Raw genomic sequence first — 72,089 nt, 5'->3', positions numbered from 1 at the left:
AAGCAAAAGATGTACACAGGAACACACACATTCATGTACAATGTGGAGGTGACAAGTTAACAGTAACAATGAAAGTACTTTTCAGCAGCAACTCATGTGACATAGACAGCAGTTTGCAAATCTTTCCATTGGTTATGTGATACATTTTTCCAAAAATTTTGTATTTCTCCTCCCCAAACAAATAAATCTATGATAATACTGGACCTGGTTAAATGCATCTGCCTTGACTCATTCAGCACCCCTTTGGGCTCGCCCCTCATACCTAAACTCCCCCAGTTGTTCTTCCTATCCTAGAATTCAGGGGCCAGACTTCAGACCACCCAGCACAATGGGAGCCACAGCAGAGCCCAGGTCCAGCCCAATGGCACTCTCAAAAGCCATGGCTTCCACAGTCTCTGCCTGCAACCAGGGAACGTAACCCAGAAGGCAGGAAAGATAAAATGGTTCATCTTCGTGGGATATTATAAAAATAATATCAAAATCATCAAAAAAGTAAGAAATTTGTTCAATTTATTACACTGTATTTTAATTACAATTGGGAGGAGAGGATGGTCTGCCAACTTATTTTCTGTGTATAGGACCTACACAGAAAATAATATCTCATTCTGTTAAATTTTCTGGTTTTGAGCAAATGTATATAATCTAATATACTAATTTGTAATAATACATGAGGAACACATGCTCAAAAGTTTTTTACTAATAGAGCTTCACATTCAGAAAACTTGGGAGTCGACTGCTTCAGACTCATGTGCCCTGAAGTACACACAGCCCTGGGTGGAGTCAGGATAAGGAGGTACAGCTGATGGGCTGAACACCTGTAGGCCAGAGAGCAGCTTCTTGGGGCCTGAAAGGTGTGGATGGGACAACCTGGCCTTGATGTCAAGTCTTTAGAGCATCCAACCCATAATATTAAATATTACCCAGAATGTCATCTGACGGGGATCCTTCCGTTAGATGCGATGCCATATTAGCATGTAGCATACTCAGGGCCTTGATAACTATCCTTTAGAGTCATAATAACCTCCCAAGTATTCACCAACACCTTAGCCTTCATTTGCTCTGCCATTCTGTTGATTCTGTGTTCTTTTCATTCTCTTTAGGGCCAGAAGAAGCCTCTAGGTCTCACACAGAAAATAAGTTGGGAAGGCTGGATGCGGTGGCTCATGCCTGTAATCCCAGTACTTTGGGAGGCTGAGGTGGGCAGATCACCTGAGGTCAGGAGATCAAGACCAGCCTGACCAACATGGTGAAACCCCGTCTCTACTAATAACACAAAAATTAACTGGGCGTGGTGGGTGCGCCTGTAATCCCAGCTACTCAGGGGGTGAGGCAGAAGAATCACTTGAACCCTGGAGGCAGAGGTTGCAGTGAGCTGAGATCACGCCACTGCACTCCAGTCTGGGCAACAGAGTGAGACTCTGTCTCAAAAAAAAAAAAGAAAGAAAGAAAAAAAAAAAGAAGTTGGCAGAACACCCTCTCCTCCCAATCATAATTAAAATATAGTGTAATAAATTGATCAAAATTCTGACTTTTTGATGACTTTAATTTTTTTTAATATCCTGCATCAAATTGTATCCTAAAAATATTGACTTGGTGGGTGTGTGTGTGTACATGCGCGTGTGTGTTTGCCCCTGATTTGCTGTAAACATTGCTGGATCTGCCTCTGGTTAAACTAGCACAGGTTCTCCTCACCATACTGTAGCTTTGGTTCAACAAAGATGATGGGGTGGGGAGCAGTCACGAGATCCCAGCATCACCGCTTCCGGCTTCTCCTCTTCTGCCTGCTCGTTTTACTAAACCTTTCCTGGTAATTCATTAGGTGATGCTGTCCTTATTGCTGCCAAGGTTTTTCTCACTCATGTATACTCTACTCTATTTATTGCCATGGATACTCATTTAGTGGGGTTCAGTGATGACAATGCCTTGACACTGGGAAGATTAATGACTCAATAATCGTCAAGACAAGAGAAATGTGAGGTTAGGTTGATTGTATGAATTGTTTCTTTGGAAGCTGGTGCAGTGTCTTGTTATGCTTCCCCCAGAACCTGAACCTTGGGTGACTGCATCGGGGTGGTCCAGTGTCCCACTATGTTTGCAGTCATTGGCACATTACCATGGTTTCTTCTTTCCCTCTCATATTTTCTCTAAGATGCAAACTAAAAAGTAATTCTTCCAGACTGCTGGAACCATTACTTAATGAATGAATGAATGAATGAATCAAAAGGAGTTACAAATGGATGTATATGCTCATCTAATGAGTAGACACTCCGCTTACACAGCCATTCAAAGATTTTAACCACATATTTTTCTGACTATGTGAACCAGATACATTTCTTCTCCACAGGGGGATGTACTGCATGATATTTTTTAACTGAGGGGAACTTAGGTAGAAAACACATTTCAATTTTGAATGCAAAAACATAAAATACAATAAGGAGAAGGTGATCCAAAGGAGAGGAATTGAAATGTGCATCTGTGGCTAAGTACTCTAGGGAGGTATTCAGAATTCTGAATACAAACTTCACTCTTGGGGGTACCGCTTAGGCAGAAGCTGGGAATGGTGGCGGGAGAGCACTGCATTTGGAGGGAGAAGACGCATCTCCTTGCTCTGATTTTACCCTTTGCTACTTTGATCAGTTCACTGAAGTGGTGATCCCCACTTCTCCAGCAGTGGTCATGGAAGGTCCTATTTACCATGTGCCGGGAACTGTCCTGCTAACCAGACAAGCAACCTGTCAAAGCATCTTGTTTTTACCAATGAATAAACAGGCACAGAGAAATTGAACAATGTGCCTCAAATCACACAGCTGACCATTGGAGGACGCAGGATTTTGAATCTAAGCGTTTGAGCCCCAGAATCTACTTGTAGTCAGTGTCCTATACATTTTTTTAAAGCAAGTGTTTTCAAATATTTTCTCCTCCTTTCATGTCTTCTCTATTTGAAAATGTCCCCACCTCCCTTCCAAATCTCTCCAATTGAAGAAGTAAAAGGAAGGGCTAAAGATCTTTTAGTGGCCAATGGGGCAACTGAGAATGAAGCAATAAAGTCAGGGAAATGAATAAAACTTATTCATATGAAGAATTCCCTCAAGACTCTATACCTCACCCTTGACCTCTCTACATGATCTTTTTTAGGTCATTTTGGAACATTTTGGTTGAGAACACAGCAGTTGAATGTTTTCAAGTAGGAGAAAACATTAAAACACCATGTACTTTTGAATAAACTTAAGGAAAGAGAGAAAGATGGAAAGAGAGAGAAGGAAGAAAAGAAGGGAAGATGGGAGAGAGGAAAGAAGGAAGGAAGGGAGGTAAGAAAGGAAGGAAGAAAGAAAGAAAAGAGGAAAGAAGGAAAAGAATGAAAGAAGGAAGAAAGGAAAGAAGGAGGAAGTGAAGGAAGAAGGGAAGAAAGGAAGGAGGGAAAGAAGGAAGAAAGAAAGGCCCTTTGACATTTGTTCGAGTTTAGGAAAGCTGATAAAGGGTAAATTGAAAGGGTTTGTCTAGTTTACATTTGTAGGCACTCAGTAATACTTGTCAAGCGAATGACTCCCTCAAAAAGCCAACTTTTGCACATTAGCTATAAAGTTTTGCAGTTTTGTCACACACCTATCCGCCCAACTTTGAATTTTCTTACAGAATCTCAAATTCAACATGAAAATGTTTCCGAATTTGGGATTGTATTCCCTCTCTTCCTCCTTGGCTAAAAGTGACTGCCTTCTTTTATGTAGGACCTTGCCACCCCTCTTTGCTTTCTTAGGAAGCTAAACTGTAAAGAAGAAAAACCTCACTCTTAAGGACAGTTGTTTTGACCCGGGGATTGAGGAGGAAAAGCCAAACTAAGAAAAGCTGAGGAGCTTTCCAATCTCTGTCTTGTCATGTGTCTCAGCAAATAAACACAAGGACATGCTCATGGGAAATTGATAATATTACACACGTTAAGTCCTGATAGGCGTGACGAAGTCATGGACATTTCAGTGAGTGGACAAAAGGCTATTCTCATTAAGAAGCCAAGTGAACAGCGAGCTTTGGTTGAACTCTCAGGGACAGGGAGCTCATTGAATTTCTGGTTAGAGTGACGGCTAACTCTGTCTAGGAACTCCCAGTTACCTTCTCCCTGTGGCCACTTCCTGCTGTCCCATGCTAGGCTCTGCTCTGGTCTCCTCTCCTCATTTGTCTTGAGTTCATCTCTCCATGGACCCTCAAGGATTTTAACCCAAATTTCTAAAGTTTCTCTAGTCTAGGTCAACTTCCTACATTCACTCTTGGCCACCTTCAGTTCATTTGCCATGCTGCCACTGGAGATCCTGCCAAAAGGTAATTTTGAACATGTTTCTCCCTTTATCAAAATCACTGTTAGGGTGGTAAAACAACTCTTTATGATACTACAATGACAGATATATGTCCTCTGTGTAGGATGTACAAAACCCATGGAACATACGACACCAAGAGTGAGCCCTAATGGAAACTATGGATGTTGGGTGACAATGCTGGTTTGTTGATTGCGTAACAAATGTTCCACTCTGGTGCAGGATGTCAATAGTTGAAAAGGCTACTGGTGGACATTAGGGGGTATATGGAAACTCCCGGTACTTTCTGCTGTCATTTGTTGTGAACCTAGAACTGCTTTAAGAAATCAAGGCTACTGAAAAGAAAACATAACACTCAATGACTTCCCATTGCATTGGAGATAAATGCATTAGCGTTGTTAGCACCACGGAGGGCAAGATACTGAGCCCCTAGACATGCTGCTTCCTTTGCCTGGAATGTTCTTTTCCCTCCTCCCACTACAATCTGTAATTCTTACTCAGTTCAGCATACACCAACACAAGAAAGCTTTCTCTGACTTCCCAGACTGAGCCAGGATAGGTCCCTTTGGTAAAGCTTCAGAATCAATTAAACTACACATTGTGTAATGCATTGTTGAACATCTGCCTTCCATCAGAAGAGACAGTCCATCACAGCAGGACAATAGCTGACCTATTTATGGCTATGTCCCCAGCATTTAATGCAGAGGCACTCAATACATATTTGAGGAATACCCGAATAAAGTAGTTTAATGTTTACAAAAAGTGGCCACATTCATTTTCTATTTAATCTGCTCGTATTTGGAAGATAGGCATATTTACTTCATTTTATAAATAAAAAACCCCTGAGACTCAGAAAAGTTAGATGACTCTGTAGCAAGTGGTCGAGCTAGGATTAGAATTTGTATATTTTAAATTTGAGTCGAACATTCCTTCCACTACCCTGGACAGTGCCAATCTCTAACATTTAAAATGTATCAGTCACTTAAATGTATTATGCACATTTGTTCTAACTGAAGCATTTGTGGGGGGTCAGAGATTTTACTACTTATATTATTAGCTAACACATCATGATTTTAGCAAGGTCTCCACTTCCTCCATGCAAGCTTAAACCGCTTCATTCTTAGCTATATGCCTAGAAACAAACAGAATTGCATGCAGAGTGTATATGTGCATGAGTGAATACACATGGTGTATTGGCTATATGGTTTATAATATACAAACATATTCTAAACATCCTGTGTATATCCTATAGATTAACATTTGCCCTGCAGACCTTGTTAAGTATACTCAGCATAGCAGAGGGCTTCTTTTTTATAAGATAGAAAATGATATTCTGAGTATGTTTAGACATACTGGAGAAGGAGGGAATGTCTGGAACCCTAGTCCCACCCACGAGGGTTCAAGAAGAGGCCAGAGCAGTAGGAGCTTTGCCATGGAGATTGCATGGAGCTTTATGGAGATTGCAGTAATGAAAGACTATTTAAAGTGACGATAATGAACTCTTAGATTTAGAAATAAGCTAGTATTGGAGATGAATTAGTTATTTCCTCCAAAGAGGACACAAACCAAAGAAGATATTCCTCCATGCCCTGCAAAAAAAGACCATGTGTAGGCAAATATTCTAAAACAAATACATTTTGAGGATAAACAAATATTAAATCATTTAAAAATCTGTTAGAAAACCTTTTATGAGTCAAGTTCTGTGCTCAATGTCATGAGTAAAGTATGAGTCATTAAAGTCATCTCCACGCAAGAATTTAGTGCAGATATTGCTGTTTCACTAATTTTGCATGTTATTACAAGTGCCTGAATTCAGAAAACATTTTCTCATGCTGAGAAAAGTGCTTATTGTTCATAATGTAAATTTAGCCAGTGCCTGAAATCCAAATATCCCTTAGTCCAGATATTACCGAGTAGTCAGACCATAGCATCCAAGTTGCAAAAAAGAAAAACAAACAACTGACAGCTCATCAAAATAACTGCATTAATTGTGCATTTCAATATAACTTTGAAATATATAATGTCGCAAGTGGTTTTTTTGGTAGCTGAAGATGGTAGCAAAAAATTTTTAGTATATAACTTTTAAATATATATTTTAAATTAAAAAGTACTCTGTTTTCTTTCTTTCTTTTTTTTTTTTTTTCAAGACAGAGTCTGTCTCTGTCACCCAGGCTGTAGTGCAATGGCACAATCTCAGCTCACTGCAGTCTCTGCCTCTCAGGTTCGAGCAATTCTCCTGCCTCAGCCTCCCAAATAGCTGTCTTATCATGGGATTACAGGAATCCACCACCACACCCGGCTAAGTTTTGTATTTTTAGTAGAGATGGGATTTCGCCATGTTGGCCAGGCTGGTCTCGACCTCCTGACCTCAGGTGATCCACCTGACTCGGCCTCCCAAAGTGCTAGGGTTACTGGCATGAGCCACCACTGCACCTGGCCAATAATTACTCCACTTTCTAATGTAATTATCCTTTAGGGTACACTTGGGATATATAAGAACCTTCCCCTATCTGGTCTTCTAGAAAGTCCAGCCTCCAGAGGCTGCTGTGGTCATTGCCCTTTTGCTGCTAATAAGCGTAGCCTTGGATGAGAGAAGGGTTAGTTATAACCGGCCTTAGTTCAGAAAGATCAGGCGCTCTCCTGGTCTTTCTGAGAGCAGCTACCTAACAGGCAGCCAGTAATATTTCATGGCTAGACATTTGGTTCTTTTTACATAACTGTTTCTGGGTATGCTTTTAGAAAATATTTCTAATATTTTACCTCTTCATCTAAAATGATTTTTGATTTACAAAATGGTTGTCAAAATACTAAATGAATTTTTGGTATAGCCTTCACCCAAGTTTCCCAAATGACAGGAAAACTCTCAAAAATCAGGAAGTTGAGACTGACTCTCAATCCTACTATGTAATCTGCAGACCTTCCTCAAATTCACCTATTGTCCTATGAAACCCTTTTCCTAATCTAGGATCTGATTCACAATCACATGTGGCATTTGGTTGTCATGTTTCCCTGGTTCCCATTAGTCTGGAATAGTCTCTCCGTCTTCTTTTGTCTGTCATGATCGTGACGTTTTTCAAGAATCCTGGCTAGTTCTTACGGATGCTATTTCTCAGTTTGGGTTTGCCTGATGCTTCCTTGTGATTAGATTCAGATGATGTATGAACTTCTGCCAGACACACCCCAGAGTCCTGCTGTGTACTTCTCAGTGCATCACACGAGGAGCACACAACCCGTTTGCCCATGCCATTCCTGGTGATGGTGACTTTGATCACTTGGTTACGTTGTGTGTCTGCCAGCTTCCTGCACTGTAAAGAGATTATTTTTCTCTTTGTAATTAATAAGTGTCTTGTGAGGAGATACATTGAGACTATGTGAATATTCTGTTTCTCATTGTGCTTAATACTTTTGCTCACTAATTTTAGACTCTACTGAGATAATGATCTCTATGGTGTTTGCCAAATGGTAATATTCTATTTCCATCATATCTTTTACATTTAGTAGTTAAAAATCTACCAAAGAGCTTTCTTTTTCCCCCAATTATTTCTTTATACAATTATATCTTTATATCTGTACAGAATCACAGATGTACTCCTAGTTTCATTGACTGAGAGGGCCTGGAAGCAATCACACCCCAATATCAATAAGCACATCTATTACCTAAAATTTCTTCACATGCTGATTCCAGGTCTGGGGCAAGGAAAGTACCAGATAAGCCTGAAACATTTTGAGGTGTCAGAAAGTAAGGAAGATCTCAGAAAAATGATGGGAACACATACGTAGACTCAATGTGAAAGGACTCCTCATGGCCAAATCTGTGAAAATTTGAGAAAAATAAACAATAATAATAAATTATTAATATAACCCACAATAATATGAGAATCCATGAGTCTAAACTGATATAGATAAATAATTGGATATGCTTTTAAATATCATATTTATTCATATTCTCAGGAGCCATGACATTTTAATAATAAAATATTTATATGCCAGGGAAGAATACCTTCTTGATGGCTGGGTATGATGTTTCTAATATAAGATGACAGCTGGAGCTCATCCACCTTCCCACCATCTTAAGGTTCACCTTAATAAATGATACAATGTTGGGTTTCAAAAGTGAAACATTCATAATGCTAGAATACATTTTAAAAATCCCAATTGTAGACCAAAAACTTTGAGGAATCATTGAATGTATTAGAACAGATGGGATATAGGCTTAAATGTGATACAAGGAGTTGAGACGGAAAATTATACTCCTCATCTTCTGAATTTTTGGTTGAAACAAACCTAACATTTACATATATATACTTACAGTGGTATGAGTCAATCCCTATATGTTAAGCGTAAGTACTGTAAATATTTAGACAAATCCTTATAATAGTCCCCATGGTATAACTTAATCTCATGTAATCCATATAAGAAACATGTCTAAATTTAATCGTATCTAATATTCCTAAATGTGGTTGAATCATACTTTCAATAAATTAATTGCAAGCGGGCACACATATGGAGAGTGAATATCTTCGATTCTCTGTTACTTAAACCATGTCTTGAACTAAGAATTTAAAACCTTGAGTTTGTCATTTTCATTCATTAAGCCTTCCAGCATAGTCAAAGGTAGCCAGTTCATCCCACAGTGCTAAAATTCCTCGTCTTCATAAGCTCTTAATTTCATATAAACACAGCTAATAGTTTACATATGGAGTAGTGAAAAGAATACAGAAATTGAATCCATAAATTTGTGTTTGAACCAAGTGTCTGTCACTTACAGTTTTGTCTACACAGATAAATTATTTAAAATTCTCTGAGGATCTTTTTTACCTGCTTCTACTCTTACTTTCCTTCCCCCTCATCCTCTACTCCTGGTCTGCTAGATCCTTGGATATTACATAGCACAGAAGATGATAATAGGACTTTGGGATTAAATAATCTAAATTTAAGTCCTGCCTTTCAGCTGACTAGCTTGGGGGCCTTGCACTATTCCGTGCCTCCATTTCTCCATCTGTAAAATGACAGCAATGACAACAGTAGAGCCTTCTTCATATGGTTACTTTGAGAGTCAGTCCAAATGGAATCAGGCTCTTAGTTGTAGAAAGATATCTATTCTAACTAGTTTTAGCAGAAAGCAATGTTTATTAAAAGATATCAGGTTTCCTATAGAATATCTCAGAACCAGAGAACCAGGCTTAGAAGCTATAGAGTGAATAGTCCCAACCATATCATACATGTAAACACCACTGCTGTAGTAACTATTGGAGATCCGAAACTTCATTGTAACTGCCCACATGCATGTCAGGTGATCCAACCCCTTCATGCAGGTCACCATCCCAGGTTGCTCCCTTTTACCCGCAAGACTTCTCAGAAAGTGCTGGTCACAGGTGAAATTTCAGCAGCAAGGGAGTGTAGAACATGCGCTTTATGAACTTTCCTGCATCTATATTATAGGTAGATAAAATAGAAGGGGGTCATAATAAGTACCCACTGAGCAATAGAGGCACAGTTTGTACTTTTGGGTTCTTACAATTCATATTCATACTCCTTCCCATACTTAAGGTTACAGACCAATATGCTCTTGCTTAACTATTGCTCATACGGATGAAAACTCTCCCAACCTTTCCCTCAAAACGGGGGTCCAATGCTTCATTGGTCCTTGCATTCATGTCTGGTGATGTTCACTTATCCTCTGATTTAGCCATGATCCTTACCTGATATCTTTTAACTATGAACAAAATTGATAACTGAACCACTACTAACATACCTCTATGAAATAGTTAGCGGAAAAGTGGGAGGGGGATGGAAGAAAATGTGGGTCTTTCTTTTTTGCAGTCCTCACTTCTGCAACTGGTCACAAGGCTTTATTTGGGATTTATAACTTCTGTCCTCTCCATTTCGTTCCATTTTTGCTTTGCCCTCAGCTATCACCTCAATTGGTTGAGATTTTTACCTAGTGACGAAAACTTGGATTCTTGAGTGATCCGGTTCCTTGGTTGTCTTCGTTGTGTAAGTTGCTGTAGTCATCTGATAAATTTTGCAAGTCAATATGGCACTACAGGGAGGCACCCCAAAGGGTACCCTGGTTCCAGGCATCCTGGTCCATGTCCTCAATGTACGGCAGCACCTCCAATTTCCCTTGATTGTGAGATTCACCAGCCTATCTGTTATTGCCTTTCATTCCATGGCAGGAGGGGGGTGAAAAGACTTGGTGGAAGTGTCCACTTCCAGATCAACTGAAAGTATACCATGGACCCCAGGGCATGAATTCCATCTTTTGACTCTAACTCAAGAGTGTCTAAAGTCATGGGAATAGGAAATGAACATTTTGCAAGTGTTTCATTAGTTGTAATAGTGCAAGAAGCCATTTCCACTTTCACCCCTTTGTTCCTGAACAATGTATAGTGGCTGTAAAAGAAACAGCAATAAAGAGCATACAGTACATCCTGGAGGACAGCACTCCACATTCACAAGGTGTTTCCTTGTGAAAGAAGTCTTACTGAGTCTTCGATACATTCATTTTACGTTTTCTCCGAGGCTTTCTGAGCAAAGGGATACATGCTGAGAGCAGAGAATCCCATCTGTATTAATCGTATCTTTTATCTTCTGTATTCTGATTTATTGGCATCTGAAGCCTTGCTGGCTGTGGAGGGACTGCCCCTCCCAGGATTAGCCGATTCCTAGATAGTCAAGGACCATCCTGACTAGCCCCGGAGATAAAGGGGAGCATGCCTTTCATGTGCAAATTAACCAGTCCAAAGTGTACACCCCCATGCCTCCTTTAGCTGACTCTCACACTCTGGTCTACTATGCACCTGCCCTAATCACCCCAAAGCTAAGTACCAGACAACTAAGGACAGCCCCTATGCCCTAGAGCCCACTGAAATTATTCACACTAGCCAAGCCTAAGCCTGCTTGCCCTGCCTTCGCTATCCCTCCGTGTAGAAATCAGGGCTCTTGCACATGTTTTTCTCTCTGCCTCCTGGCTGACCTTGGTGCTTCCTGGTGTGCCTCCCACCCCAATGCCATGGCATGGCTCCCATGCCTTAGGAATTGTAACAAGCTATGCTTTCAATGGCTAACATCGCCTGAGCTGCTGGCCTCACCATACCTGAATAATAATAAAACCTGTATTTTAAAACACCCTTCATATCAGCCCATTGCCTTAATTTGCTCACAGTAGAACCACATTCTTGAATAAAAGTAAAGTCGGCTAAAATGCTATCATGGTGAATAATAACTGCAGGGATTGCGTTCCTTGCAGAAGCATGGCAGAAAGGTAACACAAACTTAAGTCTAGAAAATGTGGCTTTTCCATGAAAAATAAAAATAACAACCTGCCCCAGGTTAGCTGATAGGCCTTATGTGCTATGGTGGTGTATTTGGGGCTGAATTTTATTTCTGCTGGGTAGTATCTAGAGAAGACTTGGAGAAGTTCAGTTCAGTATTAGAGCCCATGTATAACCTCTCTCTCTGCCTCTACAGCTGCTTTACTCATAAACCTACTGGGAAAGCACTAGAATGTCTGGGAAAAGAGACTCACTTACATTCATCTAGTCTACTGGATTATTGAGGGCTCCTTTGCAGGGGAAGAATTTTGTAGTTCATCACCCTGTAGAATCAGGTTCAGCAAGGCCTAGGACATTACTGTACATGACTATAGACTTCATAAACACTTAGGCTACAGTAAATCTATGAAAACAGTAAAGTAATTACACTATGAGATCACAAAAGTTACCATGCCACTAGGCGACAGGAACTTTTCAACTCCATTATAATCTTATCAGACTACCATCACATATGTGGTCGTTGTTGATTTAAAATGTGATTCTGTGTTGCATGACCATATTTGCAGCAGCATACACAGTATCTTGAATAGTGACTATCATGGTAGCAAGCTTTCAACAAGTTCTAAAATATTTTATGTACTATTTTTCCTAGTTGACTGACCTGACCTATTTTATTGCTATATACTTCCTGATACATTGAGGACCCTAAGACAAGGATTTTTTTTTTTTCCAAAAAAAACAAAATCTAATCTATCAAGTTTGTCAAAGATCAGCATGGGGAAAGGATTCCCTATTTAATAAATGGTGTTGGGAAAACTGGCTAGCCATAGGCAGAAAACTGAAATTGGACCCCTTCTTTACACCTTATACAAAATTAATTCAAGATGGATTAAAGACTTAAACCTAAGACCTAAAACCATAAAACCCTAGAAGAAAACCTAGGCAATACCATTCATGACATAGGCATGGGCAAAGACTTCATAACTAAAACACCACAAGCAATGGCAACAAAAGCCAGAATTGGCAAATGGGATCTAATTAAACTAAAGAGCTTCTGCACAGCAAAGGAAATGATCATCAGAGTGAACAGGCAACCTACAGAATGGGAGAAAATTTTTGCAATCTATCCATCTGACAAAGGGCTAATACCCAGAATCTATAAGGAACTTAAACGAATTTATAAGAAAAAAACAACCCATCAAAGAGTGGGTGAAGGACATGAACAAACACTTCCCAGAAGAAGACATCTATGTGGCCAAAAAACATATGAAAAAAAGCTCATCGTCACTGGTCATTAGAGAAACGCAAATCAAAACCACAATGAGATACCATCTCATGCCTGTTAGAATGGCAAGCATTAAAAAGTCAGGAAACAACAGGTGCTGGAGAGGATGTGGAGAAATAGGAATGTTTTTACACTGTTGGTGGGTGTGTAAATTAGTTCAACCATTGTGGAAGACAGTGTGGCGATTCCTCAAGGGTCTGGAACCAGAAATATCATTTGACCCAGCAATCCCATTACAGGGTATATATCCAAAGGATTATAAATCATTGTACTATAAAGACACATACACACATGTATTTATTGCAGCACTATTCACAATAGCGAAGACTTGGAATCAACCCAAATGCCCATCAATGATAGAGTGGATAGAGAAAATGTGGCACATATACACCCTGGAATACTATGCAGCCATAGAAAAGGATAAGCTCATGTCCTTTGCAGGGACATGGATGAAGCTGGAAACCATAATTCTCAGCAAACTAATACAGGAACAGAAAACCAAACACCACATGCTCTCACTCATAAGTGGAAGTTGAACAGTGAGAACACATGGACACAGGGAGGGGAACATCACACATTGGGGCCTGTCAGGGGATGGGGCAGGGGGGCTAGGGGAGGGATAGCATTAGGAGACATACCTAATGCAGATGATGGGTTGATGGGTGTGGCAAACCTTGGCACGTGTATACCTGTGTAACAAACTTGCACATTCTGCACATGTATCCCAGAACTGAAAGTATTAAAAAAAAAAAAAGTCTATATAAAGAGGCAGACAGAAAGAAAGGCAGGAAATTTGTATTTATAGAGTGCCTATGAGGAACCATGTGTCATGCTGGATATTTTCAATATTCTACCTCTTTTAGGATACGTCAAATGAAATCTGCAGTACCTTTGGTCTCTTTTGTCTAGACTCAACTGAGAGTGTTTAGAGATATAGCTGACCAAAGGAACCAAGAGGGGAATGAAATCAACCTTTTTTGGTGGCTGCTTGTCCAGTTTTTCTCCCACAGGGTTAATTTTTTGTGCCTTCACCTGGCTGTAATTCCTACATACCTGAGGTCACTATAAATAAAAAAATATTTAAATCTAGTCAGCCTCAGAATGGTGTTCTGGACACGACCTTGCATGAGTTTAATTGCTCAGCTCTGGTTAAGTAAAGATTACGCTTAAGCCTTAATTAAATTTCTGATAGCTAAATGTAGACAGACAGGAAACAGGAAATAAATTCATACCACACACGCCTCAGTGACTTTGTCTTGGGGTGATCCCTCAGACTGGGTCTCACTTGCTGGGGCTCCATCTGTTGGCTGTGTCTCCTGTAGACCCAAGCTATCCAAATGGTGTTTCAGGAACAGGTACAGATGTGCTGAGCTCTTGGGACTGCCAGGTGGGTCCTGGAGCAGCTGAAGTCCCACGATCAGCCACTCCCCGTCAGTAGCAGCCTTGTCAGCATACACTGGTGTGTTGCATAGAGCAGTCTATGCAGCATGAGATGTGAAGAAGTTGGAAAGCACGCTCCAGTTTCTTATCGCTGTTGATCTCCTTTCCCTGAGGAATACTTTCCATAAAGTCCTGGTACTTGACTAAGTCCCAGACTTAGTCCTTTATCTTTTTTGATAGGTGGATTGCAGTGGTGTGATCATAGCTTACTGCAGCCGCCAACTCCTGGGTTCAAGTAGTCCTCCTGCCTTGGCCTCCTCAAGCTCTGGGATTACAGGCGTAAACCACTGCACCCCGCCTTAGTCCTTGACTCTTTGAGGGCGTCAAAGAAAGATCCAATTTGGTAACTTTGTGTGAGGAAATTGGCCTGGGAAAGGCAAGTAAGAAATAAGTCCTGTGTGGTACCACATTAAAGATAACTTTTGGCTAAAGGTTGATTAAGCCAGAGAAAATATTTTCATTTCTTATTGCCAAAATTTTCTGTGACATATGCACCAGGAAAGAAAATCAATTCTCTAAACATTTTTCCCTAAATATATACAAATGTTTCTAGGAAAATTGTTAACTGCCTTGTCTTCTGTTTCCTCACCTGTGATAGCTATTGAACTATATGGCCATTCTGGTTATTTCTAATTCTAAAACTCCATGAATCCACATGAAAATGTAAAAATATTGTCTGTATACTAAAAATTTAGGTAGAAGAATCTTTTTTTTTGTTGGTGGTGGTGGTGTTGTTTTTTACTTAAAACTCTAAGAACCTTGGAAAATAACCTAGGAACTACCATTTGGAACATATGACCTGGCAAAGATTTCATGACAAAAGCAACTGCAACAAAAACAAAAATTGACAAATGGAACCTAATTGAATTAAAGAGCTTCTGCACAGCCATAGAAACTATCAACAGAGTAAATAGACAACCTACAGAATAGGAGAAAATATTCACAAACTATGCATCTGACAAAGGCCTAACATCCAGAATTTATAATGAATGTAAACAAATCAACAAGCAAAACAAAACCCAATTAAAAAGTGGGCAAAGGATACGAACACTTTTCAAAAGATGACATATACATGGCCAACAAGCATATAAAAATGTTCAACATCACTAATCATTAGAGAAATGCAAATCAAAACCACAGTGAGACGCCATCTCACACCAGTCAGAATGGCTATTATCAAAAACTCAAAAAAGAACAGATGTTGGTGAGGTTGCAGAGAAAAGAGAATGCTTATACACTGCTGGTGGGAATGTAAATGAGTTTAGCCATTGTGGAAAACAGTTTGACGATTTCTCAAAGAACTCAAAGCAGAATTACCATTGGAGTCAGTAATCTCATTATTGGGTATATACCTAAAGGAACATAAATTATTCTACCATAAAGACACATGCATGCATATGTTCATTGCAGCACTATTCATGATATCAAAGACATGGAATCAACCTAAATGCCCATCAATGATAGACTGGATAAAGAAAATGTGGTACATATACACTATGGAATACTATGCAGCCATCAAAAAGAATGAGCTTATGTTCTTTGCAGCATGGATGGAGCGAGAGGCCATTATCCTAAGTGAAGTAACTCAGGAACAGACAACCAAATAACACATGTTCTCACTTATCAGTGAGAGCTAGACATTGAGTACATATGAACACAAAGAAGGGAGCAACAGACACTGGGGCCTACTTGAGGGTAGAGTTGGGGAGGAGGATGAAGATCAAAAAACTACCTATCAGGTACTATGCTTATTAAGTGGTGGCAATATAATCTGTATACAAAGTCTCCATGACGTGCACTTTGCCTGTACAACAAACCTGCATGTGTACCCCTGAACCTAAAATGAAAGTTAAAGAAAGAATGGTTTTTTAAGTGACACTAGGGCTTTTAATTGAATTGATTGTATTGAATTGGGACCAATGATAACCTGGAAGGAAACAGTGGCTTTCTGCTTACCTCCAGTGAGGTGATCATTATGAAAAGCATTAATATTTTCCTGTAATTTCCTTCTTGAACAATTGTGAGAAATTAAGGGTTCATTTTAATCATTCAGCACCTTGTTTATCACATTATTCGTTTGTATTTAGCATCTAAATTAAATGCATGCATTATCACAGGTAAGTGCATTTGTTTTACATCTTGTATGATATACTGTGATATTAGCATTTATAAAACATAAGTAGTGATGACACACGTGTTCATTTCCTCCAGCTCAGAAAGGAGCTGGAGCAAATGAAATGGGATCTCACTGCACAGCCTCATCTGCTGCCTGCCTGCCTGCAGCAAGACCAACTGCAAAATTGGGAACCGTCATTACTGTAAAGCTTACGGCTGAGTTTAATAAGATTGGCAAGAGCTTATGAGCTTCTGGGAAGGAAACATCCACAGGCAAAAGCCAGACCCTCTCTTCTCACCAGCCGGCATGAAGGACCACAGGGCACTCCATTTAATACAACTGGAAAGGGAGTTCAAGCACTCTGATTTCTTAAGTCTCTGCTCACCATTGCAGGGACATCTCCTTCCAGGCCCTCTTTAGATTCACTAGGTACTAAATTTGAAATAATGGGCGCTTCATTTATTTTCCCAACAACCATTCATCCATTATGTGTTACGTGCTATGCGCACAGTGATGAGAAAGACAGGGCGCTCCATTGTAGAACCTATGGTCAAGTCAAATAGGAGAGGGGTGGGAATGCCAATTAAAGTAGTCTCTTGATATGGTTTGGCTCTGTGTCCCCAGCCAAATCTCATCTTAAATTGTACTCCTATAATTCCCACGTGTTGTGGGAGGGACCCAGCAGGAAAGAATTGAATCATGGGGGCGGTTCTCCATACGGTTCTCATGGTAGTGAATAAGTCTCATGAGATCTGACGGTTTGATAAGGGGAAACCCGTTTCACTTAGCTTTCATTCTCTCTCTTGCTGCTGCCATGCCACCTTCTCCCACGATTTTGAGGCCTCCCCAGACATGTGGAACCGTAAGTACAGTAAACCTCTTTCTTTTGTAACTTGCCCAGTCTCAGGTATGTCTTTACCAGCAAGGTGAAAACGGACTAATACGCCCCTCAAGTCCAGGTTCTGTCAGTAGGACATTGTCATCTATGAAAATGGAGAATCAGTGGAAATTGTCAGCACAGGAGTGATGTATTAAAAGCAGGTAACTAGGAATGACTGGTTTATATGGTGTTAGCTTCCATCTACCACAGTTTTTTCTCTTTCTCTGTGCCTGGAGTGCAAACAAGGCTGAATAGGGGGTGAGGGAAAAGGTGGGTGTGTAACTTATTGCAGAGGCATAAAATCATAACAATGGCATAAAAGGATGGAGGACAGAGGGCCGCTGCTACCGCCTGGTTTGCCTCCTTGTTAATGTAAATCTGAGGTGATGGATTAGGCAGGGTGTATCTGGTTTACATCGAGCTCTGAAAGTGTGCACGTTTCAGGCAGCTGCACATTCCAAAAACCAATCTCAGTAAATCGGTGAAATAAACATCTGTAAGAGAAATTACAAACCAAGTTATGCCCCTTCCGGGCCGGGGCTGGACAGTGTGTGGGAAATCTCCCAGGTTCATCTGTTGAGGTCATTGGGGTGCTCCTCCCCTAACGTCATTCAAACTCATCAGTCCCCTGCAGTGAAGAAAGGATGCCTGGCCTCTTGCGGGACTGGGATGGCGAGTCCCTGGGAGGCAGTGTAGCTTCATCTCTCAGGAGAAGTGAAGAAAGGCGAAGAGACACAGGGATCATACAAGAAACCTGCCTCCAATTAGCTAAAAAGGGGACAGAATTGTCCTTTAGGTTCCCAGTTCCATCGTTGTTGTTTTCTTTTCCTTTTTTCTTTTCTTTTTTTTTTTTTTTTTTTTTTGAGACAGAGTCTCTCTCTGTCACCCAGGTTGGAGTGCAGTGGCACGATCTTAGCTCATTGCAACCTCCGCCTCCCGGGTTCACACCGTTCTCCTGCCTCAGCTTCCCCAGTAGCTGGGACTACAGGCGACCGCCACCATGCCTGGCTAATTTTTTTGTATTTTTAGTAGAGACGAGGTTTCACCGTGTTAGCCAGGATGGTCTCAATCTCCTGACCTTGTGATCCACCCGCCTCAGCTTCCCAAAGTGCTGGGATTACAGGCGTGAGCCACCGTGCCTGACCCATCATTGCTGTTTTTCTAATTCAGCTGCTTTACATGGGTTTTCTCGGAAGTTTACTCTTTTAAGGCATCATCTGGTCATGTNTTTTGAGACAGAGTCTCTCTCTGTCACCCAGGTTGGAGTGCAGTGGCACGATCTTAGCTCATTGCAACCTCCGCCTCCCGGGTTCACACCGTTCTCCTGCCTCAGCTTCCCCAGTAGCTGGGACTACAGGCGACCGCCACCATGCCTGGCTAATTTTTTTGTATTTTAGTAGAGACGAGGTTTCACCGTGTTAGCCAGGATGGTCTCAATCTCCTGACCTGGTGATCCGCCCGCCTCAGCTTCCCAAAGTGCTGGGATTACAGGCGTGAGCCACCGTGCCTGACCCATCATTGCTGTTTTTCTAATTCAGCTGCTTTACATGGGTTTTCTCGGAAGTTTACTCTTTTAAGGCATCATCTGGTCATGTGCAGTGGAGAGCGGCAATCCTCCTACTAAAAGGAAAGAAAAACATTTGGAACACACTAGATTTCCTGTAGCCAGTGGACGTCAGATAAAAGGAGCCTTGGGTTTTGTCACTAGCCCAGTTGTCCCCTGATGGATAAAATCTGTGGTCAGGAATATTATCCCAACAGTGAGACAATATCGCTTGCTAAAAATAGTATTTCAACAAAATCAAAACACTTTTGCATAATGTTTTATTCTTATCTAAGCATGTGTGTGTCTAGAGTAATTAACTTACAGTTCTGAGAATCAGAAAAAAAAGTATTTTATAGAGAAGAAAATTGAAGTTGTGATTTTTCCCAGGAGAGGCTACATGGTTACATATGCATACATATTTAATTGTGGTAATATATATAACACAATCTACCATTTTAATCATTCTGAAGTGCATAGTTCAGTGGCATTAAGTACATTCACATTATTGTACAGCTGTGACCACTATCCATCTCCAGAACTTTTTCATCATCCCCGTCATTTGTTTTGCATTGCTATAAAGGAATACCAGAGGCTGGGTAATTTATAAAGAAAAGAAGTTCATTTTGGCCCACAATTCTTCAGACTGTACAAGCAAAGCACCAGCATCTGCTTCTGGTGAGGCCTCAGGAAGCTTTTACTCATGGCAGAAGGCAAAGAGCGAAAAGGTATGTCATGTGGCAAGCAAGGGAGACAGAGAGAGAGGGGGAAGGTGCCAGGCTCTTTTAACACCAGATCTTGCGTGAACTCATAACCACAGAGAGGGCACCACACTATTCATGAGGGATCCACCTCCATGACCCACACACTTCCCACCAGGCCCCACCTCTAACACTGTGGGTCACATTTCAACATGTGATTTGGAAGGGACAAATATCCCAACTGTATGAATCCCCAGCAATTGTTTCCATTGTTTCACAAATATGATCCACAAAAAAATATGAGATTCTAAAGTAGAATCTCAACCTGACCATCATTTTAAACAATTCAGGTTCCCAAAGATCTTGGCCCCTTTATGCAGGAGGAAAGTGATCGTGAAAATGTCTTACCTGAAATTTGGCATTGAGCTCCCACAACTGCTTCACACTGTGTCCTCCTCTCTCCTCTATGACCCTCTCCAAAGGTGATGGGAAGCAGTAGGGTGCTAAAGAGTTAAAACAAGGAGTGATGAGATAGGGAAGAAAGAGAAGTTTTAAGGAAAGTGACACCAGACTGGCTTCCTCTGAGTTCTGGGGCTTTGGCACAGCCACTGTGGAAAACAGTATGGCAGTTCCTCAAAAAGTTCAACAGCATTACTATATGATCCTGCAATTCAATTTCTGGGCATGTATTCAAAGGAATCAAAAGCAGGAACTTGAAGAGATATTTGTATACCCATGTTCACAACAGCATTATTGATAATAGCCAAAAGGTGGAAGCAGCCTGAGTATCCACTGACAGGTGAATGGATAAACCAAGTGTGGTCTATACATGCAAAGAAATATTATTCAGTGTATTTAGTCCATTCTCATGTTGCTAATAAAAATATATCCGAGACCAGGTAATTTATAAAGGAAAGAGGTTTAACTGACTCACAGTTAAGCACGGCTAGGGAGGCCTCAGGAAACTTACAGTCATGGCAGAAGGGGAAGCAAACATGTCCTTCTATACATGGCAGCAACAAGAAGTGCCAAGCAAAAGGGGGAAAAGCCACTTATAAAACCATCAGATATCTTGAGAACTCACTCACTATCATGAGAACAACAGCAGCATGAGATTCAATTACCTCCCACCGGGTCCCTCCCATGACACGTGGGGGTTATGGGAACTACAATTCAAGATGAGATTTGGGTGGGGACACAGCTAACCCATATCATTCAGCCTTAAAAAGGCGGGAAATTCTGACACGTGGATGAACCTGAAAGATGTGATGCTAAGTGAATAAGCCAGATGTAAAAGAACAAGTATTGTATGATCCCACTTATTGGAAGTACCAAGAATAGACAAATTCATAAAGATAGAAAGTAGAATAGTGGTTTCCAGGGGCTGTGTGGGGGCAGGAAGGTTAAGGGAATAGGGAGTTATTATTTAATGAGCATAGAGTTTTTGTTTGGAATGATATAAAAGTTTTGGAGATGGATGGCAGTGATGTTTGCCCCACAAAGTGAATGTACTTAATGCCAATGAACTATACTTAAAAATCATTGAAATGGTAGATTTTGTGTTATGTATATATCGCCACAATTTTTAAAAGTCAAAAAAGTTGTTGGACCATGAACTAAGATCAAATTGGCATAGTTCTGGGGAGAATAGGTTATCCCAGGAATAGGAATCCCAAGGGTGCGTGCTGTCAGGTTCCACTGTATATTAGTTGAACTACCATATAAGATTGTGGCAATGTAAATAATGTATGCAAAGCACTTAAAACAGTGGCTGGCACACCGTCAGCATCTGATAAATGTCACATTGGTATAATTCTGGGGTCTGTATTAATATTTTTACTTAGTGAACTAGATTTAATTCTTTATACATAAACTCCCACTTAAAATAAATTGCCCTTTTAATAAAATAAACATGGTTTTACATGCAATTTAGAAAATATAGGTAAGCAAAAAGGATAAAGTAGAAGTAATCCACAATCTTATCGACCAATCATAGTCATTATAATATTTTGGTATAAACTCTGAAGTCTCTCTTCTCTGTATGTATTTGGGAAATAGAATTATATAGTACATAATACTTTACAACTTATCTTTTTCAGTTATTTCATTCATTCAACAATTATTTATTGAGCAGTTACTATGTATCAGCTTTTCTAGGCAGAAAGAACAGCAAATAAATTGCCCTGAGGCAGACATTTATACTGAGACTATCTCTCCATGTAGTTACGCATTTAGAAGCTTTTTCTGTTTTACCCCTTCAGTGTCAACATTTTATTCTGCTCTATAGATATAGCATAATTTATTTAGCTAATCTCTTATTTGGGGACATCCAAATTGTTTCCAGTTTTTTCTTGTCTCAAACAATATGGCAATGAGATACTTATTTACAAACCTTTGGTCACATCACTCTTTCACTGCTATTTATTTAGTGATTAGCGGAATGTCTGTCAGAGCTCCCTCAATGTTTGTTGAGTAAGTAAATAACTCTATAATTATTACTTTAAAATAATACTAGAAGTGGAACTGCTAACTCAAATAAAAGGTAATGCTTAATAGAATACCTTGAAGTCTAGCCCTGTTCCAAAAGCTTTACAGATATTAATTCACTTAATCTTCAAGATAACTTTTTGAACTATGTGCTATTAGAATACCTATTGTATAAGTGAGGAAACAGGCTCAAAGTATATTGAGTAACTTGCTCAAGGTCACACAGCTAGCATGTGGCAGGATGAGCTTTGGAGCTTGTGTTCTCCACCACTGCTCAGTGAATCAAATAATGTATCAGTGGTAAGGCTTGTGGTGTCATGAACTGGATGTGTTTCTCCCAAATTCCTACCTTGAGGCCCTTTCTTGAATGTGACTGAATTTAGAGATAGGGCCTATGAGGAGGTGGTAAAGGTTAAGTGAGGTCAGAATGGTGAAGTCCTACTCCAATAGGGCTTGTGCCCTTATACGAACAGGAACAGACACCAGAGTTCTCTCTTCAACAAGTGAGGATGCAGGAAAAAGTTGCCATCTGCCAGCCAGGAAGGTGCCCTCACTAGAACCCAAGCAGCCTGGCGTTCTGATCTCAGATTTCCCAGCCTCCAGACTGTAAGAAAATAAATCTATATTGTTTAAGCCCCCTAGTCTGTGGTATTTTGTTATGGCAGCCTGAGTAGACTAATAAAACTAGTGTATTTCCAGATTATCCTCATCAGGAATGTTGTGTGTCACAACACTAATGGGAAACAATGTTTTCGCCTAAAAGTAGATCTACCATTCTATCTAGCAATCCCACTAGTGGGTATCTACCCTAAGGAAAAAAAAATTATTATATCAAACAGACACTTGCACCTGTGTGTTTATTGCAGCACAATTCATAATTGCAAAGATATGGGACCAACCTATGTGCCCATCAACTGATCAGTGGATAAAAAAAAATGTGTGTGTGTGTGTGTGTGTGTGTGTATATATACACACCATGAAATACTACTCAGCCATGAAAAAGAACAAAATAATGTCTTTTGCAGCAACTTGAATGGAACTGGAGGACATTATTCTAGGTAAAGTAACTCAGGAATGGAAAAGCAAATACCGCATGTTCTCACTTACAAGTAGGAGCTAAACTATGGGTATACAAAGGCAGACAGAGTGGTATAATGGACATTGGAGACTCAGAGTGGGGAGGGTGGGAGAGGAGAGAGACACGAAAAACTACCTGTTGGGGTACAATGTACACTACTTGGGTGACAGGTACACTAAAATCCCAAACTTTACAACTATATAATTCATCCATGTAACTAAAAAACACACGTATCCCTAAAGCTATTGAAATAAAAACATTTAAAAAATTAAAAAATGTATATACATTGAAAAAAAAAGAAATAATGTTTTCATTCACATAAGGTTTAATTGGCAGGAGAGGGAGCTCTGTTTCAGGTAGTCATTCAGGGACCCAGGCTTCTTTCACCCACACTTCTTTATCTCCAGGGCCCATCCAGAATCCTTCTTTGCATGTATTAATTCTTGCCACTTAGGAGGAAGAGAGTGAGGAGGCCAGGCTGGGGCTGAAAGTTGTATGCATCTTTTCAACCTCATCCCCCTGCCTGAACTCCAGCACGTGGTCATGCCTATTGCCAGTGGAGATTGGGACATACAGATGAGCTGTGAGCCCAGAAGATCTTGGAAAGAATTAGCAGCCTAGGCCATGGTTCACTCTTCTGATCACTGTTACTCACTTTCCTTTTCCACATGGAAAAAATTTAACCTCGCCATGGGCAACAACAAAAAGACCCCCATCCAATTAGCGAAGTTCAGGATCTCTGGATAATCGCCACTCCTGTCTATCAGGCCCCTACGCTGCTTCTCATGATCCAACAGCCTATGAATTTAAAACACAGGTTATCTGCCTCCACTCTTCCCAATATGCAACTGTGGGTCAGACATAAAATAACAATAACATTCCCATTAGAAGAGGGAAGAATGGGAAACCGAGCAACTACTTGTTCATAGTGATTTTGAAATTGTACCAGACAGTCTCCCTAACCTGGGAGCAAGAAAGGTTCCTTGATTAGAGCATATTCTGTTCAATGGAAGGAATTCCTGTGTCTATTTTTCTTTATGGCAACATCTGAAATAGGTAATGATGAGTTTGTGTTACCTGGAGTTGTTTTAAAATAGAGAGTATTTATGTTTTAAAAAATAATGTATAGTAAGGCCAACACAACACAAAATGGTTACCATTGAAAAAACAGTGTGTTACTCAGTTCCTGAGAGGCAGGGGGATACCATGCAGGGTGGGGGAATGGGGATATATGGAAACAACAGAGTCAGTCAGGAGACAGAGGGAGGTGGGGAACTGTGGGAAAGAGCTTTTATTTTGGCTTCTGCAGGAAGAAACTGGCAAGGTAAGGTAAGCAGGCTTAGGATTGGCTAGTTTGAATAATTTCAGTGGACTCTGGTGCATAAGAGCTGGCCTTACTTGTCTGGCACCTGGCCAGGGCACAAGGATAGTGGCCTAGAGTAGTGTAAGAACCCTGTAGAGGAAGTGGTTGGGAGTATGGGCTCTGGATTGTTTGCTTTGCATATGAAAGGTGTACTCAGTCTCTCTGTCTCTCGCTCTCTCTCTCTTTCTCTCTCTCTGTCTGAATTGGTTAACCTGGGAGGGGCAGTCCCTCCAGAGTCAGCAAAGCCCAAAGATGTTAAAGCATCAAAATACAGAAAATTTAAAAAACATTATTAAGACCAGGCGTAGTGGCTCATGCCTGTAATCCCAGCACTTTGGGAGGCCAAGGCAGGTGGATCACCTGAGGTCAGGAGTTTGAGACCATCCTGGCCAACATGGTGAAACCCTGTCTCTACTAAAAATACAAAAATTAGCCGGTAGTGGTAGTAGGTGCCTGTAATCCCAGCTACCCAGGAGGCTGAGACAGGAGAATCACTTGAACCTGGGAGGTGGAGCTTGCAGTGAGCTGAGATTGCACCATTGCATTGCAGCCTGGGGGACAAGAGTGAGGCTTCGTCTCAAAAAAACCTACAAAAACAAAAACAAACAAACAAAGTGATTAATACAGGGAACTCCCCAAACTTTTTTTTTTTTTTTTTTGTTCTTTTTTTTATTTTGAGATAAGTCTTGACTCTGTTAGCCTCCAGGCTGGAGTGCAGTGGTGAGATCTTGGCTCACGGAGCACCGTGTACAGCCTTCTTTTCGGGTGCTAAGTGACAAGTGATTCTCTTGCCTCAGCCTCCCAAGTATCTGGAACTATAGGTGCGCACCACCACGCCCAGCTAATTTTTGTATATTTTTAATAGAGATGGGATTTCACCATGTTGGCCAGGATGGTCTCTAACTCCTGACTTGTGATCTGCCCTCCTCAGCCTCCCAAAGTGCTGGGATTACAGGCGTAAGCCACTGCGCCCAGTTAGGAACTCTCCAACTCTTATAGTCTACTTGCTGCTCACACAAATTTGGAGACACAAGTGTTGTTTTAATCTCAACAAATGAAAGGCCTCTATAGTCTTCTTTTTTCCATGGCAGAATAGTTCCCTTAAATATTTAATAGCTTCTGATGTCTTCTTCCAGCCGGTCCCACATGCAGCAGCCTCACGGAGGGTCTGCCCGAGGCGGGACCCTCCTGCCTGTCTTTTCCCTGTGCCTCCTCACCACAGCTTCCCTCTTGCAAGTTGATGGTGACTGCCTATGTGCAATTTAAAAAGGAAAAACAAAGAGCCTTGGGTGATTGGTTCTTTGACACGAGACAAATCACTTTGTTTAACTGAGAAGGTTGACTAGACCTTTTCAGTCTTAGCAATTGTTAGTTGGGGTCCTGAAGTGCTCAATTTTTCCACCTTGGAGGTCTCTTATTTGTGGACTTTCTCATTTCTTCTATCTCCTCTAAAAAGAAAAAACAGTCAGTTGTTGTCAGAGGCCATCTCTCTTGTGTGATCTGAGAGACCAAAGTGGACACCACCTTGTCCACTAAGACGGATGCCATGGTTTAGAAAACAAAGGTTACCTGCAGGTCGAGGGTTCAGGGCCCAGCTGGCGTGGCATATTTCTAAATTTCTATGACTACAAGAAAAACTACACTCATGATACACTCCCTAACAATAGAAGTTATCAGATTCCCTCCTAACCTGGCTTTACAACCCAGGCCACTACAACTCTGGGCAGAGGACCGGCCTTACAAACACTCTTTTCTGATAAGAACCTGCAGACTTCATGCCTGTTTCAGCAGTTTATAGAGGCTGCACAGTCTTTGTGTCCTACAGTTCAACTCTTGATATAAAGGAGCCAAATTCCACTTAAGGTTTTTTTTTGTTTTTTTTTTTTGAGATGAAGTCTCGCTCTGTCACCCAGGCTGGAGTGCAGTGGCAGGATCTCAGCTCACTGCAAGCTCCGCCTCCCAGGTTCACGCCATTCTCCTGCCTCAGCCTCCCGAGTAGCTGGGACTACAGGCGCCCGCCACCTCGCCCGGCTAGTTTTTTGTATTTTTTAGTAGAGATGGGGTTTCACCGTGTTAGCCAGGATGGTCTCGATCTCCTGACCTCGTGATTTGCCCGTCTCGGCCTCCCAAAGTGCTGGGATTACAGGCTTGAGCCACTGTGCCCGGTGAATTCCACTTCATTTTAATGCTAAAACCCTGCCCCAAAGTGAACTTGGGATGTGTATTATGTATGTTTACCTATTGTGCATGAGCTTGGCTCCCCTCATAAATATATATAGCTTTTTCCCCAAACCTGCTGAATATATATGACTCTATTGTGTAATACAGACCCTGTGAGGCATAAAAACCAACCTGCCCCTCCCCTCCTAAAAGAGAGAGCACCTCCAGTTCATGCCAGAGATTCTGTCTTCCCAGCTTGCAAACTGATGTGGCCAGTAAAGCTCCTCTTTCTACTGTTAAGCCATCCTAGTGGTCTTTTGGATGACACTTGTATTACCTTATTAAAGGCATCTGTAGATTTAGTTGATCACTTTAGCTCCTACCACCACTTTTCCTGGAGCTATGGTCTCAGGAGGCCAGGAGGGGTGGGGGCAGTCTGCCTTCTAAGACATTTAAGGTAACAGGTTTGCCACTCATTTGCCATGACTTAACAGGGCTTTCTAGCTATCCAGCCTGCTTGATCTATTTCCCCTCACACCTGTCACCCAGTCACTAAGCCACTGTCACATCTTTAAGTGTTTTTTACAGCAGCACCTCACTTTAAGCCATCAATTCTTGAAAACCTCTTACGGCAATGCTCACAGCTGATGTAACAGATAAACTTCCACTCTCAGTGGTTTAACACAAAATAATTTTATTTCTTGTTCATGAAGAACAAAATGGCAATAGAGTGGTGAGGGGGGCTTGTTCTATTCAAACTTTTCCTATCATGGCTTCCTAGGGTCTTGCGGTCCTCTTCTGTGTCCTCTGCCTCTGATCAACTGACAAAGAAGGAGGCGCAGAGGGTCACAAGCCTGGCGTGTATGGGTAGGCCTAGAGTGGTGGGCTCCACTTCTGCTCACATCCCTTTGACCAAAACTCAGTTGCCTGGCCACATCTCTCTGGAAGCAAACCTGTGAAATGTAATAGCTGGAAGTCCATTGAGGGACCCAGCAGCCCTGAGTCCCAAAGAGCAATCCATACAGAGTGGATTCCCTCTTCCCTCAAATCTTCATCAACACCAAGCACCGTTTAAAATACAATCTCTGATGTGCTACAGTGGTATTTCGAATGTTTCCATTTGCATTGTCTTTGATTTCTTTATGAGCTTCAACATGTTTTCATCCCTTTACCGGTCAGTTTTATGTCTTCATTTATGAGTTACTTGTTTCTGTTTTGTATTCCTTTTTCCACTAGGGAATTCTTATCTTGTTAATCTATTTATAGGCAAGTTTTGTATATTAAAGATATTAAACTTTGCCTCTAGGAAGAATTTTTTTTTTCAGTTTGCTTTTTTTTTTTTTCCACAGAAACGTTTAATTCTCTTGGAATTTATATTGGTACGTGATACAAAGTAGGGAATCTAATTTTTCCCCAAATGCTTAGGCTTTCTCTCCCAAATCTTAGCATCATTTATTGAAAAATTCATTTTTCCCTCAAAAGACTAATTGTTAAATATATGGCTTTCATCACCAAGGACCAAGTGATACAAAAAGACTGATGTAGTCAGCTACCCATACTGAAATTCTGCTCTGGAAACATTCCCTGAAAGCCCTGGTTGGCATTGTCATTTTAGATTTCAAAAAATAAGATATTACTGTACAGCACCTGCAGTTCTGTTGAGAAGTGATGTCCACGCCCAGATAACCAACCTGGAGCTGCTTAAAGGGGGAGCCCCAGGATACACCCATCATCCACAATCTCTGCTGTGATCCATACTCCAGGCATCATTTCTCAAGCTTGATGCCATCTGCTATGAGTCTCTCGGCTACTGACCAATAGTCCATTTGCTTTTGTACTGCCAGTTTTGGTTTGCTGCTTACTGTAGATTTTCTCATCAAAACCTTCACTCCCCTTGGTGAGAATTGTATTTGTGAATCTTCCTGATTTAGCTTGTCCCCAAGAGGTTCCTACTTTGGCCAGATGGCTCTCTTACTCAATTCTTCCTTGTCCCCTAAAAGGAAGTCAATGACATTTTTTCCACTACTTTCTTCATTTATCCTACTATCAGAACTTCTATGTCATAGGAACAGAGAATGTTAGAGCTTTAAGAGGTCTTAGAGGCTATATATTCCCACCCCTCATTTAGCAGATGGCGAAACTGAGATGACTTAGTTCAGAGCTACAGATCTAATTACTGGTAGAGCCACAATTCATACCTGTACTCTTACCTCTTAGTTCAGCATTCTTTCTGAATCCCTATCATATTCCATATCCTGAATTGTCTCTTTGGTACAGGAACCTACCTGAACCAGCAGGAGATGCTGTGTAAACATCTGAGTGCCACTGTCATGACCAAATACTCCTACTTAATGAGAATTGCCCATATAAAGAAGACAATATGCATTAGAATATAATCAATACGTGTATCTAAAATGGGAAACTACAGTGGCAATGCTAGGATTCTCCCCCATCATTCCATTATAGATCTTTTAGATCAAGGAGAGACCGTTGGGAAGAAAGGATCAAAATTCAATGCTTATGAAATATAAATGAGACGATTTATAAATTCATTACGTGCCATACATGTTGAATATCATTAACATTTTAACTTTATCATACAAATAAATGCACCAGCTCAACAATTTATGAACAGAAATCCAATTAGTTTTTCTACGCTCTTACTCGGACCATTATATTAGAAGCCCTCGGGGAATCTTCGTAGATGTGTGAATGAGAAGGTGAAAATTTTTCTTTCTGCTCTGAGGAGCATGTAACCCCAGGCATGTTTCCAGTGTTGGTTTAAGAGAGTCAGCTGGAGGGAGCCATTGGTGTCATCTGGTGTCACTGCAGACAGCGGTGCAGAGCAAGCTGACATCATGGTACCTGCATGTGAGTCCAGGGAGCTACATGTCTCTCTGCTTGAGCGTGTCTCTGACACTCCCATTTATGGTGTAATGTCGAGCTTCTTTGCTTATAAATATTGTGAATAGACCGGGCACGGTGGTTGATGCCTGTAATCCCAGCATTTTGAGAGGCCAGTGCTGACAGATCACAAGGTCAGGAGTTCGAGACCAACCTGGCCAATAAGGTGAAACCCCCTCTCTGCCAAAAATAAAAAAATTAGCCTGGCCTGGTGGCGGGCACCTGTAGTCCCAGCTAGTTGGGAGGCGGAGGCAGGAGAATTGCTTGAACCCGGGAGGCAGAGGTTGCAGTGAGCCGAGATCATGCCCCTGCACTCCAGCCTGGGTGACAGAGGGAGACTCCATCTCAGAAAAAAAAAAAAAATTGTGAATATATTTTCTGAATCTTGGTCAGAGTATATTATACAAAAGCTTCCTTGATTTCATACCATTGGCCACTACTAAGATGTAGGGTTTTAGATGACCAACATGGAGGGCATATGTAAGTAGATGAGAAAGATTCTGAGGTTCGTGACAACGGCCAACATCACTGAGGGTGGCTTTTCATAGAAGACCACAAGGAATAACATGCAGGGGAAGTAATTTAACTTAGTAGGAAGAAAATATCTCTCAAGGGCCCGGAGACTAAGTCCAGAGAAAAGTCGAAGAGTGTTGCCAGGATATTAGCATTAAGTTAAAAGAGAAACAAAAGGAACTATCTAAGAATGGAACCAGCAATTTCTCTCTTTTCAAACTCTGCTGACTTCGTGATTGTCACATAGTATTTTCTCTAAATTAAACATCTGAATTCTATGTTAAAAGCATTTCTAAAACACTTTCTTTTATGGTAGTTATAGCCGGTCCAGAAATTACAGATGTAATCGTCTCACATTTTTAAGACTAGAAGTTCTTGGACTTGCTCATAAAGACAGCATCAGAATAAAGTAACCATCAATGACCTACAAATACAGTCAGCCCAGATAGTAAATAACCAGGCTAAAAGAGTCTGAAAGCTGCTGCTCAGGAAGCTGGGCAGGAAATTGCAGTCAGAGGTTACAGTCTTCCCTTTTTTCAACCAAGCTGAACCAGCAACATTTCCACCTGTAACAGGTCTGCTCAAGTCTCCCTGGTCCCAGACAATATCAGAAGCAAAATAAGAAACACAATTTATAGAGAAGGAAATGTTGTAACAAAAAGATTCAGTTTCCAGAAGGTGCTATTTCTTTGGAAGGTGCTACCATGGGGAGCAATATAGCTGTGTTGGCATGACATGGGCCATGGGGAGCATCCTGCCTATGGAAGGTCGATGGGCTAAGTACACTGGCCTCAGTAGGACTTGGGTTGTTCATAGCTCCGGGTTGCAACAGGGATAAAAAAGACTGGTTTTAGTATATGTGGCTACTACATATGCATGAATAATATCACATATTACTCATGTGTATAAAGTACACAATTTGCATGATCAAGTAAACTTTACCAAAGGTAACAGAGAGTCTAAAAATTCAAAATTTAGAGATGATTAATCATTTCATAAAGAGCTCTCATTTTTCAATAGGTGTCATTACAGGCTTTCTTCAAATAGCAGTATCCCTTTGTGCATTTAAAAATGGTATGCATGTATATTTATTGATTTATTAACTATATATATATATTTTTTTATTTTTATTTTATTTTTTTTTACTTTTAGAGACAGGGTCTCACTCTGTTACTCAGGCTGAAGTATACTGGTGCAATCATGGCTCACTGCAGCCTCAAACTCCCAGGCTCAAGCAATCCTACCACCTCGGCCTCCCAAGTAGCTAGGACTACAGACATGTGCCACCACACCTGGCTGATGTCTTTCACATTTTTTGTAGCGGCAAGGTCTTGCTATGTTGCCCAAGCTGCTCTGGTGGAACTCCTGAACCTCAAGAGATCCTCCTGTCTCAGCCTCCCAAAGTGCTGGGATTATAGGCATGAGCCACTATACTTGGCCACACTTATATTCATCAACAACCTTTCAAGAGTACCTCTATTACATATAATAATTTTCATCAGTAAATAACCTCCAGTGTGTATATAGCTTTTACATGCACACCCAATTATGTTTTAGCAAAATTAATTCCATAATAATGTATAACCAAATAAATGTATTACCTCACCCAGTCATTTTTAGTGATAATTATGTAGGGATTTATACAAATGAGATTATCTCACTGCCACCTCCTCCCCTTGAAAGATCAGTAATGAGATCATTGTGATATACAGTAGGATTTAACAGAGATATTAAGTCAGACTTCCTTGTGTTCCTAATATGTGTACATGCAGCCCTTGGCTAGAAGGTTACAACCCTTGCCCTGGGTCGAGCCCTAAGTAATGCTGTCATCTGGGTAGGATCAACCCAACTGCTAAGCAACTGTCTCTAACTTAAGAGGTTATCAACAGGCTCACAGTCCCTAAACCATGTCCATTACCTTGCCATAGACTCTGAACTACCACCATGAATTATTTATTTAGATTAAGACTTCTCACGTCAGAGCCTTGCTAGCTCTGGTACATTAACTCATTCACTATTTAGCATAATTCAGTTTGCATTCCATAGCAAGCTTGACCCTAAGAGGGTAAGATGGGAGAAAGGCTCAACCCAGAGTGCTGGGCAGGGATGTGAAGGGGAGACCTGAGGAAGGGAAAGGTGTGTGAGGGAATGGTTGGATAAAGCAGAACAACACATGTGCTTGCGTAAAGAGGAGAAAAGCAGGAACCAAAAGGAGGCAGGAAACAGAAGCTATGCAAATCCCTGATTTGGAACAGGTTCAGGACCTGGGCAGTGGCTGTTGATGGTGGGTATACCTTTTATGGCATGGATGCAGAAACTGTTATGGGATCCTTCTGATCACACTGTTCTGTGAATTGTTCAGATAGAGATACACTGACAATGCAAACAGATCTAGTTACCAGCATTTGTCTTCCCTAGTTTGGTCTTTTTGGCAGGGGAAGGGGAGATGAAGCCACTTTTAAAAACACAACTTATTCAAACAAATACAATGATTGTTTAGCCTTTTCAGCATTGACACGACCCTCACTGCGTGTGTCTTGATCTTCCCCAGCAATTGATATCAAACTGAACAAGTGGGATCACTATTTCTTTTGACCCCCTCCTTTTCTCTCCTTTTGATGTTTCCACCGAAAATACTGGACATCTTCTTTCAGAACAATCTCTAACTTTATTTATTTAAAATAACAATAATAGCACCATAGCCCCATTTTCAGACACTGTTCTAAATGTACAGTAGATCCTCAATTCCTCATATCCCCCAAGGGGCATGTCTACAGCTGTTCACGGTGGCACTTAGATGTTCCGAGGGATTGTGCTTCTGCTCGTGCCAGGAGTTATTTTCAGAAGGTTTCTATCACTTCCTCATTGTCTGTATTTTTCTTTTCATTTCTATTGTGGAAGACGGGTTTGAAGAATGAGTTCAATATCTCGGCCATTTCAGACCCATCATTAATTTCATGCCCAGCCTGATTTATTTGTGGACCCGTTTTCACTTCAGTATCTCTTTTCCCCGGTGTATTAGTCAAAAGCTCTTCTATTATTTTTAACCCTGTTTACTAGAATTATCTTTGCCACTACCTTGCAAGTCACACATGTTTTTTTCTGTTCATAATTCTCTTCTCTCTACATCTCAGCATGGATTTTCCTACGAGAAAATCTATACAAAATCATTCCCCAAATCACGGCACGTATTTCAAGGGTCTTTATGTTTTCTCTCCTTGCTGGAATTGCGATCTTTCTAGCAGACTGGTTGGTCTTCCTCACAGGCTTTGGTTGCTTCCTTTGCTTGTTAGAAAGGTGGCAGGTCCCTGCTTCTAATCTGTTCTCCTGGGAGAGAGTTGGACCTGTGGACGCTGCCTATGCCACCTGTTCTCTTGGGACAGCCAGCAATCTTGAGAAGTCAGGCCTGGCTCGATGAATGTCAGAACTGCAGGGTGGCTCTGCCCTGAAGATCACTGTGGAGCCTCTTCCTTCCAACCCTGGAATGAAGAGGCCTGAACAGCAGGGGTGCTTGTCTGTTGTGTTCTCTGGCCCCTTTCTTTCCCGCCATCTATAAAGATACAGAAGTGACAACTGTTACAAAGATCCAATTTAACTTCAGGGTCCCTAAGGCAGAATCAAGACAAGATGGAGAGAAATGTCGATAAAATCTACCCCCAGCCTTTTCCCTTGTCCCTCCCAAGGTATCTCCTGCTCCCAGGTATCCGGCATCTTGTTCTGGTCCCCTAAGTGTCTGGTCATAACTTTCCATAAGCACACTGCCCAGGTCTGCCCTCCCAGAATGTGCTCCTCCTTTGGGACATCTCTGCCCTGCCATGATTACTATCTTAGAAGGAGCTGAGCTGAATTGCTTCTCAGAAGAGACTGGCCAGCCCACAATGACACTGCTTGAGGGCTCTGAGCCTCCTGCAATGCTTCTTAAAAAATAATGGTGTCCTCTTTTACCCCTCCTACCCTCTAGGAAATAACCCTGGTCAAATAATGGGCTGTTGGCTGGACACCATGGGCTCACGCCTGTAATCCCAGCACTTTGGAAGGCCGAAGTGGGAGCATGACTTGAAGTCAGGAGTTCTAGACCAGCCTGGCCAATATAGTGAGACCTCATCTCTACAAAAACTTTTAAAAATTAGCTCGGTGTGGTGGGCAATACCTCTAGTCTTAGCAGAAGAATGGTTTGAGCCTGGGAGGTTGAGGCTGCAGTAAGTTATGATGGCACAACTGCACTGCAGCCTGGGCAGCAGAGCAAGACCCTGTTTCTAAAAACAACAAAAAATAGTTGACTCAATTTACTCACAGCCTAAGTTGAAAGATACAAATGAAGTATCAGCAACAGGGCAGATTCGGTGGGAGGTGGAAAAGAGAGGGAATTCACACACCGAAAAGATGACAAAAGAGGAAATGGGGAGTTGGGAAAGGTTGAAAATAGCAGTGAGGTGATGATGTAATAGGAGCAATGTTTCTTGCATTACAGATTGACAGAGAAAAACAGGCGTCCTCAGCCTTTGTCCCCCACAGTAGGGGAGGGGGATTCCTCCAGCAGCTAATCCTCCCCATTCCACCCAAGGTCTCCCACCCTCTCCTCCAGTCCTGTACCTTCACTGCTTTCCATCCCCCTCAGGTTCAGGACTGGCCGCAAGGAAAGCTTCCTTTTGCTCCTGATATTTGGCTGTGTCCCCACCCAAATCTCATCTTAAATTGTGGCTCCCATAATTGCCACGTATTGTGGAGGGAACCTGGTGCAAGATAATTGAATCATGGGGGTGGTTTCACCCATACTGTTCTCGTGGTACTGAGTAAGTCTCACGAGATCTGATGGTTTTATAAGGGGAAACCCCTTCGTTTGGTTCTCATTCTGTCTTGCCTGCTGGCAGGTAAGATGTGCCTTTTGCCTTCCACCATGATTGTGAGGCCTCCCCAGCCACATGGAACTGTGAGTCCTTTAAGCCTGTTTTTCTTCATCAATTACCCAGTCTCAGGTTATGTCTTTATCAGCAGCATGAAAATGGACTAATACAGCTCCTCTTTGAAAAGCCTGGGGAGAGGTGTGGTTTGCTCCTGAGCATCTGAGCATCAGAGCTCCCTGTGTGGGCCCTGGGGACACTTACAGCTAGACATGCGCTGAGCACTCCAGATCCATCACCTCATTTAATCCTCACAAAAGTTGGCAATAAAGATAAAGACATGAGGTGTACATGTTTGGGTGATTTGCCCAAGATCCAACAGCTGGTAAAGGGTTAACCATTGTGTGTGCATCCTGAGTGTGGGGTTCCAACAATCCTGTCTCCCTTCTCCTTTGGTGTGTTTGGCATGATGTCATCAGGGCAGTAGATGGGGCTCTGGGTGGTGTGCACAGCACTGGGTCCCTATCCACATTTCACACCAACTAGAAACCATTTATTATTCATTCCACCTAAAGGGATTGGCCTGACTTTTCTGAGACAGTAACTACTAAAGGTGAAAAATAAGAACTGATGTCTTGCAATCATAGACCTACAAGCCTGAGATTGTTACATAAACAGAGAGGAACTTTGATATTATTTTCAAAGAAGGCTACCACAGAACTCATAAGAAGAGTGATACCCATGTTTTGCTGAAACTGCCTCTGCAAAGATGATGACAGTGAGAGAACTTAGCATGGCTGACTCCATCTTGCTTCCAGCCTCACAAGCTGCCTATCTTCACTCATTCCTGGGCATAAGCCGAGCTAACCATGGAGGAAATTGGTTTATAATTTAATTTTGAAGCAAAGGTGAAAATAGTCCTTCCCTAAAGCTGCTCCCGTTCTTGGTTGGGAGCCAAAATCACCTTTGAAAGATTTAAAAAAAATGGTCACAAGACTAGGATTATGGGAGAGGCCTGAATTCTGCTAAAACATAGGTGTAGTTTCTATAAACCCTTATTGCTAAGGAGTCACGTGGCCAGAGGTCTGTTCCTATAGAAAACGTTAATATTGTAGAACCTAAGATTGATCTTTTGAGATGGTTTTCAGACCTTCGCATTCTGGCAACTGACTGACCCTACCTGGACTCATTGAGTTACTCATGAGTCAACCAGTTCTGTGGCCCCCATCCAGAGGCAGACTCAGCACATGAGGGCTGTTTTCCGCACCCCTATGATTGTATCCCCAACCAGTCAGAAGCATCCATTCCCAAGTCCCCTGCCCACCAAACTATCCTTGAAACACCTTAACATCTGAGCCTTCAGGGAAACTGATTTGAGTGATAACTCCTGTTCATCTGCATGGCTGGCCTTGCATTAAATAAACTCTTGACTGCAATACCACATTCTCAGTCAACCTTTTTTGTCTGTGCAGTGGGCAGGAAAAATCTGTCAAGTGATTACACTACAAGTCTCCTAAGTGCCAGGCACTGTGCCTGTGCTAACTGGGATCCTCAGGATAATTTTGCCAGGGAATTATTGCCTGCCATACAGCTGACTGAGCCTAGGTGCAGAGAGGTTACATGCCTTGTCAAGGCCACACAGCTAGGAGGAAGCCGAGCCTGGATTCAGGCAGCGCCAGTCTGAATCCAGGTATACAACATTTCTGCTTCCCAAATACACACTTTATAGCTGTTGAAGTAGCAAGAATGGGTTCAGGAACTCATCATAGGAGACATGCCCAGACTGTGCACAGTTGCCCAAGAATTAGAGGGAAGAGGAGGAGTCATGGGTGAGGGTGGAGCCAGAGTGGAAGGAAAGGGAGGAAGTTTCTTCTAAAACAGATAAAGAAGGGGATGTGCCTGCTGGACAGCTGTCTGATGGCACAAAACTGTCACCAATATCAACCTGGCTAACTCAGGTCCCCCAAATCCTTCCTCACCTTACTGTGTGGGTATAAATGACGTTACTCTGACATGGTAAAACCTGGAGTAAGTAAACAAACAAACAAAACAAGCAAATAAAACAACAGAGAGAGAAAGAAAGAGAAAAGGGAGGGAGGGAGGGAGAAAAGGAAGGAAGGAAGGGAAGGAAGGAAGGAAGGAAAGGAAGGGAATGAAGGAAGGAAGGAAGGAAGGAAGAAAGAAAGGAAGGAAAGAAAAAAGAGGAAAGAAAGAGTCCACTCATTTTTCTCACTTAGGTAGACTTCCCATCCTCCTCTGAGCATTAATTGTGCTCACGTGCATTTACATATGCTAAAAGCTGACAGCTGAGGTCAGCTGAAATTTTGGAAACAAATAAAGTATAATGTGGTGTTATGAATTAAGAATGAGTTTTGTTGTTTATATTTCAAATTCTTGTATTTGCCTCCTAAGAGTTACCTCCTTTTAGAAACACAGGAAAGAGATCTTAAGAGAAGGAGAATTACTGAAAACAGTGGAGCATGTTTTACTAGATATTTTGATTTAAAAAATTTTTTTGGACACGAATTCCTTGGCCAGTGAAAAATGAATAATAAAGAAAATCTGTTTGTTGTTTCTCTCTGGCCCTAGTAAGTTTTCATTGTGCAGGCATTTAAAGTGCCCTATTCTGATGGCACATCAGCTTATAACCTCGCCAGAGGTACCCAAATGCCTGGTCTGGCCCTGGTTTCAAGTAGCAATTTGAGCCAGCGCTGCAGATCCGGGTGGATGACAGAGGTAAGGCCAGGAAAGACCAGGACAGGGCCAGGGAAACAGCCAAACTCTCCCAGGAAGGGCTGGAGGCTTCGGTCAATTGTCATTGTCTCCTGTCCCTCTTCCAGCACAGCTCTGGCTGTTTCCCGGCAGCCCTGCCCCGAAAGACTCATCTCACTGTGTCCTCTGTCAGGCCAAGTTCTCTGCCATGCTCTGCCTTGTCCCCAGCAAGGGAGGGTAAACAGGGAACTCCTCCCAGGGAAAGGCTGCTGGCCAAAAGAGAAGACGGGCATTTCCTTAGCCGGATGAACATCTGCATGGGCAGCAGACTTGCTGTTTGAGCAGGTGGAGAGGAGACGTGAGGCAAAGGGCAGAGTAGAGAAAGGAGGCATGGCTGGGACCGCCGGTGCTCCCACAGATGGGCATGGCCAAGTGTGGGCCCCTGGGGACACGCAGCTGCTGCAGAGGTCACTGGTTTGACTGACTCACCAGTGTGCCTTTGGAGAAGGCTACTGTGGGAGCAAGCACCCCAGGAGAAACAGGCTGTGGGGGCAGTGCTGAGGGTGGGAACAGAGGGGTTTGGAAGTGGGGGAGGTAAGGTGGATCTTCCTCGTGTGCTCTATATGCCAGCCAGCACCTGTCCCCCACCCTCAGGCAAGCTGTCCTGGCCAGGAACAGAGTGGAGGCAGCCAGATATACAAGGGAGAACAGTCCTTTTTCAAATCCTTTGTTCCCAAAAGGAGAGCCCTGGAAGAGAGAGGTAGGTAGCAGAGGAGAGCAGCCTCCTTTGCTCTTTGTACCAAGGCTTCCTGGCTATAGCCTGGCCCGTGGAAGGGTGGGGGAAGGAGGAATTGGTCATTGGACTGGATATGAAATAATTAGACACTTGAAACAGGCCTGGGCTGTTTCAGTTACTGAAAGTGAATGGAATGTTATAAAATCTGCCCCAAATGTCATTCAGTGATGGGAAAGGGCATAGTTGAAGAGAGTGAATAAGAACAAAAAAAAAAAGTCACATTTGAATTCCTACTGAATTCACACATCTCAATGAACTGGCTGCCCGTGTCCTACAGGGTCTGTCCCTGAGGGCAGGGCTGAGTCCAGGCGAGTTAGAGGCAACGCCAGGAGGGCTGGGGATATTGCAGCTGCACACACATGGCCGAGGCCAGGACTCAGGTCCTTGGACTGCAGCGCCAGAGATGAAGATGCGGGGAAGAGGAGGTGGGGGGGTTCAGTGTGGAGCAAATGCGTGAGGCACATCCTGGTGGGAAACAGTGGGAGAATAGAATAGCCAGGTAAACTGAGCTCTGGGCTCAGACCAAGGCTGTGCACCTGAATTTCTGCTGAAGATCCAGAAATCAGCCCTCAAAGGAACGTGGATCCATTTTCAAGGTGCTGCCTTGCTTTCAACTTCAGCAAATGATGATAGCACGGTCTAAATCCTAATCCTAACAGCAGCAGCTTACCGTGATTGCAGGATCTTCATTTCCTGTCATCATCCCCAGTTTACTGATGAAGACACTGTGGCCTACAAAGTGTGACAGCTAGGTTACTTTCCACCAGAATTTGTCCGCACTTTCTAGAAGAGTTCTCAGTTGCTCTGACAAGTGGCTGGCTGTCCAAGGACTACGCTTCCCAGCTTTCCTTGCATCCTTCTCCACTTTCTCTCGCCTCATCTCTTCACTGGATGCCGAATATGCAGAGGCCCTCAGGGATGGTGGGGCCACAAGACCAGAGAGACTGGTTCCCCAAATCAGGGTGTAGAGGGAAGCTGTCCTCCAACCAGGAGCACTTGGATTAAAATGTAAATGCAAATAAAAAGTAAACTTCTATTATGCCAAGCTGCCAAGATTTTGAAGTTCATTTGTTACAGCAGGCAGAATTATCCCAACTAGCACAGAGAAATTGAGTAAATTTGACGAGCCATACAGCCAGTGAGTGGGAAGACTGGAGATAAACTCAGATCTGCCCAACTCCAGAGGAACACCCAGGCCAATCAGGTGCACATCCTGCCAATGCAGGTCTCGTGTATGACGGGCTCCCCCTGCCCATACAGCCTGCATGTCTGTCTTCGCACCTAATGCTATTGTAATGGGACAAATGTGGGCTGGTCCAAGGAGTGGACACAGGATAACTATTCTGAGTCTGTGGGTTCCCCTCTGGGGTCAGCATCCAAGCTGTGAGACATTGTGCTGAAACTTCGTACCAACCCCACTTCCAGGTGAGACCAGACAGGAGGTCCATTGAAGTGTGGCCAGCAGACAATGTCTGTTTTTGTTTTTTGGTTTTGTTTTTTTTTTTTTTGGATCAAAACATAGATGGGACAGTCTTCCTAGAAAGGTACGTGTTCACTGGACTCTCCATGCTAACTCCAGGACCCTGGAGTAGGAACTGGAAATGGGTGAAGAAGTTGCACATATAGACTCCAGCAGAGCTTGGGAGCCATCCCGAGGGTTTCAGCTTCTGCTGTTTGATGTGGAATTGACCAGACAGTAACAATGATAACAACAGTTGACGTTTATCCAGGGCTACCAGTGTTCCAGGCACTGAGCTCACACTGTACCATCTCGTGTCATCCCCACAGCAGTCTCATGAGCGAGGGTCTTCTGCCAAGTTCACTCTGTTAATGAGGAAATGAGGATATAGAGGGAATAAGCCTCTTGCCCAGAGCCACACAATTACAGAGCAGCAGAGCTGAGACTCACAGCAAACTCTGCTTCCAGAATTCTGCTCTGAAACAGTGGTCTCCAAGTGCTCTGGATCTTGCTCTCCATCAGAGACAAAGGAGCAAAATTTAAAAATTAATTTTATACATGTGCAACTCTGACTCTGCACATTCAATGTCAGTAGATAGGAAGATAGGAAAGAAGATAGGAAAAAACTCTTCTCTAACCCGTTTCTATTTCTTCCTCTTTTTTTCTTCTTTTTTTTTTTTTTTTCCTTTTTCTTGAGACGGACGTCTCCGCTCTGTTCCGCCGGGCTGGCAGTGGGCAGTGCGGCCGGACCTCCAGCCTCACTGGCAAGCTTCCGGCCTCCCCGGGCTTTTACGCCCATTCTCCTGCCCCCCCTCAGCACTCCCGAGTAGCCTGGCACTCACCGGCGCCAGCCACCCTCGCCCGGCTACGCTTCTTTGTTAACGTTTCTTACGCTCAGACGACCGGGGTTTCACCGTGCTTCAGCCCAGGCACTGGCGTCCTCAAACTCTCCTGACCCCGTCTGCACTCCACCCGTCTCGGGCCCTCCACAGTGAGTGCTGGGATTACAGGCTTGAGCCACCGCGCCCGGCCGACTTTCTAACGTTTCTTCCCTTGCCCTTGGGACTGTGCACCCCTGGATTGGGCACACTCCCTTTGGAAACAAGCTCTGGACCCCTCTCTGGATTGTACTCAGATGCCAGGACCACATGTGCTTCAGTGGCCAGGATCTTTTCCAAGGGCAGGCAGCCCTGCTCCAGGAGAGAACTCAGGGGATATGGGAAGGCATGGGAAACACTGATCCTACATTTTGTCCATTGCATTGGCTTCATCACAAGATGCTGGGCAGTTCTGAAGCCTTGTGGTTGCAAAAGCCTTGTAAGATTCAGACTACCACTAGAAGGCAAGTTTCTTTTATAGAAATATCCATAACAGCTGAAAAGTGAATGGGAATGAATGCTTCATCAAGGCCCATGAGCTCTAGGTAGCCTTGGAGGTCAGGCGCTGACAGTTAGCATGCTGTCAGTGGAGGTCATCATTGATGGAAGAGTAGGGGGAGGCGGGTGGCAGCATGCAAATGTTCCACAGAGAGATAAAATACCCTAATAACCCTACTTTCATGAGGTCAGAAACCTGCATTTGTCTAGCTTGGCAAGGCACTGGAGATAGTGGAGGGGAGCCAGTACCATCTGGGCTTCTCCATGTGCAGTGCCCCTTCCCGAGAGTACATCAGGATGTCAGGGAGGCAGGCGGTCTCAGAGTGGGCCAGCAAGTTTTGGAAGGTGTCATTCATAAAATATTGAAACACCGAGGCTGCAGAACACAAACCAAATGGCTATGACAGGTTCTGCGCAGGGGAGAGTACAATGGAACCCGACCTCCATTCATTCCTGACTCTCATCCGGCTCAGTAGGCTCCAATGTGTGTGGACTCCAGCCACGGGAGCAGGTCCAACGGTGCCGAAATTAGCAGAAGCAAGCACTTGCCATGGATGGTCACTTTAGGAAGGGCATCACTTGCAGTTTTAAAACACTGTTCTGTTTCTTTGTAACAAAATATAGCAAGGTCTCAGCCAAAAAGACAGTGGCATATAAACCTTTGTCCTAAAGCTATGTTCAGGGATTTAAAAAAGGGTGCAAGCCCTACTTCAGACCATGCCCAGGTTTCCGAGTGTCTAGCACAATCCAACAGAGGGGGTAGGCTGCAGGGAGGGGAGAGTGATGGGGAGGAAAGAGTAAGATGACATGATGTTCAGTTCTACAGAGCAACACATGCTCTAACGTGTGTGAGACTGGCTGCCTCTCCTCTACAAAGAGAAGTCAGTGACAGCCAGGACTGGTGTAGGCTCTGTTGAGCATCGCAGTCATGTGTGAGTGCTCAAGAGATGCTATTCACTTTCTCAGGTAGGTGTCTCCCTCTGACTGCTCGTCCCCTTCTTTCAGAACCTGCCAGATCCCTTTTCAGGGAGTCCTCTGCAGACAGATAGATGGAAGAGGGAGCCTGCCCCAACCCAGAGTTGACTGAAGCCAGGTTGGACATTGAGTTCCCCCCACCGCCACTGAAATGGGCCTCTCTCATCCTCTTTTGTGGAATTTGAACCAAGTGACTCATGTAATTTCCTCTGGGGTCTTGAAATATGAAAGGATTTAACACAGAGATGGGTGGGAGGTGGGCAGCCTTGTTGGATCCTCCATAGAGAATTGAGGACATTGTGTCTGCAGAGAGACACACACACATAAGAAAGATGGTGGCAGAGACGCAGAGATGAGCTCAGCAGCCCTGGATCAAGTGGCTTAACATACCCCGTCCTTGACTCTCCAGATCCCAGCTGTGGTCCCATGTGGGGCCTGCTGCATGCCCTGTCCTTGGGTTCTTTGAGATACCCTTGTAGCCTCCAATAAATCCACTTTGCCCTGAGCTAGGAAGAATAGTTCTTGTGCCAAGTGATTCTGGACTGAGACACCCTATACCCTGCCAATGCAGGAGGCCAGTGTGGGATTCTGGAGCCTCAGGTGACACAAAGCTTTCCTCCTACTTTAACTCAGAATGCATTCACCGATTCTCCCCACATGCCAAGCACGGGGAGAGCCTGGGACACGAGGCATGACACACACCCATGCTCATGCTTTCTCTCAATACCCGCTTCAGTTCCTAAAGAAAGGAAACAGCAGAATCACTTCCCTCTCATCAGTTGACATCAGTATTCATGCTTTCGTGACATTCTACATGTCTCCAACATCTGTGATGGCATCGCCCCAGAAAGGGATGTAAACTGGGAAGTGGGTGGAAGTGAAAACAATAGCCTTTATTTATATGCTTCTCCCTTAAACAGGTGGATCTGGGGGAAATATTTTGAGCTCTATTTAATGCAGAGCTAAGTGGGGATAATTTGATTCCTTTTGCTTCCCCAGATGCGGTTTGTAGAGGGAACTTCACAGCCTCCCTGGAATTGCTCACATTTGGCAGCTAAAGTGGAAACACCAATCCAAAATACCCCAGGCGTGGGGTCACTCCCAGTGGCGGAACTGCCCTGCATTTCCATTGCCTGGACTGAGGAACAGGTGAAATGGGAACCACACCAGGGTGGTAGCCTGGGATGTGCCTACTCCCTAAGCCAAGCTTCTCTGTCCTGAGTGGGCTTAGGGTCCCCTGCAGCATGGGTGCTAAATGCTGCTTCCTAGGCCTCACTCTCAGAGCTTCCAGTTCAGTCGAGTCCAGGTCCCTAACCTGTCATCGTCCAGTTGATTTTGATCAGGTGCCCCACAGCCACACTTTAAGAAGTAGATCGAGTCCATCTGTGCATCTTCTCTGTTGTCCCTAAAAATAAGGTTTAAAAAAGGCACCAGTTCAAAAATCCAGTTTATTTGTTTGAAGTTCAGGTTTACGGTTCCTCCAATTCTCAGATCACAGAAGAAGTATCTGGAAGGAAATAACTCCTGCACCCACCACACCCCAACTACAGCCAAGGGAGTTCACACCCATGACCTCTGGGCTCCTCCCACGGCAGGGAAGCCTTTGATTCTGTGCCTACTCCTTGAGTCTAGAGGTCATAGGCAGCCAGTGGACATTTCTGGGTTCTGGGTCAGCTGCAGCTGCATTCCTGGGCAGGGGCTATGTGATGTGCTGAGCGTGTCTTGGAAGAGTCGCTGGAATCCACTTACCTGGGATGCTGCTCCTAAAAACCCTTTTCCAGCTGCGGCTGTGGTCACCTGTAACATCGGTTCAGCCACACAGGTGATCCAACCGGCTTCATTTCACCCAACCTCACTAGAATCTCAGTTAAACGAACAGGGCTCCCGTGTTGTTTTCATGACAAACCCCTCATCTTAAGTCAGGGCTCTGGTAAGTGGCCCCTGCCTTGATTCCTAGGCTTGAGTTTCTTTCTTGATAATCTACCCATTCTTTAGTTTCCCCAAGGCTGTGATTCTACTTTCCTATCTTCCAAAAACTTCTCCCTGGGGAAAGAGAGTCTGCTTTTGTAGACAGATTTTGTAGACATTGAACCCTGCTGACCCTGCTGTCTGCTGGGTACCCCTGTCACCATGCCCTGCCTACGTGACATGATACTACCTTTGGGGTCCCCAATTTCTCACCACTTGCCTGGACTGCCCCTTGTGCAGTAGCTGGCCTCTAGAGCCACCCTCTACCCACCTGGCCTTGCTTTCTACCATGTTTCTCCACCCAGTCCACCTTGGGGCTATTCCAACTTGCTCCTGGCAAAGGGCTATTGAGTTTCTAGGTCTCAGTCCCTCCTCACCAGGCTTGTCTAAGACCTAGTTCCAACAGATTTAAAGCCAACTGGAGGCCAAGATCATTGGCTCATGCCTGTAATCCCAGCACTTTGGGAGACCAAGGAAGAAGGATCATTTGAGCTCAAGAGTTCAAGGCCAGCCTGGGCAGTAAGACTCTGCCTCTAAAAAAAATTAAATAAAATAAATAAAATAAGTCAGGCGTGGTAGTGTTCCTGTACTCCTAGCTACTTGAGAGGCTAAGGCAGCAGGACGCTTGAGTCCAGGAGATCAAGGTTGCCGTGGGCTATGATTACACCGCTGCATGCTAGCCTGAGCGGCAGAGTGAGACCCTGTCTCCAGAGTAAATAAATAATTTAAAATAAAAAATAAAAATCATCTCCCAGGGGTATAATTGTTTCTCGTTTATATCCTAAAATGGATTGAAATATGAGTCAGGGCTCTTGGTTAGAAAACTGGTGCCCCTGCTATTTAAGCAAAATAGAAGACTTTGTGAAGGAAAGAAAACAGCAGTGAGAAGTAGAGAGGAATGAGTAGAAATAGGGAGACCAGTGGCTATTTCCCCACAAATCTTAGATTGCATCCTGGAATCTTTCCTTTCCTACTCTTTGGATCTGCCTGGGCTCTTAGAAAACATCCCAAGGCACTGTCCTCCTGAGTCCCCCGAGGGTGACTAAGCAATCAGAATGCTGCTGCTGCTTCTCTGCTCTCAGCCCGCCTGGGGTCGCATGTGACATCTGGCTGCTGTTCCGCCATCCACTCTAACAGCCTCTTTGTACCTCTCTGCTCTTGGTCCCCTAGGAAGCAGTGTCACGTGGGTGCTGAGAGCATTCACTCCAGTGGGGTGGTTTCAAATCCCATCTCTGCTACTTATCACCTGTGTGACCTCAGGCAAGTCACTTAGTACCTCTGACCTCAGTTTCCCCACCTGAAAAGGAGTGTATGTTTGGCATATACTTATAAGGCTGTTGTGAGGATTAAATGAATTCAATATATATAAGGTTCTTAGAACAGTGCCTGGCCCATAGCAAGCACTATCCCATATAAGTGTTCTTTGTGATTATTATGGCTCTCTCTCCATTCTAGTTAATGTTCTCATCATCTTCTTTACTGCCCAGTCTGGTCTGTATGCATTCCCATAAGGTTTCTATAATCTCTTTCATCTCCATTCAAAACACTGCAACATCTTCCTCAATTTCAGCTCAATGATGGTTCCACCTCCTCTAATACGGAATCCACACTTTCCTAACAAGCAAGAGAGTAGCCATTTTTACTAGGATCCTTAATCAGAGTAATATTTACTCAAGATTTCAGTGAAGCTTCTACTATCTGGACTGCCAGATTTGGAGTCAAAGGTGGTGCCTGGGTTTCTCTACACTTCTCATGTCCTGCCTGATACTGGGCAGCGGGTGGCATGCTCTCTGCAAGCACTGCTTCCCTTCACTGTACACTCTAAAATATCCTTTGCATGTACTAGGCTGTATATCTACTAGATGCACAGTTGGTTTGGCCAATAGCTAGACCATCATTTAAAGACTGTTACATGGAGCACCCTCTGGCTGTGTGATTGCCACGACTGCATGACGGAATTGTGAGACAAAAGCGAGACCCTGTCCATGATGAAGAACCCCCTTAGAAGAAGCTCTTCTTCCAAGTCTATAAAACAAACCCCTCTTAAGTTGGTTACTAGGGTCCAAAATTCCAGGCCTTTCACCAGAATACTTCACAGATGAAAGTTAAGTAGGAAAATTTAATAAAGCTACAGCCTCGGGTGTGATTATTCTCAAAGCATGACATTTACCTCAGTTCACCAAAATTTCCCCTTTAGGCCACAATGTTTCAGTAATTCGGGTCTTTAGTAGGGGAGATAATATTTTTTTGCCATGCCATAAGTTCTTTTCTTTTAGAGGTATATATTTTCTGCAGTGAACACCAAGAATGTTAACGGGCCATCAATTTAACTTTGATTTCATAAAGTGTGAGGGAAGTGGCGGCAGGCTGCGGCACTTTTGCCAGGGGGCGGCAATTAAGCAGGTTGAGAAGGGACTTGAGCAAGGCAGGGACTCACTCTGAAATGAAATTACTGGAATTTGCTCTGTCGGAACTGTGATTCACGCAGAGATCTGAGAAGCAAGCCTAAAGACTAATGAAACCACCTTCCTTCAAACTCCGAGCTAAGTAGCTAACAAGCCCTCTGTAGCTTGTTGGTAAAGTCAGATTTTGTTTCGGCTTCATCACAGTTCTACAGTACTCCACGTTGATGGAGAACCTTCATTTTCCACTTATCTACATATTGATTGCATAAACATATGTCCCCTAAGGAATCTGTAGTGGCAGTAAACTTCAAAGGCTTCCTTACATATTTATAGCTGGAAGAAAGGTCTCAAGGGAGTCTTGTACCTTGATTGAGGTGCCCCCCTGGAACTCCAGGCTTATTGGTGGGACCGCTAAATTCCAAGACTAGCGTGTCAGTTCAGAAGATACAGGACTTAGCAGTCCAATGCTTTTGATTTCAAAAGACTAATTTATTCACTGATATTGGGAGATCAGCCTAGGAACTGGCGCTGGTCATTTATCTGAAACATCATTCCTTTTCCAGATAGAAAGTACAAGAGGCAGATGAAATTATGGATCACAAGTTATAGTGGGTGTAAAAGAGTAAAAATACTTGGAAACTGTTAAGGGAATATTTGTTCCAGCTAATGTTCTCCTGGATACAAGGTGTCATAGTATACTGTATACACAGTTACTGTATCATGCTTCTGTCTCTCTTTCCTGCTCTACTATTATATCCTAAGGTCAGAGCCTGGATCTTGTTCAGCTTTGTGTCCCTAGTGCCCACAGCAGAGTCAGCACTCATTAAAGGCTTATTAAATGAATGCTGAATTAAAGAAGGAAGGCTTTGTTTTTGATCTTGAAAAATAAGTCAGTTTCAGGGCAGCAGACTATCCTGTATGACACTGTAGCACTGGATACATGCCATTATAGACCACAGCATATACAACAAGCGTGAACCCTCATGAAATCTGTGCACTGTGGGTGATGGCGTGTCAAGGTAGGCTAATGAATTGTAACAAATGGACCACTCTGGTGGAGGATGTTGATACTAGGGAAGGCTGTGCAGTGTGTGGGGACAGAGTGTACACAGGAATTCCCTGTACTTTCCACTCGATTTTTGTTACCACACTAAACTTGCTTGCCCAGCATGCAAAAACAGTTAAATATTGACACCTGGATTTGCAGCGAGAGAAACTGAGGCAATTATTGCAGAATGCCAAGCAAGGAGAATCAGGCAGCTAATGCCTAAGATCCAACATCCCCAATGGCTTACAAGCAAGGGTTTTTAAAGGGAGGAGTATATTTCAGGAAAGCAGAAGTTACAGGCAAAATCATAAATCAATACATGGCAGTTATATATTGACTTAGTCTAAGAAGACACGATATCTTGAAGCAAGGGATTGCAGGTCATAGGTGGATTCAGAGATTCTTTGATTTGCAATTGGTTAAGGAGGCGAGGCTTTGTCTAAAATCTTGGGGTCAGCAGAAAAGAATGTTAAGGTCTGGCCTGGGGGTGTGACTCTCTCCAGGGCCGCAGGAAGAAATTTAAAACAAAGAACAACTGTCAAAGAGTTCAGTCCTCAGTTCCCCTTTATCTGAGATCTATGTGATGGCAGTCAGCATTTTCCATCTGGTGGGGGGTCCTGGTTTCTGAAAAACAACTCTGAGATGTATGTTAAGATGTTATCTTTAGCTTCTATAGGGAACCTAACATCTTGTGACTACCTTACCTGAGTGGGTTTTAAGTTTATTATTAAATACCTTCATGCTTAATGGGTTATTCACTTATTTCCCAAGTCTAGGTGCCTGGAGTTTAATTCCAGTCTAGATGCCTCGAATTTCCCTTGAAGGGACTAAAGATTTTTCCTTTATTTTCATGCTTGGGGGATCTGGAGGGCTCTAAGTGGGATCCCTGCACCATCTTGTTTTGCTGTGAACCTAAAACTGCTCTAACAAATGAGGTCTATTAAAAAAAAATAAGTCAAATTTCAATATGGAGTGATGGTGAGTGAAATTATTCAAGGCAGAAAGAACATCATGAGGCAAAATACTGAGGTGGTGGTCCTGTGTGGGATGAGGATTAGAAACACAGACTCAAGAAAATTAGTGATGTTCAAGTTTGGCTTAAGGAAACTATATATATATAAGGCGAATCATGAGAGATGAGAACTGCAAAACGGTTCAAGGAGAGAGGATGAAGTCCTGGGATAAACTAAAAGCTTCAACTTAGTTCTTAGTTGAGTAGGCAGCAGGGAGTCACTGAAAGCTTCTCAGGTTACACTGCAGCAAGGATTCAAGTTGCTATTAAATCTGGGTCAAATTGTCAGATTTCTTTATTTCATCTAGGTTAGTGATCTCCAATTGCACTGCATCAATTACTCCCTTCAGATACAAACAGCAGAAGCATCAAATATATTTGCCTAGGGTCACTATGAGTTGTACACCTCCTCACTATTTCCTCATTCTACATTCAGATAGTTTCAGAACGAAAACTTACTGTGATTAGACTCAATGGTTTTTTTTTTATTACTTCCCCCTACTTTTGCCTTTTACTTTTAGCTTCAATACAATATCTATTCCAGATTCCTCTCAGAGATATGCAGTGAAGGAGGTAAACGCAGAGATCTGGTTAAAGAAGGCAGGACAAGAGCAATCGGCATGATGTCCAGGAAGCTCTACAACTCTTAAAGAGATAGCAGGAAAAATGCTTATCGAGAAATATCCTTGCACCAATACTCCTTATTCCAGGGAACTGCAGAGAGGATAGAGAAGCCACCATGAGTCATAAGAGGAGCTAGCTCTTAACCGTCACCAGGGAGAAGCACTCCGAAACTTTGGCTGTGAGTGAGATTCCTTTCTGACCAGATCCCCTCTTTGGGCTGCTGAGAACGCCCACTTTATGGGGATACCACCTTATAGTAAAGGCACCAATGAGAATGCTTTATGTGGGCTGGGATGATAAATTCAGATAGTATTGATATGGGAGGGGGGCAAGGAAGTGATGAGAGGAGAAGGGGGGAGTCCCTGGTGAGGGCGCCACCCCTGGGCCTGTGCCCACGGACCTAGGTAAGGACAGGTATTTCTGTTTTCCTGCCCAAATGTTGCATTTTCCGGGACCACCTTGGCCCACCACGCCCCCATCCTGTGCCTATAAAAACCCTGAGACCGTAGAGGGCAGAGACACAAGCAGCTGGACATCGAGAGGAACACACTGGCTGAAGAACACACCGACAGGCACTGGCAGATGCCGGCAAGCCATGGACTGGCAGAACAACGCACAGTTTGGCCACTGCGGTCAGAGGACAGCGCCGCTGCTAGGTTGCCTGACTCCAGGGTACAACCACCACCTTCCCACTCAATCCCCTTTCTGGCTTCCCCATCCACCTCACTGAGAGCTACCACCACTCAATAAAAAATTTTGCACCCATCCTCCAAGTCCAAGTGTGATCCACGTGTGATCCAAGGCAAGAAGCCAGGATACAGAAAGTCCTCTGTCCTTGGCATAAGGCAGAGGATGGAATTGAGCTGATTAACCCAAACTGCCTACAGATGGTGAAACAGAAAGGGCACACTGTAACAAGCCTACTGGGGCTTCGGGAGCTGTAAACATTCACCCCTAGAGGCTGCCATGGAGTCAGAGCTCACACTCTCGGTGATCTGCCCGTCTACCTGCTCTCCCTAGGGGTTTTGAGCAGTGGGGCACTGAAGAAGCGAGCCACATCTCCATGGCATGCCCTGCGAGGGGGACAAGGAAACTTTTTCCATTTCGGTATGGAATACTGAGATGGTGGGAAAGACAGGTAATTGCTGTAGCATTAACCTGGAAGCACAGAGAGGAGATGGTGAAAGGAAACAGATTGGGTAAATAATGTTAGCAACCAGCAGTCCATTCTACTGCTTTGGGATATTTCCTAACTTTCTCTCTATGAGATTCTCACCATTGTGGAGACCTAGTAAGAAGTGAAGGGGGTGGTTAGCACAGTGGTTCCTAGGTCAGGAAGTTCTGGAGAGGCTAACATTTGACATGATACTAATGCAATAGCTAAAATGTAATAAACTCTGCCAATTCCTGTTCAACAGGCTTCACCTGGATTACCCCTCACTGTAAGGCACGTTCTATTAGGTCCCTTCCACACAGGTGGGGACACAAGGTAAAAAGAAGTTATGTAACTTACTGACGTTTACAAGGTATGTGAATAGCAGAGCCTGTCTATCTGCAGAAATGGTGCCACTCATACTGCTGAAGAAAGAGCTGGGCAGTACAGACAGAAGGGTGAAATGGAAAAACATAGGCTGTCTTTGAACAACTTCTTCCCAGATTGTTTTGGGGAATCATTTTGGTTTGGCATCCTCCCAAAATGCTTTTCAGGACCCTTTATATAAAAAGAAAGTCTCTTCTTTGCCTGTTTCTGTTGCTGGTTCAAACTCCCACAGCCTCATTCATGCCTTCTCCTCTGTCTATGAGTCACACAGCATGCATACCAGGGCAGGTGGCTATCTTGGCTGAGGACACAAAAACATAGGCAGAAAAGGTCGATTCATGTACCTGTGAGTGCATGTATGTATGGTGCATTCTTGCAGGGCAGGGAGCTGCACTCTGCCCTAGAGTCTGGAATGGGCTGTGTAGGTGGGTAGTTCAAGGTCAACTAGTTATGGAAGGCCCTTTTGCTTTGTGTTCATTTTCCTTTTGGAAAATGTCAAGTTATTTAGACTTGACCCACAATCACTGATAAAATCTTATAAAGTATTTTCCTCTGAAAGCAAATAGCATTTGGCCAGCCACTCTTAATTATAGTATGTTGTAGGGAAATGAAAAACGACTTCCCTCTACTCCTCTATGTTCCTTGGCTGGGTTACAAATTAAATTGGCATGAGACAGATGAACACGAGAAAAAACTATTTAATTATATGCATATGTATGCGACTGTCACAAATAAGAGACTTGAAGAGGGTCAGATGACTGAAGCTTATGTAGTTTCCTGAGTTACAGAAAGGACTAGGGGATTGGGGCTTGAGGCTTATGCGGTGGGGGTGGCGACCCAAGTTATGGAAGGGTTAGGGGAGGAAATGTGTGGTGAACAAAAGTTGACCTGCTACGCAGATGAAAAGCCTTTGGGGTAATAAAAGTTGTCTCTGAGCAGCCCGCACCAGATTAGGTGATGGTTTGTCTGGGCATGGTGTCAACCTCCAATCTTTCTCTTCTGTGATCTGAGTTCATCTTCTCTGTTTGAGAAGATTCCTAGGGAAAGGATTCATGACAATTGAGCTCCTTTTGCAGAATCATCTTTAGGCAGGTAAGGGGAGCTCAGGGAAGCCACTGCCTGCATCTGCTATTCCCCCAAGTGCCCTCACTTCTAAGTAAGTAGCATACTGAAGTGTCATATCTTGGGGTGGCATTTCCTGAACTCCTTCAATGTATATACCCTTCCACGATACAAGATAGTCAGCTGTGGGCAGGGTGAGAGTTCAATGCAGAATTGAGGAATAATATGATTGTAGCTATGAGTAAGGCCTCCAGATCCAGGACCTCCCCATATCCCCTTCCTTAAGGGCCTTAAGGGTCTGTTACTCTGTTTCCCTTTTCATTCAACTATCAAGAAAATTTAAAGTTTTTAAAAGGGCTAAGGAGAGACTCTGTGGGCAAAGAAACCCTTTGACCATCAGATACATCCTCGATTGCCTGAAACATGGCAGAAATAAATGGTATTATTCTTGGAATCAATCCTAATATTCACCAATCAATGTTTTTAAAAGTCTTAAAAGAGCCATGGGGTAGGCTAATAAGGTACCTAAGAGAAAACTGCATGGGCATGTTTTGAGTCAACAATATGAACCAACAAGTCCTTAGGTGCAACATTTGCCATATCATCTCCCTTTAGCAATGGAAAGAAAGCAGAGTTAGGGACTATGTTCAGAGAAATAAGACCATGACCAAGGCCTTTGCTTCACATTGCTACCTGTTCTGCAAATATTGCTACAACTCCTAAGTGGAAGCCCTTAGGAGACAGAATTTACCAACATGATCCTCATCTTGGGTGGAGTCAGGAGCTGGGTAAGGATGGGAAATGCAATGGAGCACCAGGGAAGGCCTCACAAGGAGCTCCAGGGCTGTCATCCTGTTGGAAAGACCTTAGACTTGGAGGCACAGAACACAGATGGAGTTGCCTGCCCACTCCCTCAGTTCTCCTAAAACTACTATGTAGCCAGAACCTTCTAGATGCAGAGAGATTAACTTACTACATACTGTGAATGCCTTTGGTTGTACATTAGGACTTAATTTTTTCCAGGGGGTTCCTGGTTGACAAATTGCCTTCTTTTTTAAGTGTCAAGAATATTATTTATTAAGGAAAAATCAACTTTTCAAAACTCCAGGGTCCCAGTAGGGATGTTGGCCTGCAAATTGGAGGAGGCCATTTCAAACAAATACAGTATGCACAGGCATTATGAGGGGTACAGATGTGACTGGGATCATATGAAGCCTCTTTCTGAGATTCAGGTAAGATCAGCTCAAAGCCCTTATCCAAGCCCCGTGGAGAGTTGGTTGCCTCCCTAAAATTTTGTGGCTGTGCAAGGATTTTGCCTTCTCTGATGCCTTTGGCCCCAGCAGCCTATCTTAACAGAATACTTGCCATTCACTTTGTGTCATTTAGGTCTTTATTTCTACTCTAGAGTTGATAAAAATATGGGGCTCATATTCTTTTCTTGAATTACTCAAAACCGTCATCTGATGTCTTCGTGCATGCAGTGAACTTACCTGGAAGAGTTTCAGCAGCAGCAACATTAGCAACTTATGATTAAATATCAGACCTCTATAGCCTAAAAGAGCTTTGTCTACCCATCAGGTAGCCAGCCATCTCTGCCATCTCCAGTCCTCAGAGCCCTCCTTTGTATGCCTAGCTTTCACCAGTCCCTGCCCTATACTCGGCTCAGAGCTTCTCTTTATACTCAAGGACTCCATTCAGCTCAAGCTTAGAGATGACTGCTTGAAACGGAATGATTATTTTCACACTGGGCACCTCTTTCCTCTCCAGGATGTGGTGGAGAATCTGGAGATGTAATTTCTTTCCAATGACATAAGATAGATAAAATGATTTCTGTCTTTAAGAGCCTTAAATCCAGTTGGAAAATCATTTAATAATTAATAGGCTGTATGGGAAAAAAACACGGTCAGAGTTAGAGACATGTATTCAATCTTCCAATGCCGCCCTGATAAGCCAATGACCTTGGACAAGTTACTCATATAGTTTCTCATCTGTAAAGTATGGATTATATCGTGCAATGTTGAGAGCTGTTATAGATGTGAAGCTATATGTTTAAAATGGCTAACACAGTGCTGGCATCATGACAGGCAGTAGTAAATGCCAGAAATTTTTATTCATTCCTAAAATATCTGTCATGCAGTAGATGAATATTAAGTGATAGCTACCTTCTGAAGAACAATATCTTAAGTGTTAAATAGAACATCAGCAACATATGAGATGGTGTGAAGTAAAGTGAACTTGGAGGAATTCTTTTCTGTCAGAGTGTGATTTTGTTAAAAAGGCCTTTGAAATAAAACAAGAATGCATTCCATAAAAGGGCTCAAAGACAAAACAGTTCTCCATGTCTCCTTGTTCAGCCCAACAGGTTAACTCAGCATTTCTCTGGTGTGTAGTGCCGTTGTGCCCGAAGATCATATTGCACATAAACATTTGTAAGCAGTGGGTCATACTTCAGGAAGAGTTGTGAGGTACAGGAAGCAAGCACTGTGGAAGAGGGTGATGTAAACATTTAGAAACATTAGATAGGGACCTTGGGCAAACAAAGAGAGGAAAGGAGAGAATTTGAATGATTCCATGAGCAAAGTGGAAATGATGCAAGTATAATCTCATATATTTTCTAAATGTCTGAAAGACTCATAAGTAAAACATCTTAGAGACATGAGAGTCCATTGATTTTTATAATTTACTTTAAAATTTACCTACAGGAGATGTATTAGGGTTCTCTAGAGGGACAGAACTAATAGAAGATATATACACACATACACACACACACACACACACACATATATATATATATCTCCTGTATTCCATATATATATATATATGAGTTTATTAAGTACTTAGTATTAAGTATTAACTTACACCATCACAAGGTTCCCACAATACGCTGTCTGCAAGCTGAGGAGCAAGGAGAGACAGTCCGAGTCCCAAAACTGAAGAACTTGGGGTCTGATGTTCAAGGGCAGGAAGCATTCAGCATGGGAAAAAGATGTAGGCTGGGAGGCTAGGCTAGTCTCCCCTTTTCATGTTTTTCTGCCTGCTTTATATTCACTGGCAACTGATTAGACTGTGCCCACCAGATTAAGGGTGGATCTGCCTTATTCAGCCCACTGACTCAAATGTTAATCTCTTCTGGCAACACCTTCACAGACACACCCAGGATCAATACTTTGTATCCTTCAATCCAATCAAGTTGACACTCAGTATTCACCATCACAAGCCCTGTTGTGGTGGTGACATCACCCCTTGTCAACCTGAACCCATACACATCTCCTAAGATCATACATAACCTTCAAATAAAGACAATAATAAGGTCATAATTACACCTAAAATAATACAACCTTCCTTTGTACAACCAGAAATGGACCGATCCCCAGCCCAAATACTGTTACACAGGGTTAACAATACTTAATATCCTGATATGAAGTCAATAAACCTTACATTTTATTGATGTTTATTGATGTTTCCAGATGATAAAGGAAAAAGAAACAAATATATTTTCTTAGTACCAAGTGTATACATGCACAAACATGTTTTTAGCAAAAGAAGGAGGAAATACTCATGACAATTACAATCCCCATTTCTGGAGCTGGGCACATGGTCGTAGCTGGTATTGATGACTACCTTCTTCTACTACCCATTCTGTATTCCCTTTGTCTTCAGCAAGCACCTCAGCAGGTTGTGGTTTTTTCCTAGTGGAGTGACCCAAACCTTTATTCCTGAGGGGTCTGGGCCATTTGCAGTTCTGCCTGGATTTGGCTGTTGTAGTTTCCCATAATCACAGGGCATAGTAATACTAAGAGACACCCTAATGGATCTCCTGAATTCCATGTATACTCTTCCTTACCTCCAGGTTGTGGAGTAGCAGATTGATTTCATCTTGATAGTCTGGGTCAGTCACTCCAGCCAACACTGTAACTCCCTTCTTAGCCTGTTGACTTAAAGGTAGGAGGAACCCGAAGTGTCCAGGTGGCAATCTTAACTTCCAGTGTAAAGGAATCGTTGTTGTGTCTCCTAGGGGCAGAGTTCCTCCCTCTGGAACTAAGACCTCTAGACCAGCAGAATGTAATGTCATGGGAACAGGAAGCAAAAACTTTGCTAGTGAATCATTAGGGGTGATGGTGAGGGTGCCACTTCTACTTCCACCCCTTGATTCCTGGACTCATGAATTCTGGCTATGGGAGAAACAGTACCATATATTGGATGTTGATTCAGAGCATACACGGTCTTCTGAGAACTTTGCCCAAGCCCTGCAAAGTATTATCACCTAGTTGGTGTTGTAATTGTGGCTTCAAAAGGCCATTCCACCATTCTGTCAATGTCATCCAGCTGCTTCAGGATGATGGAGAACATGATAAGACCAGTGAATTCCATGAGCATAAGCCCACTGCTGCACTTCTTAAGCTGTAAAGTGAGTGCCTTGGTCAGAGCCAGTGCTGTGTGGAATACCATGACAGTGGATAAGGTATTCTGTGAGTCCATAGATGGTAGTCCTGATAGAAGCATCGCATGCAGGATAGGCAAGCCCATGTCTGGAGTAAGTGTCTATTCCAGTGAGGACAAACCTCTTCCCTTTCCACAATGAAAGAGGTCCAATATAATCAACCTGCCACCAGGTAGCTGACTGATCACCTTGAGAAATAATGACATATCAAGACTGCTGGCCCTTGACTTCTGCTGCTGGCAAATTGGACACTCAGCAGTGGCCATAGCGAGGTCAACCTTGGTGAGAGGAAGTCCATGTTGCTGAGCTCATATGAAACCTCCATCCCTGCCACCATGGCCACTTTGTTCATGGGCCCACTGGGCGATGACAGGGGTGACTGGGGAAACAGACTGAGTGGTGTTCACAGAATGGGTCATCCTATCCACTTGATTATTAAAATCCTCCTCTGCTGAGGTGGCCCATTGGTGAGCACTCACATGGGATACAAATATCTTCACAGTTTTTGACCACTCAAAGAGGTCCATCCACATACTTCTTCCCCAAATTTCTTTGTCAACAATTTTCCAATCACGCTGCTTCCAAGTCCCTGACCATCCAGCCAAACTATTGACTACAGCCCATGAATCAGCATATAATTGCACATGTGGCCATTTCTCCTGCCATGCAAAGTGTGCAACCAGGTGCACTGCTCAAAATTCTGCCTACTGGGAAGATTTTCCTTCACTGCTGTCCTTCAGGAATGTCCTAGAAAGGGTCTGTAGTGCTGCAGTTGTCCACTTTTGAATGGTCCCTGCATATTGTACAGAACCATCTGTAAACCAGGTCCTAGTCTTCTCTTCCTCTGTCAACTGATCATAGGGAACTCCCAGTGAGGCTGGGAAAGAGAAGGCAAGGTGACAGGAGTGGAGACCATGGGCATTTGAGCCATTTCCCCATGTAACTTGTGCCTTCAGGACCTGCTCAAGCCTGATCACATACATACCACTTCCATTTGATGATGGAATACTGCTCTGCATGACCCATTTTATGGCTAGATGAGCCAGAAAGCTCCCAGTTAATGATAGGCAGTTCAGGTTGCATGGTGACTTGCTGACTCATAGTCAAACATTCAGTTTTCACCAAAGCCCAGTAATAGACCAAAAGCTGTCTCTTAAAAGGAGAGTAGTTATCTGCAGAAGATAGCAGGGCCTTGTTCCAAAATCCCAAAGGCCTCCACTTTGATTCACTTATGGGAGACTGCCAAAGGCTCCAAACAGCACCCCTATCTGCCACTGACACCTCAAGCACCATTGAATCTGCTGTGTCATATGGCCCAAGTGACAGAGCAGCTTGCACAGCAGCCTGAACCTTTTGCAGAGCCTTCTCCTGTTCTGGACCTCACTCAAAACTGCAGCCTTTCAGGTCACTTGATAAATGGGCCAGAGTAACACACCCAAATAAGGAGTGTGTTGCCTTCAAAATCCAAATAGGGCTACTTGGTATTGTGCCTCTTTCTTGGTTGTAGGAGGGGCGAAATGTAGCAACTTATCCTTCACCTTAGAAGGAATATCTCGAAAGACCCCATACCACTGGACCTCTAGAAATTTTACTGAGGTAGAAGATCCCTGAATTTTAGTCAGGTTTTTTTCCTATCCCCTGGCGTACAAATCTCTCACCAATAAGTCCAGTGAGTTTGCTACTTCTTGCTCACTGGACCCAATGAGCATAATGTCATCAATGTAACGCACCAGTGTGATATCTCATGGAAACAAAAAGTGACCAAGGTCTCTTCTAATAAGATGATGACACAAACCTGGAGAGTTGATATACCCCTGAGGTAGGACAATAAAGGTATATTGCTGGCCTTGCCAGCTGAAGGCAAATTGCTTCTGGTGGGCCTCATGGACAGGAATGGAGAAAAAGGCGTTTGCCAAATCAATGGCTGCGTACCAGGTACCAGGAGATGTATTAATTTGCTCAAGCAATGAAACTACATCTGGTACAGCAGCTGCACTTGGAGTCACCACTTGGTTAAGCTTACAATAATCCACTGTCATTCTCCAAGATCCATCAGTCTTCTGCACAGGCCAAATGGGGGAGTTGAATGGGGTTGTGGTGGGAATCACCACCCCTGCATCCTTCAAGTCCTTGATGGTGGCACTAATCGCTGCAATCCCTCCAGGGATGTGATATTGTTTCTGATTTACCATTTTTCTAGGTAGAGGCAGCTCTAATGGCTTCCACTTGGCCTTTCCCACATAATAGCCCTCAGCCTACCTGTCAGGGACCCAATGTGGGGGTTCTGCCAGTTGCTAACTATGTCTATGCCAATTATGCCTTCTGCCACTGGGAACACAACCACAGGATGAGTCTGGGGACTCACTGGACCCACTGTAAGTTGACCTGAGCTAAAACTCCATTAATTACCTGACCTCTATAAGCCCCTACTTTAACTGGAGGACCACAATGATGTGTTGGGTCCCCTGGAATCAATGTCAGCTCAGAGTCAGTGTCCAGTAGGCCCCCAAATGTCAGATCATTTCCCTTTCCCCAATGAATAGTTATCCTGGTAAAAGGCTGGAGGTCTCCTTGTTCCTCAAGGGGACCCAGCCTCCCCTTTATTCAAGGGATTCTGGGTCAGTAAATTGGCTCAAGTCTGGAAATTGGTTGTGAGGCCATGATTCTCTGTTTTTATGATTTAAATTAGTCTTTTGTCCATTCAAGCTAGAAATTTTCTGCTTGCATAAATTAAGTAGGAATGCAGCGGGCTTCCTATCAATTTCACTTCTAGGAACACCATGATTTATTAGTCAATGCCAGGGTTCTGCATGAGTCAGACTATTCTGATTGCCGCTTTGCCTCAGCTGTCCACTCAGTAGCTACACCCACCTTGCCTTTGACCCTGAGTGTTGCTGCTTGGCCCCTGCCACCTTGGGATCCAATTATTCCCACTGTATTTAAATTTTGTAGTTGAGTGACTGTGGTTCCCATGGTTAGATCTGACATACAGGGAAAAGCAATTACAGGGCTCTTCAAAGATGCAGGTGCTGCCCTCACAAATTTATTTCGCAAGGCATTGGTCAAGGGTACATCTTCTGGACCCTCTCAGTGGGGATAGGTAGGTCTAAAGTGGCTAATCCACTTCACCATCCCAATCTCCCTAAGCTTTTTGATCCCTTCCTCTACATTAAACCAAGGGAGATCAGGATTTCCAGCTCACTTACAGTGGGCCATCTTTTAATCTGTACTTCAGCTAACCAAGCAAATAAACTATTAGAACCTTTTTTAAGTCCTCAAGCTGCAACATTAAAAGCAGAGTTCCCACTAAGTGGGCCCAAATCAATAAATTCAGCCTGATCCAACCCTATGTTCCTTCCACCATTATGAAAGCAGACAGAGAAAAATGACATACTACCTATAGAAGAACACCAATTCAAATGACAGTGGATTTTTCATCTAAAACCATGGAGACCAGATGAAAGAATGCAACATTTTTTTTCAAGTGCTAAAAGAAAAGAACTTTAATTACAAATTCTATATCTGATAAAATTATCCTTCAGGAATGAAGGGGAAATACATTCTCAGATGAAAAAAACTTAAGGAATTTGCTGCTCATTGACCTACCCTTAAGCAATGGCTGAACAAAGTCCTTCAATCAGATGGAAACAATAAAAGAAGGAAGCTTAGAGCATGAGGAAGGAAGAAAGAACAATGAAAGGAGCACAAGTACAGGTACATACAACAGACAATTCCTTTCCTGATGACTTTTTAAAATCATATGTGATGACTGAAGCAAAAATTATAACACCATTGGATGCTAAAGACAATGATACTTAACAATGGGAAAGGTAAAAGTATCTAAATAGCAGTGAAGTTCAAACTTCACTAAAAATGGTAAAATGTTGATACCAGTAGGCTATGATAAGTTTCACATGTCTATTATGATAACCAGAGCAAGCACTAGGAAAACCACACGGAAATAGGCCCCAAAAAACCTCTATAAATGAATTAAAATGTAATCCTAAAAAATATGTAAGTAACTCACATGAAGGCAATAAAAGATAAACAGAAAAATGAGGCCTAGAGGAAACATATGAAAAATAAATAATAAAATGGCAATTCTATCAATAATTACCTTGAAAGTAAATGCTCTAAACATATCAACCAAAAGACAGAGATTAAGAGAAAAAATTTTAAAAACACGACTCAACTACATGCTGTTTACAAGAAACTTATTTCAACTTCAATGATCTAGATAGATAAGAAGTAAAAGGATGGAAAAAGATATAGCATGCAAACGTCAAATTTTCTTAAAAAGCAGGAGATCCTATATTAATATCAGATAAATTGGATTTTAAAGAAAAAGTTACTTGAGAAAAGGAAGGACATTACTATGTCATAAAATAATCAATCCACTAGGAAGACATAATAATTCTAAAGGTATATGCCCCAAATAACAGATTTTCAAACTATATGAGACAAAAATTGACAGCGCTGAAAGGAGAAATAGATAAATCCACAGTTATACTTGGGGATTTTAACCCTGCCCTGCTGGAAAGTAACGAAATGACTAGTCAAAAAATCAATAAGGATGTAGGAGATCTGAACACCACAATCAATCAACTGGACCTAAAGCGCATAGATAGAACACTCCAACCAGCAGTAAGAGAATACGCTTTTTTTTTTCAATTTTCTGTAGAACATTCACCAAACTAGTTCATATCCTGGACCATTATAAAAAATTCAACAAATTTAAAGTAATTTAAATCATGAGTTTGTTCTCTGATCACGGTATAACCAAACCAGAAATCAGTAGGAGAAAGACAAAGGAAAATATTTAAACAGGTATTAATTAAACAACATGCTTCTAATGATTCATAGGCCAAACAAGGAATCTCAAAGTAAATAACAAATATATAAATTAATTAAAAATATTTAAAAACGTCAAACTTGCAGGATGCATCTAAAGCAGTGCAGAGAGGAGAATTTGTAGCATTAAAGTGCAAATTAATGTTAGAAATGAAGAGAGGTCTCCAATCGATAATTTAAATTCTTACCTCAAGAAACTTGAAGAAAACAGACCAAAATAAACCCAAAGCAAACAGAAGGAAGGAAACAGTAAAAATGGCAAAAAATAAAAATAAAAATAAATACTGTAATTCAAAACAGGAAAACAAGAGAGGAATGCAATGAAACAGGAAGTTGATTTTCTAAAAAAAGAATCAATAAAATCAGCAAGCCTCCTGACAAAAATTTTAAAAAAAGTAAAAGAGTAAACCTCTGACAAAAATTTCATATTCGATATCAGGAATAAAACAGGAAATATCACTATAGATTTTGCAGCCATTGTGAGTGTAATAAGAGAACACCATGAGTGAAAAAAACAAGTTTACACTCATGTATACAGCAACTTAGAATAAATTAACCCATTCCTCAAACAAAACCCTACTACCAAAGCTCAACCAAGATAAAATAGATAATCTGAATAGTTACATAGCCATTAAATAAACTGAAATTTTAATTTAAAATTTCCTGAAAAAGAAATCTCCAACCCAGATGGCTTCATTAGAGAATCTTAACCAGATATTCTGTAGAAGAAATAAAGAAGAATTAATGCCAATGTGACGCAATCTCTTCCACAAAATAGAAAAGGGGAGAACAAGGCTAGGTGCAGTGGCTCACACCTGTAATCTCAGCATTTTCGGAGGCTGAGGTGGGTGGATTCCTTGAGCCTAGAAGCTCGAGATCAGCCTGGGCAGTATGGTGAAACCCTGTCTCTACAAAAAGTGCAAAAATCAGCCAGGTGTGGTGGCACATGCCTGTAGCCCCAGCTACCACACATACACACACACACACACACACACACACACACACACGAAAAAGAAAAGAACAGAACATTTGTCAACTCCTTTTAAGGGGCTAGTATTAACCTGATACTAAAACCAGACAAATGAAGTACAAAGAATAAAAACTCTCATGAGACAACAATGTCTTTCATGAATCTGATGCAAAAATCCACAACAAAATATATTAGCAGATTGAACCCAATCATGAGCAAGGACCAAGTAAGATTTATTCTATATATGCAAGGCTTATCCAACGTTCAAAAATCCATGTTACAGAATACTATTCAGCAATGAAATAAGAAGGAGCTATTGACACACAGCATCCTGGATGAATCTTCAGGGAATTGCTTAGTGATAAAGGCCAATCCCACAAGGTTTCGTACTGCATGATGTTATTTATACAGTACTTTTGAAATGACAAAATTTTAGAAATGGAGAACACATTAGTTAGTGGTTGTCATGGGATAGGGATATGGATGATGGGGTGGGAGAAAGGTTGGTGTGATTCTGAAAGGGAAATGGGAAGGATCCTTGTGAAACTGTTGTGTATCTTACAGGTCTTGGTATGTACATGAACCTAGAAGTAAACATTGCATGGAAGCAAATACACACACACACACACACACACACACACACACACACATCCAACAACACACCACCCCCGACAGGTATAAATAAAACTGGGAAAACCTAAAAAAGGTCAGCTAATTGTATTAATGTCAATATCCTCATTGAAATATTAGACTATATTTTTGAAAAATGTTCCCATTGGGAAATTGAGTGAAGGAGACATGTGGTCTCCCTGTATTATTTCTTATGACTATACGTCTTTCTACAATTATATCAAAACAAAAGTTTAAAAATACTAATTGATCATATTTAAGTGAGAATTTTGTTTCAAAGCATTAACATAAAGAGCTCATATATTTACTCTTTGATAATTCATTGCTCTAGTTGAGGGTCTCTGCCCCTCCTTCTTCCACAATGATCTCCCTTCCACCAAACTTTCAGAGTTAGACTAAAGAACAATATGCAATATAATTTTGTCATTTAGAGATTTGTTTTGTTTTGTTTTTGTTTTATTGAGACAAGGTCTTGCTCTGTCACCCAGGCTGGACTGCAGTGGCACAATTATGGCTCACTGCAGCCTCGAGGCTTCCCAGGCTCAAATGACCTTCCCTCCTCAGTCTTCCGAGTAAGCTGAGACTACAGGCACACGCCACCACACCCAGCTAATTTTTTTTTTTAAAATTATTTTGTGATGGGGGCCTCACTCTTTTACCAGGCTGGCCTCAAACTCCTGGGCTCAAGTGATCCTCCTACCTTGGCCTCTCAAACTGCTGGGATTGCAGGCGTGAGCCACTGCACCTGGCCTGTTTTGGGTTTTGTGCCCTTCCTGAGCAGAAGTGGTGAATTCAAGGCCGGGCGCGGTGGCTCACGCCTGTAATCCCAGCACTTTGGGAGGCCAAGGTGGGTAGATCACGAGGTCAGGAGATCGAGACCATCCTGGCTAACACGGTGAAACCCCATCTCTACTAAAAAATACAAAAAACTAGCCAGGCGAGGTGGTGGGTGCCTGTAGTCCCAGCTACTCGGGAGGCTGAGGCAGGAGAATGGAGTAAACCGGGAGGCAGAGCGTGCAGTGAGCTGAGATCGAGCCACTGCACTCCAGCCTGGGCGACAGAGCAAGACTCCATCTCAAAAAAAAAAAAAGAAGTGGTGAATTCATTACTACTCCACCCAATATCTAAAGCTATTCAGTGTCTCTTGAATCCAACAACATTTTACATTTAAAGAGAATCAATAACATTGCTTCTTGTTTTGTTTTCTACAAGTAGCTTGCAATTAGAAGATAACATAACATTTCTAAAAACCTTTCCTGTTGATAATTGTTATAATCTTATTTAAAGAAACCTATTACATATAAATCTGACTGTCCCCAAAAAAGATTTTAGATGATGAGAATTTCCTTTCCAATAGAATTTAATACTTTTCATTATATAATAAATAGTGTGGTCAAATGTGATTGTAACAAAGTGCTGTTTATTCATCAATGGGATTATGTGATGAAAAGTAGATCTGGATTGTGTTAATAGAGGTATAGTCCCAGGTACTCCTCTACAAGAACTTTGCAAAGCAATGTAGACATTCCTCAACTTATGATGGGGTTATAGCCCAAGGAACCCCTCATAAGTAAAAAATATCGTAAGTCAAAAATGCATTGAATACACCTAACCTACCAAAAGTCATTGATCTGCTTAGTGTACCTTAAATGTGCTCAGAACACATAGCCTATAGTTGGGTAAAATCATCTATCACAAAGCCTGTTTTATAAATATAAGTATTGAATATCTCATGTAATTTATTGAATACTGTACTAAAAATGAAAAACAGAACCATTGTTTGCGTACTCACCATTAATGTACACAGCTTAAAGCACACTGGGTGTGAAGAGGGTTTTCTGCATTGAACTAAAATTAATTGATGGATAATGGGGATGCTATGGTGACAGAGTCATCGATTTCTCTCTCTCGTGCTGAGGCTTGAGAATAGCTGCTAGAAGACAGTGGGGCATTGACACTTGTTCATGGTTTGGCAAGCATAGAGTTCTTCAGGAAGATAAGTTTTAACCGTGCAGTTCGTTTCTTTTCTTTATATATTTCTCTACAGCAAGCAAGAGCAGCCTGCATCTGCCTGTCAGCTCTTGAGAATCTCTAGTGATGGACGTCCATCTCTTCCACCGTTCATAAGCCACTGCTGAGAGTAACCAATGCCTCCACCAGTTTCTTTGCTGCAAACTTTCTTGGTGCCTCAGGTGTAACTTATTTTTCCTCTGCCTCAGTTTCTTTCTTTCTTCCTCAGTATGATCAGTTTCTCCTTGGGAAGCTCTTCAGTCTCAATGCCAACAAACTCACGAATATCTTCTTCATTAACCTCCAATTCTGGCTGTTCCCCAAGCACTAATATTGTTAGTTACTATTTCATCAAGAGTAGAATCTTTGTTAAAGCCTTTAAATGCATTTACATACATCTTCAAAACTTTCCTCCAAATGCCATTCATGCATTGTTGTGTGATGTCTTCTCATGCTGGAGCAATGTTCCAGGCAGCATTTAGAATGTTAAAACCTTTCCAAAGCTCTCAGAGCGTTAGGTCAGATTCAGTCTCTTTAACAGCCTTTGCAAATGTTGAGTGGATAAGTAGTATGCTTAGAACACAGCTCTTGTGCCTTGTTCCATGAGTTGAATGAGTGTGGTTGTGTTCAGAGGTGGCGAACATACAATCTTTACATCAAGATAGATGTCACCGGATAAGCTATGGAGGACCTGGAGCATTGTCTAAGATCAGAGCAATCTTGAATGAGATGTTGCTTTGCCTATGATACTCTCTTGCCTGCAGAATAAAACACTTCAAACCCCAGTCTTTAAACAATGCTGATGTCATCCAGGCTTTCTTGTGATGGCAATAATAAATAGGAAACGGATGCTTGTTCACATTCTCAAATGCTCTAGAGTTCCCTAAGTGGTAGATTAGGAAGGCTTTAATTTGAACCCTGCAACATTTCCACCCCAAAACAGCATTCCAGGATATTTGAAGGCCTTGAATCCTGGCATTGTCTTGGTCTGTTAATATACGTATGCACCAGCATATGCTTCCAGAACAAACTCATTTTATTGACATTAAATATTTATTCTGGCAAATATTTCTCATCCACAATTATCCTATGGAACTTTTTCTTAAATGCTTCAACACCTTCAGTATCGGCAGTTGCTGCCTCACTGCTGACCTTCACGTTATGAAAGTTACGATGCCTTTTGAAGTATTGGAACCCGCCCATGACTTGCTATAAACATTTGCATTTGGGAAAGATCACAGGCATGCTCTTTCAGTGTATTGAAAAGACTTCTCGCCTTAGCCTGGATCATCAGTAGGCTGAGCAGTATGTGCTTCTGTGTCTGGTCATCCACTCACATGACAAGTAATTTTTCCAAATCATCAATCAGCCCAGCTCTTTTCTTTGTGATAACAGTAGATTTGACTGATGTTGATGGTTCCACTGCATCACAAATTTGCTTGTTATTCCTTAAGATGGTCGTGGCTTTCTACAGTCCTAACTCAAGTGCGATGGCCATTGCTGGTTTGCTGTCTCCATACTGGGCAATTATTTTGAGTTTTGGCTCAAGAGTAATTCCCTCTGCTTTTCCTTCTCCCCAGATACAGAGGGGTGTTTTGTAGACATGATGGGATGTGAAAATTAAAAACACAATATTCCAAACAACACGGGGAACACAGTACACTATAGAGTATCAGTTGTTTGCCCTTGTGATTGCATGGTTGATGGGGACCTGTGGCTCACTGTTGCTGCCTAACACTGCAAGAGAGTATTATACTGCATTATACTAGGAATTGTAGTATCATACTAGGGAAATGCTCAAAATTTAAAATTCAACGTATAGTTTCTACTGAGTGCATTTCATTTTTGCACCACCATAAAGTTTAAAAATCATAAGTCGAATTATAAGTCAGGAACCATCTGTATACTCTTAACTTAAGCAGGGCAGAAACAAACCCAAAAAGGCCATAGAACAACTGGCTCTAGGCCTGAAGTTGGCAAACTTTTTCAGTAAAGAACCAGACAGTAAATATTTTAGGCTTCCTGGGCTGTATGATTTCTGTTGCAACTACTCAACTCTCTGTCCTTTCAGGAAGAAAGCAGCCATAGACAATCCATAAATCAATAGTGGGACTAGGAACAATGGCTCACACCTGTAATCCCAGAACTTCGGGAGGCTGAGGTGGGTGGATCCCTTGAGCCCAGGAGTTCAAGGCCAGCCTGGGCAACATGGCAAAACCCCATCTCTACAAGAAAATACAAAAATTAGCCAGGCATGGTGGTGCACGCCTGTAGTACCAGCTACTTGGGAGGCTGAGGCAGGAGGATTGCTTTGAGCCTGGGAGGTCGAGGCTGCAGTGAGCCAAGTTCATGCCACTGCACTCCAGTCTGGGTGACAGAGTGAGACCCCATCTCAAAAAAAAAAAAAAAAAAAAGGTGTAGCTGTGTGCCAATAAAACTTTATTTTTGGAACCTAAAATTTGAATGTCATACAATTTTCAAGAATCACGAACTAACTATTACTGTTCTTTGATTTTCTTCAATCTCTATTTTTTTTTTTTTTTTTTTTTTTTTTTTTGAGACGGAGTCTCGCTCTGTCGCCCGGGCTGGAGTGCAGTGGCGGGATCTCAGCTCACTGCAAGCTCCGCCTCCCGGGTTCACGCCATTCTCCTGCCTCAGCCTCCCGAGTAGCTGGGACCACAGGCGCCCGCCACCTCACCCGGCTAGTTTTTTGTATGTTTTAGTAGAGATGGGGTTTCACCATGTTAGCCAGGATGGTCTCGATCTTCTGACCTCGTGATCCGCCCGTCTCGGCCTCCCAAAGTGCTGGGATTACAGGCTTGAGCCACCGCGCCCGGCCTCTTCAATCTCTTAAAAGTGTACACAGGCCATACAAGAACAAGTGGTGGGCTGGACTTGGCCTGCAAGCTGAGGATGTGGACTCCTGTTCTAGGTCATGAGACAGCCTGTTAAATATCAGCCTAGCTTCTGGAAAGAAAAACTAAGGAATTAAACTTGGTTCCCATGATCTTAATGTGCATTTTGACAACATAAAATCTATTTAGGTAGTTTGTCAAAAAATTAGCAAGAAATATTTTCATAGGTATAAAATGATACATTTCATTAAGAGATAGTATTGATGTCCATGTGACTGTACGTATATATATATATTATATATGTGTGTGTGTGTGTGTGTGTGTGTGTGCCTGTATCTCTTCCCCCCTACAACACACACAGAGTAAATACACAACAATGGGAATTATTTTCATGTTCCTGTCTGCAAGAAAAGGGTTAATCTGTGGACTATTAATTGCTCCTGAAATCCAGTCTGGAGCTGCTGCTGACACCAAGGAAATATTCTGCATTTATATTCGAAGCCGACAAACCTTGAGAAATCCTGCTGCTGGAAGTGTGAGTAAATGTGCTTTCATCTGCAGTTTCTCTTTACCGTGCAGCTTGGAATGTGAGTACTGGCATTGTCGGGCGCTGTCAGTCACCGCAACTGATTCAGAGTGAGACTGTAATTGAGTCAGAGAATTTCAGATAATGGTCTTCTGAATGATGCTATCTTTTTACCCACCTGAGGGGAATCTGTCCTTCTGAATGGAGCTATTTATTCTATTCCTTGCTCATCAGCTGTAAAGTTTGGGCATCATTAGAGTCACAGAGATGTCAGTGATTCACTTCCTTCGGTGGTATGTTGAGGGTCAATGGGAATTGTCAAAAAAATCTAGGGGATTTTAATTTAAGAGGAAAACTCAAACGTACTCCAGAGCCCATTTTCATTTTGTCATCCTTAGTTTTGAGAAAACTCCTTGGTATTACGCTCACTGTTTTGGAATTTTCTTTTGCAGCAGGGGGTGGCTACATTCTTTCACTTAAAGGCATTGTAATGATCCATTGTGTAATTTTATGGCCAAATGCAGCTGATAGAAATAAAACTTCTCATGAGTAACATTATCATACTGCCATTTGTTCCCAAAGCTACTTCTAAAACGTCTTTTTAACCTTTGTCCCCTAAAACACTCTCACTATTTTCTGCATATCCCCAAGAGACAATAATTTTGTACAAAATTTTCCTATGGGTAGAAAGTAGATAGACTTTTTCAAACTACATGAGCCTCACCTTCCCCCTGAGATTCTGATAAGTTTTCCCCCTCCAGCCTCTGAGAATCCATTTGTTTGAATGTAGGGGTTTGAATCACGTCACTGAAGATCCTGTATGTCTCTGATTCTCAGATTTCTCTATAACGCTTATAGTGATTTACTGCAGACTATTGACTCATTTTTTTTTTCTTTTTACCAAGTCACTAATGCATGTACAATTTGATACCAGGATAAAGAATGACATAATTTTCTTTCATTATGATTTCTCATCGGCCAATGTCAGAAAGAAAAACAGAACAAAATGAATGTCTGCCTGATGCAAAATCCTAATCAGGGTCCAGGGAACTCAAAACAAATTAGACCAACTTCTCAGTACTCTGAAGAGGCTACTAGACCTCATTTTTACTTTTGCAGCAGAAATATGGGAGATCCAGTTTGAGACCAGCCTGGCCAACATGGCGAAATCGTGTCTCTACCAAAAATACAAAAAATTAGCCAGGCGTGGTGGTGGGCACCTGTAATCCCAGCTACTCGGGAGGCTGAGGCAGGAGACTCACTTGAACCCAGGAGGCGGAGGTTACATTTAGCTGAGATCATGCCAGTGCACTCCAGCCAGGGCAGAGCAAGACCCTGTCTCAATAAATGAATGAATGAATGAATGAATGAATGAATGAATGAAAACAAGAACTATGGGAGATCCTGGGGAGGTCAGGTCAATCACAGTGTGATTGGCCTTCCCAGCAATCGTGGGTACTGGATTTCCTTCCTGGAAGTAGTCCATCCAACTTTGACCCCATTTCCAGGTTATCTCAGAATACCAGCAACGTGTTTGGTGTTTAAGTAGAAATATCATTTGCTGTGGGTGGAGAAACAGGCCTAAAGAAGATAAATTCTGATCCAAGCCATACATTTAGCAGGGAGAAGACTCAAGGTAGAAATCACAATTGTCTGCTCTCATCGGTTGCCTCTCTTCCTGCCTCCTCTCAGGGGGTCACGCACTGAGAGAGCAGCATGGGCCAAGCTACATGGGAACCCAACTGGATGCAGAATACAGGGGTGTGCTGCCCAGCTCTGCCTCTGGGGTTGAGGCACTCATTTGTTCACTAGCTGAGGCCTTTGTTGTGAATGCATTAAGGGTAAATCCCAGCGGGGGTGTGCTGGCTCGTGTCTGTAATTCCTGCACTTTGGGAGGCTGAAGTGGGCAGATCACTTGAGGTCAGGAGTTTGAGACCAGCCTGGCCAACATGGTGAAACCCCATCTCTACTTAGAAAAAAAGAAAAATTAGCCGGGTTTGGTGGCAGGTGCCTGTAATCCCAGCTACTTGGGAGGCTGAGGCAAGAGAACCGCTTGAACCCAGGAGGTGGAGGTTGCAGTGAGCCGAGATCGCACCACTGCACTCCAGCCTGAGCGACAAAGTGAGACTCCATCTAAAAAAAAAAAAAAAAAAAAAAAAAAAAAGAGTAACTTCCTGCCTCACCACAGTTCTCATTCCTGTGAACATAGTCCCCTATATTCATCCAAATTAAGTACGCTCCCCAGAAACTTCCTTTCTGCAGAAAGGAAAGAAAAGAAACTGGAAAAAACTCCAAACTGAGTTAAAAACAGCTTCCTAAGGAACCACCAAAACAGGTCAAATAATAGCAATTATCTGGGAATGGAGTTTTGAGGCCAAAAATCTTTGCAGGACTCCCCATTACTTTCAGGATAAGATGAAAAGTCTATAGTGGGACATGTAAAGTCTTTTAGGGTCTGGTCCCTGCCTAAATCCCCAGTCTCTTTGGCTGACAAGCTACTTAATGTTTAGACTGACCCTATTTTGTCCCGTCCAGTGGCTGCCAGGCTGCTGTTTTTCACCTGATTGAGAACTTTTGTTTTCAAAATGATTGTGCGGCTGGGGAGGGAGGATAATCAGAATAGGGCAAATTAGAGCAACACAAAGCTCACTGTTCTTACTGAGATTCAGCTCTTTTTCTTGAGAAATGCTCCCTGGGTTGCTGCAAGTGTTTTGTTAAGTTCCACGGTTCTAGAAGTGGGAATTCTTACCATTTTTGCCAGTGTTCTCATTGCTTTTATAAATGATGAGATTTTCAGAAGATCTTATTGTGTCATTTTTTAGTTGATATCCAAACTAAGTATTAAAGAGTGAATAGAGGAGAGGTTTGTTGTGGCAGAGGTGACAGCTTGGGCAAAAAAAAAAAAAAAAAAAGACGGGAGAAAGTTTGACATATGCAGAAGCACTGAAAGCAGCTTGGAATTGCTGGAACATAAAGTTGAGACAAAGGAGCACAAGGAAAAAAGTCTGAGGAGGCAGGCAGTTGTCAGATAATGAGTGGTCCATGTGCTACATTTGAAGATGTTTAAACTTTTTTTTGTCTGTCTCAGCTGTTTTCCTTTCAGGGCCAATTTCAAACCTCAGTGATTGCTGAAAGCCTGGTATAGACACGCAAACTCACAAGTTTTGAATTATCTGATACTAGTAACCTTCCCCTCACCATCTAAGCATTGTTCACCTGTGGTCAATACTTCTATATAATTATCTCTTTAAAATTTCTAAATGCATTTTTAGCTAGCCGATCCTAGCTTTCAATACCTATCACTGCATTAAAAAAATGGGAGGCATTTGGGAGACCTGTATTAATTGATTACTGGAGAGATTATTGAGAAGTGCTCCCATGTTCTTATTTTGGGGTATAACTCTTGATGATACAACCAGCAAGTGTTAGTTTGGAAACATAGAAACCATTTTAGGTATTTTCACTAGGAGGAACTTAATATGAGGACTTAGAGGTTCCTATAACCATTGGATATGTTGGGAAGATTGAAGATCGAGAAGGCCCCTGAGGGCTTTCAGTGAATCCTAAAGTGGGGTGGTCACAAGAGGCCATCCTTGATGATCTTAGCTAACTGCAGCACAAATGAATAGTTTTCAAGGAACCCTTGGGAGCTGCTGGCAATCCCCACATCTACCAGTTGCCAGTGCCTACATTTTTGCTTAGCAACTAATACAGGAGAATAGTGATGTATCTTCTGTCTGTGAAACCTCTTGCAAACACCTCACGTTGGTAGCCAGGGGATGCTTGCTGCTGTGCCACTGAGATCTCCATTCAGCAATGAAGGACTTACCTCTTAGCTGCTGGGAGTGTTACCAGATGAAATTCTTCAGATACCAGCTATCTTTAGAAATTGTCCTCTGCTGAAGTTCAGAACCACCTTTCTCAAGGCCATGTTCTC

The sequence above is a fragment of the Rhinopithecus bieti genome, unplaced genomic scaffold (genome assembly GCF_001698545.2).
Source record: "Rhinopithecus bieti isolate Rb0 unplaced genomic scaffold, ASM169854v2 scaffold_9670, whole genome shotgun sequence".
Classification (NCBI taxonomy): domain Eukaryota; kingdom Metazoa; phylum Chordata; class Mammalia; order Primates; family Cercopithecidae; genus Rhinopithecus; species Rhinopithecus bieti.
Note: the sequence above shows the minus strand (reverse complement) of the source record.